The following is a 71,735-nucleotide window of genomic DNA, read 5'->3' on the forward strand; positions in this document are numbered from 1 at the left end:
TGCTGTACTGCTGTGCTGTAACTGCACCTGATTGTTGTATTTTTAGATGTATAGATTGTAAAAAGTATCAGCTGTTTTGCTAAATTTAGATTTTTAAAATTTTTTTTTTTTTTTGTTTTCAGCCACAACAGAAAAAGACCCTGAACCAGAACCTGATCCTTTTGTTGCTGAAGTAAGTAGCCTGCACTAGTTATTTGAAAACATTTTTCTTCCATCTCTCCACTCCCCAATATAATCGCTCAAGGAACAAATAGATCCAAAACTTTTTTCACCAATCTGGACAGTCAACATCATAAAAAACTAAACTGTCTTATAAGTCCAACTTCAATGTTTGCGATTAGTAATTAATTCCTAATGAGCTGATGAATTAACACAATTAATATATATAGGCCTATATTTTAATAGTCACCAATTTTTTTTTTTCATTACAAAGAGGTTATGTAAAAGTTGTCCAGTTTTGCTTACCTGCTGATATGATTTTGATCAAATAATTATCGTTCATTGCTATATGCATTTATATTTTAATAACTTGAAATGAAAATACATGCAGTATTCTAATTATAAAAGTTCAAGAAGAGTGCACTGTTATCAATGTTACAAACCCACTATGACGCCAACATTCTTTGCAAAGAGCACCCTACAATAGAGATAAGTGGGCAACTACATTCAATAAATAATTAAACTAGGTGATGCATCCTGCGCCCCTGTTGTAGTGAAACAAGTGACTCATAAGAGCGCCCAGCCATGCCCCTGACACATGGGCAGTCACCAAGGTGTGTTCTGCCTTACTATAACAGAGGGTGATTAACACACATGTTCAAGTCTCCCATACAGCTGTGGGGCGCATGGGTGGTAGTGGGAACACACCTGGCCCCAACAACTAGTATCCAAAAAATATAGCACAGGCATTGCTTACTTTTAAATATATCAGTTTTAGAAAGTAAGGTCAATGCACAAGAAGTAAAAGTTAATGAAACCCTATAAAATATTGCGTCACTCAGTGTCTAGAACTAGATTACAGCTAATCACGATGTGTACCGATGTGTACGTTAGTTGGTTTTATAATTTAAAGTTAAAATTATTAGATCCAGCCTACAAAATATTACACTTTATCAAAACCTTCATCTGCCAAATTTGACGCATATTTTATTAAAACATTCACTTATTCATGTCTTTTTTTTTTAAGAAACCAGAGCGGAGCAAACTGGCTGATAGTGGAAACTGCTTCAAAATGGGGAAAACTGTGTTATTTTTAATTCAGTTTGTTATGTTCTTCTACTGCTTGTAAACTTTGCTGCTTCAAAATGGGGAAAACTGTGTTATTTTTAATTCAGTTTGTTATGTTCTTCTACTGCTTGTAAACTTGTTGCTGCTTCAAAATGGGAAAAGCAGTTTTCTTTTTTATTTTCTCTAACTTCTATTTTTTTGTAAGGCTCTATGCCATATCTGCTTAAGATTGAGATTGAGGTGTCTGTTAAAGGCACTTCTTTAAGCAATTATTTATTTTTTACCCTTTGGTTTTACAATTTCTTTTTTAAAATCAGTATTTTGTTTTGATAAATTATTATTATTAGGTTACCTATCACTTGAATAAGTAACTAGCCTTATTTTGTCTGTTTAAAAAATTGCTTTTTTTCCAGTGCTATATTTTGTGTATTCAAGTAGCCTACAATATAGGCCAGAATTTTTAATTTTTTTTTATAAAAAGCTTTTAGCTACTGGAACACATCTTGTTGATTTAATTAAGTGTAAATGACTATAAACATTTTTTTCTGTTTCTGTGTCAAACAAATTTCACCATTTATCATTTATCTGTTGCACATATTTGCATGCCATGATTTTATTTTGCATTTAATTAGGCTATAATAATTTTTAAGATTTCCACTAATATAGAATGATTTTTTTATTTCTAAATTCTGAACTTTGTTGACTGATTATGCATTTTGTTTTGTTCTATTGTACTTTTTGATTGATTTAAAGAAAATTACATTTGGTCTTTTATTTGTAAAAATAAAATTTTGCTTTAAAACAAAAGGTGTTAAGTTTTTTTTTTAGAATACATATCAATAGGCCTCTAACTGACTGACAATGTTTCAAGTTTTTGTTAGCCTATGTTTGAATTACAATTTCAGGTTATTTGAATAAATCATAATCCAAAGGCATGTAAAAGAAATCTTGAATTTCATCCTGTGTAGAATGATCTAACTGTTGAATGGAAAAGATTAAAAATCCAAGAAGTAATACACAAGCCTGTACTATAAGTGGTAAACATCAAATCTGAATATTGTTGTAATTGAGTATCATGGGGCAGTTAGTCAATGATGTTATGATTGAACACAGTCTGTAGGATGTCCTTGAGTTTACCAGCCCTGAAGCATGGCAGGTAGCAGTCAAGTTTGATAGTTTAGTAGAATATCTTCACAATAATTACGAAACATCACTTCAACAAACTAGCTAAAACAGGAGACTAAATGAAGAAATGTGACGTAGACTAAAAAGACAAATACTTAGTAAAAAGTTATAGTTTGGCATAAAAATGTTTTAGAACATCTGTCAAGTTTGATTTTTTTAGTGGAATGTCTTCACAGTGTTAAATGTGGATTCTTGATGAAATCACATTAGTTTGTTTATGAGAATTTAGCTTTTTGAAAGTACTTAAACATGAATTAGTTATATTATGCTATGCGTAGGCCTGCACTAGATATGTCTTGGGAAACAATGTTGAAGAAAACCTTAGGTACTCAGTAGAAAAAGGGAATGTGATGCCTTCTGAGTTTATTTGAATACCTCTCTAGGAAACTGTTTCTTTCTCTTCAGTGCCTCCGAAGCACGACCCTCACTTGACAGAAATAGAATTTATATATAAAATATAGGTATACTTTTACCAGTGTCCACACCCCTGGAAATTTTAGTCTGCCCCCCTCCCTCCCTGCAAAATATTTCAAGTTTTTTAAAACAATTAATAGGCCTACTAGATATGTTTGCAATATTTATATTTTCCTCTACTGCTGATTCTTGTTAAATACACCAAGAATGTCTTCAGAAAGAAATGCAGCATTAGGTGTTTATTTATTATATTTAACGTCACAAATCTTAGGTCTATATAATTATAGTCTATACTTCAATGTCCTATTGTTTTCAGTTCATATATTCAACACCTACTTAATACTTATTCTCTTTAGAATGTTTTTTGTTGCTTATATAATTTATTATTAGGCCTATCAAAAATGGATTAAATGGATGATCACTGATTCATTCATAGAATTGTTTTTCTAAAAATAACATCTAGCCTACAGGGCCACTAATTTTATCTTGATTCTAAGTTATTAAAGAAAAATGCGAAAATTTTTAAATTGAAATCTATTTTTAGTAAACTTCCAAGAAACAGTTCATGTCAATTCCCATTTCCTGAATTTTTAGTCGACCATTGACTTGATTAATTTTAATTTAGCAGATCTAGATCTAGCTTAATTATTAATTAAAATAGACACAGTCTAAATCTAGAGATCTATACTTCTAAGGTCTAGAACTAAGCTAGATCTAAATTCTAAATGTACAAGTTGAAGTGAAGGTAACTTTAAACTTTAAAAATTAAATATGGTAGATTAACACTACACTAACTACTACAGTAGTACTAACTATAGTTAGTAGTAACTAGATCTAGTAACTATCTAGATCTAGTACTAGTCTAGTAACTAGACTCTAGTAGAGTTAAGAGTGGACTTACTAATACTAGACTAATAGACAATAGATCTAACTACTTTTATTTAACTAGACTTTACTAGATCTAGATCTAGTTTGAGTTAGACTCTCTAGATCAAGTAGTAGTGCTACTAGTTACTAGTACAAGTACAGTACATTGTGAGTACATAGACTTAGCTTAGTACAAGATCTAGATCTAGCTAGTCTCTAGTAGTTAGTAAGTACAGGTAGTAGCCTAAGTAGTAGGTACCAGAGGTAGGCCTACGGTCTCGGCGACACGTAGTTTACTACTCTAAGTCTAACAACTGAATAGGTACAAATATTATATTAGGTAAGAGAGACAAGGAAAGGTACATGGATAGGTTTAACATAGGGGTCGTCCATAAATGATGTCACACTCTCAGGGGGAGGGGGGGGTCCATAATTTTGTGACGAGGGGGAGGGTTCAGATGGTGCGACGTCACACTTTTGCATTATAAAAAAGCAATGTTAGAAAACGAATTTCACGTTTTAGAAAACTGATTTAATAAATTGCAATGGGAATTGATAAAAATACTCTATTTTGAAAGTGTTCAGACAAGATTTTGGAAAAATATCGATGTTTAAAGAAAAATTCAACTGCAATTTTGAGGGGGGGGTTGTAGGCTGAGGTGTGACGTCATTTTAGGGGGGGGGGGTGGGGGTCTGGCTTTTTGTGACGATGTGTGATGGAGGGGGGGGGGGAGGTAAAAATCATCCAAAAAACTGTGACGTCATTTATGGATGATCCCATACTGATAACTCATAGGCCCTATGACTCAATGACTGGGTCATAGGGTAACATACATAAGGGATAGTTACAGTAGTTTGACATAATTTAAATTTATGGATGACCCATAGCAGCTTAACTTATTCAAATACTTTTATTAAAAGACGTCTTATAGTTAGTAGGCTAAGGGATTTTAGAAAAAAATCCCTTTTTAAGAAAACAGATTGCACTTCAGGGGACGGGTTAGACTGATGTGTGATGTCATTTTATTGGGGAGAATTTTGTTTTATTTCTTAGGCGACAAGGAATTAATTACATATACAGCTCACCATTACCATGGTTGCTAGAAATAAATTCAAGTTTAAGTAAAATTTTGTCTTATTTTTGTAGGCGGTGAGGATCTACTGCTTACTTTACCATGAGTAGGTTCAAGTATGAGCTCACCAGATCAGCAGCTAGGGATGATGTTTCCAATGTTGAAAAGTTGCTCCAGCAAGGGGCTGATGTTGATCCTGTTGATAGAGGCAAGATGACCCCGTTGATGGCGGCAGCACGCTCTGGACACGCCACTGTGGTTGGTGTTCTGTTGCAATATGGTGCAGATGTGCAGCACGAAGACAAGCGCAATAAGACAGCTTTGTTTTGGGCAGTGTCCAAAGGCAATCAGTTGACGTGTGAGAATTTAATTAAACACGATGCTGATATTGAGCATATTAGAAAAGATGGATCCAGCACACTAATTATTGCAGCAAGTAAAGGTTATATAAATATTGTCAAAATTTTACTAATTGGAGTCAATGGGAAAAAAAGTTTTCTAGATCATAAAAACAAGAATGGCTTTACTGCTTTAATGGAAGCTTCAAAAGAAAATCACTATGAAATAGTGAAGGAATTACTTAAGTATAATGTTAAAATTGATGAAGTTGATTGCAAAGGGACTAGTGCTTTGTTAAAAGCAGCCAGTAGGGGTCACAGTGATGTTTTAGAATTGTTACTAGATCACAAAGCTGATTTTAATCTTACCCAGAAAGATGGGTTCAGTGCTCTTATGCTAGCTTCACAACATGGACATTTGAAGTGTGTGAAAGCCTTACTTAAACACAGAGCTAACATTGATCAGGTAAATGTTGCTGGGTGCACATCTTTATTACTTGCTGTAAGCTGTCGTGCAGTTGATAGGTTAAAAATTGTAAATCTGTTGTTAAAGCACAAAGCTGGAGTCAACGTTTGCAATACTGACGGATGGACAGCTCTTATGCTGGCAGCTCAGATGGGTCATGTTGACACAGTTGACACACTATTGGCACACGGCGCTGAATGTAACCATACAAACAACAATGGCTGGAACTCTCTTGGCATTGCAGCACTACATGGGTATTCAGATATTGTAGAGCGTTTGTTGGATAAAAAGATGACTGTTGATTACCTTGATCATGAAGGATGGATGCCTCTTTTAACAGCATCCCAAATGAATTATTCTGGAACTATTCCAACCATGGAGTTGCTTTTGCAAGCTGGAGCTGATGTTAATTTCAGGGACCCTCAAGGTTGGACGCCTCTACTAATCAGCTGTGTGTACCAACATATTGAAAATACCAGGCTTTTGCTAAACAAAGGTGCTAACATCAATCATTTCAATAACGAAGGTGCTAATGCACTTACAATTACTTTGATGAACGGTAATTTTGAAATCATGAAATTATTAATTGAAAACAAAGCAGATATTTATACAGCCAATAAACTTGAAATCACCACTTTGATGCTGGCTGCGAGATTACTAAATGAGAAAAAGTTCAGAGAATTTCTTCAGTGTGTTGAGGCTGTAAGTGCACCAAAGGTTGCAGCAGAGGGCTCCTGCACTTCTGTTATCCCAGTGAACAATAATACTTTACAAGTCGCACTACTCCCAAGCTCAGAAACATTTTTCCTAAACAACTCACACCTGTAAGTATTTTTACCTTTTTTCAGTGAACTCTGTCCCTCTGCTTGTCAAGGATCACTTGGCAGAGAATTCACATCTCTAGAAAACTCAACATCTTCCTCTCAGTACACATCATCATCATCATCACAACATCCTTGGTTCCGCTCATCAATTTTACCCCCTGAAATTTAAATGAACATGATGAATATTATATAAGTATAAGCTTACTCAGCATTTATGCACCATGTTGTAACTGCTGAAATAAACAATTGTTCTGTATTATCTCTATTTTTGGGTTTTGTACCTGATACAAAACACAATTTACCTTGACTTGTATCATTATAAACTTACACAATCATCTCAGCTTGTGTAGTTGTTTTATTGTCTAACTTCTTCTTCTTCTTCTTCGTTCTTAATTTTTTAGTGTTGGAAGAGAACGAGCCTCATCTGCCCGAGGGTTCGAACTCGAGACTTTTCGGTTTAGCAACCATGATCTTCACCAACTTGACCACGCCGACCCCTAACAATTTGTCTAACAATTTATTGTATTTGTGAATTCTTCATTAAGATTTCAATATTTACCCAACGTTTTAAAAAACTTGTGAAGGAAAAATAAACGTCCTCCTAAACCTGTTGGTACATAGGGGAGCTGAAGCAGAGTTCGTCTGTTTCTTTAATTGCAGCATATGAAGTTATTATTTGGCCAGCACTTTTCTCATCTTCTTTACTTTGATCCACTGATTGGGTCCAATAACAGTTGAGGAGAGTAGAATCAGGGAGGTCCTCGCAATCCCATGAACTGGAGTAGAGAGTTGTATGCTCTACTAGATAACTTGTGTTTATTTTTTCTGTCTCTCTATCAACAGTGGATTAAATTGTTTCATACAGCAGTGTGTTTATTTTTTCTGTCTCTCTATCAACAGTGGATTAAATTGTTTCATACAGCAGTGTGTTTATTTTTTCTGTCTCTCTATCAACAGTGGATTAAATTGTTTCATACAGCAGTGTGTTTATTTTTTCTGTCTCTCTATCAACAGTGGATTAAATTGTTTCATACAGCAGTGTGTTTATTTTTTCTGTCTCTCTATCAACAGAGGATTAAATTGTTTCATACAGCAGTTGCGGCAAGAGCTCCAGACATTACTAAAACACACAACCATGTAAGTTTTATTTTGTAATGTAGCTTTTTTTCAATTTTATGATGTTTATTCTTTTTATATGTTTTGTTCTATTTAAATTTGTTATCATCAATTTTACTTCTGACTTTTCTTTAAATTTTTTTATATCTTTTGTATATAATTGCTTAATAATATAACGTGATTAAAAAAACTTCAGTTCTTTTAAAATTTCTTTATATTTAGCACCTTTCAACTGAATTTTATGAAGCCTGTGAAATTCCTGCATGTAGATAATGTTGAGTCTGTAACAACGGGGGATGTGACCTGCGCAGCCTTTGACGGCAGTCGTATAAATATTAAATTAGAAGGATCAGAATCAGGGTCAGAAGACGACAGCTAGCCTACATGCAAATAACAATTTTGTGAATTTCTATTAAAATGTTTTTTCTTTCTTAAGTTCTAGTCTTTTGCCCATTTATAAAACTTTATTAAAATAGTCTTACAAGTAGTATTGGTCTATGTATATGAAACATTGCTCAAAACGTTTGTAGTATGGATATTTTTAATTGATATATATTATAATATGGTTTTATATATATATATATATATATATATATATATATATATATATATATATATATATATATATATATATATATATATATATATATATATATGGTTGTATTATTATTTATTTATATAGGCCTATAATCCCTGGGTAAACTTGACTAATATTTACAAAATGAAAAAAAAAATTTTTTGACACTCTAAATATTCTAGTTTAAATAATACAGATCTACATTTTATAAACTTTTTATTATTATACTTAGCTAAGCTGTTTTTACATTTGGAGTTATAAGGAACATTGTCTATAGATCTTGTCAAGCAATTGTGAGCCTCCAAAGCTTTTTATTATGTATTGTTAGATGTGTCAATTATACATCCAAGTTTAGATTTTTAGTGAATTTTGTTTTAGATGAATTTTATTATTTTAAATAATTTACAAATTTAACTTAATTTAAATGACAAAGACTGCTAGTCTTCAAAAAATAACATTTGTATATTTTTTTCTAAATTGCATTAAGAAATTTAAAAATAAAATAAATTAGGTGTAATTAATTACATTTGTTAAATTGTTGTAACTCCATGAGATTAGCCACTCCCTATTTTGAGCGGAATTTTACAGGTTGTGTGAAGGTATGTCTGAATTATTTGACTAGACCTAATGGGTGAAATGGCATCAATTTCTGTTAACACTCTTATAATAATTGTTATAATGCAAAATAAATATTATATAACAGTGAGAGAAATACATAGCAGTGACCAGACATGCTAGTAAAGGGTTAAATAACGTATTCGCTGATTTAGTTCCAGTAAAGTACAGTGATGCTTTGTAGGGTCAGATATATTTTTCTAGTGTGTTAACATTTGCCTTCTATATTTCCCCAACTCATGCTGGGTACCTGATTCAGACCAAACTGACTCTGACTTGGTGCATGCAGTTAAATGCTCCACAGCTTTCCCCCACCACTCATCAGCTGATGTTATTGTTGCAATATTATTTAAATTTAATGATCTCGTTTGGCTTTAGTTTAATTCAAAAGAAAAAATAAATTGCTAATCTATGTGAATTTGTCTTATGCTTATTATATAGGCATATACTAGATAAACAATTGAGACAATATATTTTGAATAAAAAAATGTAATGAATACTGTTGTAGTGTTAGTAGTATTATTAAACAGATAAAGATTACAAAACATGTTAATAGTGAAAAAACATAAGTCAATAAACATTACAAAACTATACAAATTGCAAAACATAAATTGATTAAAAAAATATTAAAAATTACTAAACATCAAATAAAATGTATGTTAATTAAAATGAGTCAGTAAGACGACAAAAGTTAAATTATACTTGAAATATTTTTGACACTTTTGCTGATCAGGGTTTTTTCTTAGGCATCCCTTCAGGGGTCACTCTCCTCCCCTGAAGCATATGCAACCTCCACCCCCCCCCCCCCCCCCACCAACAAAATAGAAAACATAAACATAATTCATTTTATAAATAGATACTTTATGCATATAAATGTCTGAAAAAAATATTGTTGCTGATAGTTGTAAATAATCATGTGCATATCTTTTCCTTCACTTCACATTATTCCTAATAATTATATATACAATTATACATTTCAATTCAGATTTAAAAGAGCATTGCTATCACTGTTTGGCATGGTAGTTGGCGATATTTGTTATTTAAAGATAGTTGTGATACATTTGAAATAAAGATAAGGGTCTAATGCAGTGGCGTAGGCAGGTCATAACCTCGGGGGGGGGGGGGTGCAAAACGAAAGTTTGAGGGGGAGGGGGTGCAAATCAAAAGTTTGAGGGGGGGGGGGGTGCACATCGAAAGTTTGTCCCCCCCTGTTAAAAATTTGAACATCCCCCCCCCCCCCCTATGAGACGATCCTGGCTACGCTACTTGTCTAATGATTTCGAAATCCCCAGGAAGATAGGACTCAATAACTGAGAACAGCAAGCAATCTAGGAGAGAAATCTGTAAATTCGAACAACTGCCCTGTAGTTTATTCTTGGTTGGAAACAAGCTATGAAAGCTGGCTGAAATACTTAGTTATTTTAGAAGAAATCCTTTCCAAAATTATAATTAAGAACGAAGAAGATGAAACAAAGATTTAACATTTCATATGGCAGGTCAAGTGGAGTTTCATTTACATCATCATTTGAGGATGGTGCTAGACCAGTTACTTTTCAGAGCTGGGTGTAGGCCCTACTCAGAATTTCCTACAGCTTAACTGACCAGGCAATCCTACCCTAAAACTTGGAAATTTTTTTTTTAGTCTATGCTCAAGCAGCCAGCAGTACTCAAACAAATTAACCAACTGATAGTGATTACAAATTTCAAAGACCTGTTTTATCTAGGCTTATTAATGTTTATGTCATTTAAATCTAATTTCCCTAGAAAATGTTCACACTTTCTAGCCCTCCTCCCCATATCAACGTCTTCATCAAAGTCTGCCCCTCCCCCCAGAAATATGACGCCACCTTAAGATGACCCCCAGAGCAGCACCAGCACTGTGTTACTCTAGCAGCACGTATGTGCACTACAGCACCAAGCCAGCCACTGCACCAAGCCAGCCACTGCACCAAGCCAGCCACAGCACCAAGCCAGCCACAGCACCACACAGCACCAAGCCAGCCACAGCACCACACAGCACCAAGCCAGCCACAGCACCAAGCCAGCCACAGCACCAAGCCAGCCACATCACCAAGCCAGCCACAGCACCAAGCCAGCCACAGCACCAAGCCAGCCACAGCACCACACAGCACCAAGCCAGCCACTGCACCAAGCCAGCCACAGCACCAAGCCAGCCACAGCACCAAGCCAGCCACAGCACCAAGCCAGCCACAGCACCAAGCCAGCCACAGCACTAAGCCAGCCACAGCACCACACAGCACCAAGCCAGCCACAGCACCAAGCCAGCCACAGCACCAAGCCAGCCACAGCACCAAGCCAGCCACAGCACCAAGCCAGCCACAGCACCACACAGCACCAAGCCAGCCACAGCACCACACAGCACCAAGCCAGCCACAGCACCACACAGCACCAAGCCAGCCACAGCACCAAGCCAGCCACAGCACCACACAGCACCAAGCCAGCCACAGCACCACACAGCACCAAGCCAGCCACAGCACCACACAGCACCAAGCCAGCCACAGCACCAAGCCAGCCACAGCACCACACAGCACCAAGCCAGCCACAGCACCACACAGCACCAAGCCAGCCACAAGAGGACATTATCGACTTTACTTTGTTATTTTCGTAATCAGGTTCGTTCACTTATGACATTACTTTTTTAATTGGGAATTTTACCCCCCCCCCCCCCCCCCCCCCCCGTCACAAAAAGTCCAACTTCCTCTAAATTATGTCCTCCAAAATTTAATTAAAAGAACATTTCTTTTATATATAAATAAATTAGCATGATGAACCTATATTGATCAATTCTTGTTAAAATATTTACAATTTTCATAACATGTCTTTTAAAATTCAAAATATCCGTAAACACTTTAAAAAATTAATTTTTAATTTGCCATTAAAGTGTGACAACACTTTCACCCCACAATTTCATCCGCTATTCAAACTTCATCTCAAGGGTCCACTTACTCTTCATTCTTCCCATCATCCCACTTAGGAATTGAAGTAGCCTATGTGTTTTCACACCAGCTCTATAAAACTACCCCTCTCCAGCATTGAACAAAATAATTAAACACCCGCATACATACTCAACCTGTCATCTCTCCCTACCTGTTAATTGGCCAACAGAATTTTACAAAAAGGGGTCATCCATAAATGACGTCACGCTTTTTTGGACGATTTTTACCTCCCCCCCCCCATTCCCTTCTGTCACACGTCGTCACAAAAAGCCAGACCCCCTCCTAAAATGATGTCACACCTCAGCCTACAACCCCCACACCCACATCTAACCACAGCTGTGACAGCACAACTGGCATGTCTTCTCTGCTCATGTTTTGGCTCACTGTGGCAGTCCGTCTTCTACCGTCTGGGTTTCACACCGGCTGAAGTAGAAACTGTTCTTGTAGACACTAGATCCAAGTCCGACCTAAAAAACATGGAAGATGTTGAAAAACTCACAATCTGTAACCTGCTGATCAAATGGCACCAAAAACTGGGGAAAAAAGCAACGCTCGGAGTTTTGATAAATCAGTTGGATCTGGTTCATGCTTGCGGTACTACTGTTATTGACTGGAACAAGATCAACTTTATTTTAGACAACGCTTTGCCGTAGTAGATACCAAGAAGATGATAATTGTATATATACTGTATCTATAATCGGATTCTGTGAAATTGTATTACGATGAAACCAACTGCCAGTTTAAGTAATTGGATTTAGTCATGTTATGAGATCCTCGTTTTAGTTATCAATCAAATCCCAAAGCATCTGTGATATTTTTTGTTGACAAGAAAGTTTAAGTTTTTCATCAGATCTTTAAAATCAGCACTCAGATTCATTTTATACATTTAGTATAGCCTTGTTGTAAATATAAGCCTCTATGTATTATAGACTGTGGTGAGACTTTTACATTTTAAAATAAATTATACCCATCGATCAATAAAACATGATTTTAATACATTTTTAAAAATTCTTTAAAAGTCTGGATTTTAAATTGGTTTGAAACAATTATTAGAGCCACATATTACAGTATAAATGTTATTCACTGGTTTTGTGTCTGATGATTTTTGTGCTTGAATGTAAAAAGACAAATATAATATAAATATAATGCATATAATATAAATGTAATATAAATTGAATTGCTTTTATGTCTGAAGCTAAATATGATAAGAGTTTGAAACATTTACAAACATTTACAATGTACAAATATCAACATAGCATTTAAAAAGTTGATTCTCAGATTTCTTTGTGGTATTGAAAGCTTTTTGTGAATTAATGTAATTATTTTAAATATTGTATCTATGATAAGTACTATTTGTATTATAAAAATGTTATTTTCTGATCGTTTTTCTCAGTTTTAATTAATATTTTCCTTATCATTTATTGAATCATGATTAATTAAGAGCTGGCATTTTAATTGATTACAAATGATTGTTTAGTTAATTAAATATAACATGTTCATAAGTAAATCTTTGCATGTTTTTAGGAAACTTATTATTATTGTAATAGAGAATGAGCCTAATGATAATAATTTTAAAATGTAATAATTTTATGGCATTTATTTATCTGAAACATCCACAACAAAGTATGCCTATATTAGGATATGCTATTGTATCTACTCCACTTGTAAAAAACAAATTCATTTTTCAAATTCTTATATCTATTATGAATCGCCATTACCATTTTTGTGTTACTGTTTACAGTACTTATATACTGTTATTTAAAATGTTTTCAAATAAAAATAATGTTTTCAAAGTAAGATGTGTTGATTTTTTTTTTACTACTCAATGTCGGTCTATAAACTTATGGGATGTGGTTAAACAGTAGAGCAAATAACATAAAGGAAGGCCTTAGTTTTGATCTAAAGTTCACTAGATGGCCTTGAGTCCACCCTTCTATGTTGGGCACCTGACTCACATTTTCACATTTGGGAGAATGTGGCCTTGAGTTCAAATTTGGGAAAATGTGGCCTTGAGTTCAAATTTTCACATTTGGGAAAATGTGGCCTTGAGTTCAAATTTGGGAAAATGTGGCCTTGAGTTCACATTTTCACATTTGGGAAAATGTGGCCTTGAGTTCAAATTTGGGAAAATGTGGCCTTGAGTTCACATTTTCACATTTGGGAAAATGTGGCCTTGAGTTCAAATTTGGGAAAATGTGGCCTTGAGTTCACATTTTCACATTTGGGAAAATGTGGCCTTGAGTTCAAATTTGGGAAAATGTGGCCTTGAGTTCACATTTTCACATTTGGGAAAATGTGGCCTTGAGTTCAAATTTGGGAAAATGTGGCCTTGAGTTCACATTTTCACATTTGGGAAAATGTGGCCTTGAGTTCAAATTTGGGAAAATGTGGCCTTGAGTTCACATTTTCACATTTGGGAAAATGTGGCCTTGAGTTCAAATTTGGGAAAATGTGGCCTTGAGTTCACATTTTCACATTTGGGAAAATGTGGCCTTGAGTTCACATTTTCACATTTGGGAAAATGTGGCCTTGAGTTCAAATTTGGGAAAATGTGGTCTTGAGTTCACATTTTCACATTTGGGAAAATGTGGCCTTGAGTTCACATTTTCACATTTGGGAAAATGTGGCCTTGAGTTCAAATTTGGGAAAATGTGGCCTTGAGTTCACATTTTCACATTTGGGAAAATGTGGCCTTGAGTTCAAATTTGGGAAAATGTGGCCTTGAGTTCACATTTTCACATTTGGGAAAAAGTGGCCTTGAGTTCACATTTTCACATTTGGGAAAATGTGGTCTTGAGTTCAAATTTTCACATTTGGGAAAATGTGGCCTTGAGTTCACATTTTCACATTTGGGAAAATGTGGCCTTGAGTTCAAATTTTCACATTTGGGAAAAAGTGGCCTTGAGTTCACATTCTATGTTAGGCACCTGATTCACATTTGGGAAAATGCATTTGAACACATAACTGACCAGTTTCCCTTCAAATGCCGAGGTCATAGAAACATGTAAAAACAACTTTCGCCCTCTTGACCACCTCATTTAAAAGGGTAACCCCACAATGTAAAATTTTCCAAAATTCTTAATCATCCTTCAACCCCAGTTAGGGTCGTTGGGGCACCACAGAGTGGAGTGTCTAGGGCTAAGGGCCCACCCCTCTGCACCTCTCCATGCCTGAACACAACCGGATGCCTCCATCTAGGACATTCTTGGTCACGAACAGAGTTTCTTCCAGGCAACCCCCCCCCCCCCCCGAAAAAATTCTACCGCCCCCACCAACGAAATGAAATGTATATAATTTATATAGAAAATATATACTTTTAACAGTGTCCGCCCCCCTGGAGAAAAAAGTCTGGAAGAAACACTGATCACGAACACGAAGCCGTTAAAATTCATTTGGGAACACTTGCGCCCTAGCCGGTGACCCTTACTGGAAGATCATATGCCCAATGAAAGCGTGTTAGCATCAGATGTTTGATATTGGAGTTTTCTCTCCTAGATGAGTTGCTGTCCCTAGCTATCAAGCCTCAACTACCCTCCTAAAAATACCCAATCAAGTTTACTTGATTACTTCCCATTTCAAAAAAGAAAACTGATCAAGGGATACAAACTTACTCATATGTTCCCCAAATTCTTTAAAATACGAAGAAGAATTAAAATTAAATTAAAACGATTGTTTGTTAAAGAAAATATTTTCTTAAATGGTTTTGTATGAAAATTTGTCAAATTCGTAAAAAATGTAAAATTAAGCATAATTCTATTTTATTTTATGTTAAAACTAAAAACATTAGCCTTGATAAACTGAAGTAGATATTTAAAATACATGAAATATTGTTGCATGTTGCAAAGGTTTGGGGCTAAGGTTAATTAATTTTAATCATCTAGTTTCTCTGATCCCTCTGAGTCGAGAGGAGCCACTCGGACTACGTCTCGGGTGCCCCAATGAAACTCTGGGCCCAATCCACCTCAGCCAAGACCACAGCAATCCCGAACCTACATGAGGAAGAGTGCCCAGACCCGTACCCAGCAGAAACGCCCACTATTCAAGTTCTGATCACCGCTAAAGGACAACCAAACCGGAGGGGCCACATCTTGAGACAACTAATCAGCAACCAGCAGATCCTTCCTCTAAACTACGGCCGAGCAGACACTTGCTTTTTCACCTCTCAAGCCTTTGATGTTACCACGTTACACAACACACACAAAACTCACGGCCCATACACACTGCACCTCACACTACACGAAAAAAAAAACAAGATCAATGGGACCCCTAGATGGGTACCCCCACACTCAACAACGCCACTCTCATACAATCATTACAACCCTACAGCAACAAAGAACCATACATAACCACGATCCCCCACACCAATAACCGCAGCTTCACTATATACACCGACAACCCAACAACCATCCCACATTACATTCAACTAAATTACAAATATAAATTACTGAACATTCTTATAGCAATTGCTGGAAGAAGGCAGGCGTGCCAATTCTGCTCCTCAACTCTACATTGGTCCAACCAATGCCAAGCCTTCAACCCAGAGTCAACGCCCAAGGACCAACCTTCAGCACAAAATACTGCGCCACCTGCACCACAAGCTCCATCATCAAGCAAAATCCAAAACTCTCCAACCAAGGACGCAGCAAAAGACCAAGAGACAGAAGCAACAGACCCGGATTCAGAAATAGAAACCGCTTCGTCAACAAAAAGGAAAAATCAAACGAGTCCCACAGAACAAGGAAAAATAACTTAATAAAAAAAATCGAGAAACTAATCCACGATCACCTAACACGCAGCTTCTGCCCCAACTCGTACCAAACAGTTAAGTAAGTACTAAATCACGAAAGAACAGAACACACTTATCTCAAACAATGCAACTTCTGTAATGATGCAAAAACCCACAATGATTTACATCGACACTACACGGAAAAACACAACAGCGAAACCAACTTCAGTTGCTGCTTTTGTGATAAAAACCTCCCAGAAAAAAGCATTCATCATCACGTATTAGCTCACCATTCAAATCTCTTGTCTCGGAAAGAAGAAGAGAGAGAAAGTCATAAGGTAAAAGAGTACAGCTTACAGTTCAGAAGGGAAAGAAGTAGTTCATTAAAAATTTAGACGCTTTGTTATAATACAAACTCAAAATTGTATGACATGCTTAACTATAATTGTATGCAATACTATGTATACTATATATATATATATATATTAAACATGCAACCTTTCCACACAGCTAGCTCTCATGAGTGAACTGCGTGTAAGGAATTCTATTAAAAAAAATCATCTAGTTAGAGGGTCAAACTAAAATTGTACCCGTATGAATACGATAATCTAGACTACCAGAGCAGAGATCGAGACTAGGCGCTAGATCTACAGAAATGCGAAATATAAAATCAGAAATAGATCTAGCAATCCAGACCCTACATCCAGTCAGATACTAGTGGCACATTTGATTTCGAATGATGAAACAAATAAAAAGACCTTTTGTCACTGTGGGAACCACACAGTTTGCTTCACTGATCAAAGAGGTCACATCTGTTCCTTGTTCCTGTTTTGGATATGTTAGCAAAAATTGGCTTTACTCATGTACATTTGCAAATAGGAAGAGGAACATATGAGCCAACGGAAATTTCAGAAACAAATATTACACCATGTATAACCTACTATCGGTTCAAAGATTCATGGTTGATAAATTCGAAAAAGTCTTGAGTTCAAACCCTCTTGCAGAAAAGGCTCGATCCCTTCCAACACTAAAAATTAAGAACGAAGAAGAAGAAGCTCTTCGCTTCAACACTGGACGAACCATTGCCAACTAGCACATCCAGACACATCACAGTAGGAAACAACGTCAACTCTCTCAGTCACAGTACCTTCTACAACATATTACAGCAGCAGCACGCCACAGGCAGAGACCCACAGCCGCAAAACATCACCACTTGTTATATACACGGACACACCTTGACGGGTAATCCAGTGCGTTACAAACGGGTTATAAAACACGACTAAATGAAAGAACAGCTCGTTAGCAATGAAACGATTTAATACTACATAGACCCTACACTATCTAAACAACACAGTCTATTCTAAATATAAATACATACGCCTGATTATAATCCTCACAGGAGTGTTTGTGTGGGTGGGGGGGGGGGGTTATAGGTGGACACACGGAATGTTTGATAACGCCACATGTTTGAGTTGGTTTGATAAATAAAACGGCTACAGGACATTACCCCCCTGGAAATTACCCCCCGGACATTTCCCCCCCGTATTTACCCCCCGGAGCAATTACCCCCCTGTCAATTACCCCCCTGTCAATTACCCCCCCTGGGAATTACCCCCCCCCCCTCTCAAGTTAGAATCCTAACTCTAACTAGAATTCTATACCCATATACTTCTTTAATCCAAACCTTAAGAAAAAGACCAAAACCTAAACATCCACCTTAGCCTAAAACTTTACACAAAACCAAAACCAACGCTAGACATTGGTTTAAACTTAACCCTAACCCTAGCTCTAACCCTCTCTAACTCTAACCCTAACCCTAACCCTAACCCTAACCCTAACCCTATCCCTAACCCTAACCCTAACCCTATCCCTAACCCTAACCCTAACCCTAACCCTAACCCTAACCCTAACCCTAACCCTATCCCTATCCCTATCCCTATTCCTAACCCTAACCCTAACCCCAACCCTAGCCCTAAACCTAACCCTAACCCTAACCCTAACCCTAGCCCTAACCCTAGCCCTAGCCCTAGCCCTAACCCTAACCCTAACCCTAACCCTAACCCTAACCCTAACCCTAACTCTAACCCTAACCCTAACTCTAACCCTGTCCGGAGGGGGGGTAATGTCCTACTGGGCGGGGGGTAATTGACTGGGGGGTAATTGACAGGGGGGTAATTACTCCGGGGGGTAATGTCGGGGGGGGGAAATGTCCGGGGGGTAATTGACAGGGGGGAAATGCCCTGTTCCCAAATAAAACATATTATTACAGTTTAGAATTTTTAGTGGTGGAACTAGAAAAAAGAACCAAGATGTGTGTAAATATTACTCGATTTACAGGACTATGGTCCTGGTGAAATATTGTCCACATGTACATTCGTATTGTCCGGATGTACATAAGTATTGTCCGGATGTACATAAGTATTGTCCGGATGTACATAAGTATTGTCCGGATGTACATAGGTATTGTCCGGATGTACATAAGTATTGTCCGGATGTACATAGGTATTGTCCGGATGTACATAAGTATTGTCCGGAAGTGCAGAAGCATAGTGCGTATGTACTAAACTATTGTCCTTGTGTACATACGTATTTTCCGTATTACACAAACATTGTCTGAATGTACACAAGTCATGTGACACTAATGAAATAAATCAATCCACCATGTAGTGAAACAAGTAATTAATATCCTCAATCATATATTTGATCGTCTCAAATCATTCATATAATCAGTTATGTATTAAATCATGTGTTGTCAATAGTTAATCATATAAACAATCATGAATTTCATTCCTCTATTCAATGATGCTTACAATCAGGTATTCAGTAAAGCGATCCTCCATTTTATTAATAATGTAATTGTACCTTTAATAATATATATATATATATATATATATATATATATATATATATATATATATATATATATATATAGATAGATAGATAGATATTATGCAATCAACATTTAATTTATTTCATATGCTCGAATTGTTACATTACTAGTTTGTATCAGTTAGAACAAACACTTTTCTCAGTTTACTTAAGTACTTTATTCTTATACACAGACATCTCAGACAATACTAGTTGTCTATACCTTCGTCTTTGATTAACTGTCTGAAAGGTACACAACCACACACTGAGCATACAAGGGACGTAACTACTGTATACGTAGTACAAGGGACGTAACAATAACAAACAAGACAAAACGTAACAAGAATCTCAGGTATAGCCTACACAATAAGATACTATGACATGATCAGGTTCAAGCACATTCTCAAACACCGCACGCATTAGTCTTCACACATGACCTAGTTTTGTCTAGCAGGTTATGTCATATTAAGTTTCATTCCTGGGAAAATCTCACGAAATATTGAACACTATTGTAAAGGGAGATAATAATAAAAAATAAACGTATGCAAAATTGTACTGAGGCCGACCGAGATTATAATAGTGTGTCCTATCTAAAGACAGTCCAACGCCTTGATTATCTATCTAGCCCAGGGGTCTCCAAACTACGGCCCGCGGGCCTGCCCGCGAAGTCCTCTCATCCGGCCCGCGGAGATCTTTTTGTCCCATGAAAAATAGTTTGTTGGTGATGTATGAGGAAGTTTGCCCAGAAAAATAAAAAATATGCCTGGAAGAAACTGGCCCCCGAACTGAAATTTGATAGTTAATGCGGCCCTCGGACTGAAAAGTTTGGAGACCCCTGATCTAGCCTTTGAGCAATAGGGTGAATCAAACTGTAACACTGAACAGCAACAACAGTAAAAAAAAAATATTGTTTCAGTGCAGTGTTTTCCTAGATCTGTTTTTGAAAAAATGAATTACGCGTTAATTATTTATTACTTTTTACTTTCTCGTATATACGTAGTATAGAGAAAGTATTGTAATCGTGCAAAAAAAAAAAAATCGAGATTTTTACAAATCTCGACGTTTTACACCTCACTGATACGGAAAAACATAATTTTGCAATCTTGTCCGTATGTCTGTGTGTGTGTGTGTCTGTCTGTCTGTCTGTCCGTGTGTAAACACGATAACTTGAGTACCGTTACAGCTAGGTTGATGAAATTTCATATATAAGTATTTTATCAAAATCGTAGATCCGTATCAACTTTTGAGCGATTTCCGATAACCGGAAGTGGTACTTTTCCTACTTTGAATTTTTCAAAAGCCTATAACTTGAGTACTATTTCAGATAGATAAATGAAATTTCACATGTAAGTAAAAGATCTAATTCTCTACCTTCTGTTAAATTTTGAGTAATTTCCGTTGACTGGAAGTAGTAATTTACGCTTCTTCCGATTTCTCAAAAAACTAATGTAAATTTTTAAAGTACTAATAATATTGCGCACTATTATACGCGTTTTTATTCGGCGTTTGCTTGGTGCGCAATGTTTTTTTTATGAGATTCTATTCTATTTTTAAAAGTTTAAGTATTTAAAATGGATTAAAAATCATAACTATATCCCCAGTTACCATCCCCTGTTGTTTTATATAAGAATATTCGAGAAAGTTTAGGGGAGATCACTACCGGTTTATTTGTATATGAGATCTTTTTTCCAATGATCTTTTGTCCTGGAGATGTTTTATCCTGAGATGTGTAGTCTTATATCTTTTACCTGATATCTTTTGTCTTGAGATCTTTTGCCTGAGAATTTTCGTCTTTGTGATCTGTTCCAGAGATAATTTGTCCTGAAATACTTTTGCCTTGAGATCTTTTGCTCTGATATATTTTGACTGTGATATTTTGCTTTGAGATCTTTTGCTCTGATATATTTTGACTGTGATATTTTGCCTTGAGATCTTTTGCTCTGATATATTTTGCCTGTGATACTTTGCCTTGAGATCTTTTGCTCTGATATATTTTGCCTGTGATATTTTGTCCTAAGATGTTTTGCCCTGATTTTTTTTTTTGCCCTGATGTTTTGCTTGAGATATTTTATCTTTGAAACTACTTGTCCTTAGATAATTTGTCCTTGAGACAGTTTGTCCTTGAGACAGTTTGTCCTAAGATCCCTTGTCCTGTAACCCGAACATTACCACCAGGACCGCCGCACCATTATATCGACTATAACAACCCCTTTGTTTTATCTTCCCCAGAAATTTTACAAAACCTATCAACATTAGATCTATGTGCCAGGACATGAAACACAAACGCCGCGGTCAAATCAAAGACAGTATTTAGTGGTGGCTTAATGTGGTAGATGGTCCAGTGGCGGAGACAAGGGAGGGCGAGTGGGGCAGCCGCCGCGGGCGCCAATACTAAAGGGGCGTTAAATAAAGTAGAGAAAAAAGTCGAAGTCCAAAAAAAAAAAGGGTGATACTTGGCTTTGTGGACTGATTCAACTGTTTTCTACATGAATGTGTAACACCAATATAAAAATAATTTAGAGGGCAATAACGAGTAAAAATCGCCCCCGACCTTTCCATATTTGGTGTGTGTAAGGGGAGGGGGGCGCTTTTTGCCAGAGTGAATAGCTACATATGAATTGGGCGAAGGGGGGTGGGGGGCTTTAAAATTTCGCTCGGGCGCCGAAATGGGTCGCTACGTCTCTATGCTGGTATTGGCTGTAAAAATAGTCTCTCTGTAGATAGCTGGTATTGGCTGTGAAAATAGTCTCTCTGTAGATAGATGGTATTGGCTGTGAAAATAGTGAGTCTAACTGTAGATAGCTAGTAATGACTTAGAAAATAGTCTCTCTTTAGATAGCTGGTATTGGCTGTGAAAATAGTGAGTCTAGCTATAGATAGCTGGTATTAGATGTGAAAATAAATAATAAGTATAACTGTATATGTCTTGTATGCAGAGGCATAGCGAGGGGGAGGGGGTCGGGGGTGCGGACCGCACCGGGTGACTCCATTTAGGGGGGGGGTGACACCAAGGCAAAAAATAGCAAAATATATAGAGAAAAACTTGAGGGGGGTGTGCAAATCGAAAGTTTGAGGGTGGGGATGCAAATCGAAAGTTTGAGGGGGGGGGGGGGGGGTGCAAATCGAAAGTTTTAGGGGGGGGGGGTGCAAATCGAGGGGGTGGAGGGTGCAAATCGAAAATTTGAAAGTTTGTCCTCGGGAAGGGTCGCTACGCCTCTGGGGGGGGGGGGGGTGTGACACCATTAAGTGCCGCACCGGGTGACACCCGACCTCGCTACGCCACTGCTTGTATGTGCTGTAAAAGTATTTAGAATCTAGCTGTATATAGCTGGTATTGGCTGTGAACAACCGGCCTGTCGTTATCTTTACAACAGTAACTTGTAATTTTTATTTTATATAATTGTGTTATAAAAGCTTTCAAACCCTCGTCTGTTAAATTGATTTGTAATCTTTTTAATTATTACATTGGGGTAGAGGCAACACTGGGTTCAAAATACGGGTTAAAATAATTATAATTAATACACCGCTATACATCTATAATAATAGTTTCGCTGTCTCTCTATCTATCTATCTATCTGTCTGACAAGAACGCTCTAGAGAAAAGACAAGCAATTTAAAAACATGCACAGTAATTCGAAAAACGAAGTATGACGTCGACACATTTAGCGCACAGAGTAGAAAATAATCTCAAACCCAGAGAGTGCACACAGTTATATGACGTAATTGATTATCGAGTAAACATATTCAATACAAAGGCAATTTGGTCTAATCTAAGTGGTTTGCGTGAAGAGTTTCTTTCATACAATTCTTCGGGTAGGGGCGAAGCCCCACCCCCGCGTAAGAACGTCTGAGCCCCCCCCCCCCCCCTCCCCAACTCAAAAGAAATTTCCTCATCGATACTCTATAATAAAATTACCGCCTAATTAATGTGTCTAATCTTAAAAGTGGTTTTCTTGCAATGGGACGGTAGACATGTTGTTTTTTTTTTTGGGGGGGGGGGGGGGGGGTGGAGGGGTGGGGGGGGGGGGTGGTGTGTGTGTGGGGGGGGGGGTGGAGGGGCGGGGGGGGTGGTGTGTGTGGGGGGGGGTGGGGGGGTTGGTTTCAGTGTTTCTTTCAGACTTTTTCCTCCCCGGAGAGGTGTGGGGGGTACTTGAAATTTTCGGGGGCGGGGGTAGAATTTTCTGGGAGGGGGCGGACACTGGAAAAAGTATATAATTATATTTCGTTGAATGGGACGGTAGACATGTTTTTTTTTGGGGGGGGGGGGGTGTGGAGGGGTGGGGGGGGTGGTGGTGTGTGTGTGGGGGTGGGGGGTGTGGGGGTGGGGGGTGGGGGTGGGTTGGTTTCAGTGTTTCTTTCAGAGTTTTTCCTCCCCGGAGAGGGGTGGGGGTAATTGAAATTTTCGGGGGCGGGGGTAGAATTTTCTGGGAGGGGGCGGACACTGGAAAAAGTATATAATTATATTTCGTTGAATTGGACGGTAGACATGTTTTTTTTGGGGGGTGGGGGTGGAGAGGGGGGGGGGGGGGTGGAGGGGTGGGGGGGGGGTGGTGTGTGTGGGGGGGGTGGGGGGGGGTTGGTTTCAGTGTTTCTTTCAGACTTTTTCCTCCCCGGAGAGGTGTGGGGGGTACTTGAAATTTTCGGGGGCGGGGGTAGAATTTTCTGGGAGGGGGCGGACACTGGAAAAAGTATATAATTATATTTCGTTGAATGGGACGGTAGACATGTTTTTTTTTTGGGGGGGGGGGGGTGTGGAGGGGTGGGGGGGGGTGGTGGTGTGTGTGTGGGGGTGGGGGGGTGTGGGGGTGGGGGGTGGGGGTGGGTTGGTTTCAGTGTTTCTTTCAGAGTTTTTCCTCCCCGGAGAGGGGTGGGGGTAATTGAAATTTTCGGGGGCGGGGGTAGAATTTTCTGGGAGGGGGCGGACACTGGAAAAAGTATATAATTATATTTCGTTGAATTGGACGGTAGACATGTTTTTTTTGGGGGGTGGGGGTGGAGAGGGGGGGGGGGTGGAGGGGTGGGGGGGGGGGCGGTGTGTGGAGGGGGTGGTGTGTGTGGGGGGTGGGGGGTGGGGTGGGGGGTGGGGGTGGTGTGTGGGGGGTGGGTTGGTTTTAGTTTAGAGAAAAGAGACAGCACTATCAACCTAGCGCCCGGTGTATCCTTCCTCAACGGGCCATTTTTCTCGTTTACACAAGAACGGCGCATTAATTACGTCCTTAAAATTTTTGAATCTATATGATTAAAACAAATCAGGCAACAAAAGAAAAAAATTCGTAGCAGTAAAAAAAAATGTCTTTTGATTGGAACACTGCAAAAGTCATATAGCAACGTGGCGTGGTGTCACGTCTCTGCCGTGATCTGTCCTGTCACGGTAGATACCAAACAGCCAGTGCTGCGGACCACGTGATCTTCCAGACCAGTCGCGGTGCTAGAGACAGAAGGACGTCGTTGTGGAACTTGTATGTCTTCTTTTTCTTCTTCAGGCTTGATTGTAATATTTAAGAGGGAATCTTCCAACACAAGTATTACTTGACAACTCAAGTAAGTATTACTTGACAACTCAAGTAAGTATTACTTGACAACACAAGTAAGTATTACTTGACAACACAAGTAAGTATTACTTGACAACACAAGTAACTATTACTTGACAACACAAGTAACTATTACTTGACAACACAAGTAACATAAGTAAGTATTACTTGACAACTCAAGTAACATAAGTAAGTATTACTTGACAACACAAGTAAGTATTACTTAACAGCTCAAGTAAGTATTACTTGACAACTTAAGTAATTATTACTGGACACTACAAGTATTACTTGTCAACTCAAGTAAGTATTACTTGACAACTCAAGTAAATATTACTTGACAACACAAGTAAGCATTACTTGACAACTAAAGTAAGTATTACTTGACAACACAATTAAGTATTACTTGAACACAACAAGTAACATAAGTAAGTATTACTTGACAATACTAGTAACATAAGTAAGTACTACTTGACAGCACAAGTAACTATTACTTGACAACATAAGTAACATAAGTAAGTATTAATTGACAACACAAGTAAGTATTACTTGTCCGCGTGTTATACGCTATATAACTCGTTGACTACGGCTTAAGCTTGCTTTTTTTACTTTCTCGTATATACGTAGTATAGAGAAAGTATTGTAATCGTGCAAAAAAAAAAAAATCGAGATTTTTACAAATCTCGACGTTTTACACCTCACTGATACGGAAAAACATAATTTTGCAATCTTGTCCGTATGTCTGTGTGTGTGTGTGTCTGTCTGTCTGTCTGTCCGTGTGTAAACACGATAACTTGAGTACCGTTACAGTTAGGTTGATGAAATTTCATATATAAGTATTTTATCAAAATCGTAGATCCGTATCAACTTTTGAGCGATTTCCGATAACCGGAAGTGGTACTTTTCCTACTTTGAATTTTTCAAAAGCCTATAACTTGAGTACTATTTCAGATAGATAAATGAAATTTCACATGTAAGTAAAAGATCTAATTCTCTACCTTCTGTTAAATTTTGAGTCATTTCCGTTGACTGGAAGTAGTAATTTACGCTACTTCCGATTTCTCAAAAAACTAATGTAAATTTTTAAAGTACTAATAATATTGCGCACTATTATACGCGTTTTTATTCGGCGTTTGCTTGGTGCGCAATGTTTTTTTTATGAGATTCTATTCTATTTTTAAAAGTTTAAGTATTTAAAATGGATTAAAAATCATAACTATATCCCCAGTTACCATCCCCTGTTGTTTTATATAAGAATATTTGAGAAAGTTTAGGGGAGATCACTACCGGTTTATTTCTTCTTGATTTGCTTATAGTTTTTGTGCATCCAAGGACAATTTGAAAAGCAAAAGTTGTTTGATTTTAAAAAAAATTCTATTGTAGATGATTTGCAGCGCTCTACTAACGAGTTTCAGCTGCCCGGGGTTCGAACTCAGTACTTTTAGAGTTAGCAATCATACGCTCTCTCGCTCAACCAAGCGATCTCCAACTTGATATATTTTAGGGAGTGCCGTGGGATAGTGTTTTATATTATCACTACCATATAACAAAGGTTTTCCCTAATGATAATCTTGTTTTTATTCCACACTAATATGGGGGTCATCCATAAATGACGTCACGCTTTTTTTGGACAATATTTACCTCCACCCCCCCCTCCGTCACACATTGTCTCAAAAAGCCAGACCCCCTAAAATGACGTCGCACCTTAGTCTACAACTCCCCTCAAGATTGAAGTTGAATTTTTCTTAAAACATCGATATTTTTCCAAAAACTCTGTCAACAGAGTATTTTAATAAATTTTCTATTACAATTTATTGAAAACCGTTTTCTAAAACAGCTAAAATTCGTTTTCTAACATTGCTTTTTTATAACTCAAAAGTGTGACGTCACACCATCTGACCCCCCCTACTCACCCTCATCACACACCGTCACAAAATTACTGACCCCCCCCCCCACCCCCTACGAGTGTGGCGTCATTTATGGACGACCCCTATCCGAATTCTGACCTTAAAAATAATAACTTTTCATCTTGGTCATAGACCAAGACTGAAGCGCCATGGATTTGTTGAAGGACCGTGTGAGGGAAGGTTTAAAGGAGGCTCACATATTTGTAAAGATTGCAGCGGTTATCGGACTTCTTGCTCAAATTTTCAAGTAAGTTTCGACCCCTTTGTGTCGATGCGGTATTGTTTCTATATTGACCTAATCGTTGTTGTTTGTTTATTGGTGTCGTTGTGAAGGGTGGTTATGCCCACCAACCTGTCTATACACCAACCTATCTTACATCAACCGCCCAACACCAATCGAATATGCTGTTTGTTTGTTGGTGTGAAGGGTGGTGTCTAACCACCAACCTGTTTTAGACCACCCTGTCTATACACCAGCCTATCTTACATCAACCGTCTAACACCAGCCCGTAAATACACCAACCCGCTTTTCGGTGATGATATAATGATTTGAAGTAAACAACTACCAACTTATTTTTACGTGTAACCTGTTTTTTTTGCATTAGAATACATGCGTTAGGCAGCTGTAAAAAAATGCACTTAACCAGTTAAGTCAAATAAAGGCTTGAGTACTCTAATGTTTTCAAACGTTTTCTCCAACGTAAATCTAACCCAGTGTTTCTTCTATTGGATTAGCTGGATAGCATTTTGTTCAGCATCATGGTATGTGATAGGCGACGTCATAGCCATTGGTCTCTGGCGTAACTGTGAGCAGCTCACCGGTTCTTCGTGTGTGACATTAGGCGGTATGTATATGTGTATGTGTATGTGTGTGTGTGTATGTGTGTGTGTATGTGTATGTGTATGTGTATGTGTACGTGTACGTGTACGTGTACGTGTACGTGTGCGTGTACGTGTATGCGCATGTGCATGTGCATGTGTATGTGTATACAGACTGTGATAGGTAGCAGTAGAGAGCAGTTAGATATAGGTAGCGTCAGGGTAAATATGTAGAGAATAAGAGATAGATAGTGTGTTAAAGATGGTCATGGGAGCCTGCAGTTAGGTAGGAGTTGTAGTTAGCTAGTGTTAGTAGATAGTATAGAGTAGGCCTATAGACTAGGTAGAAGTAGAATAATTGATTTATGTAAATAAAGAATTATAGAACATCTTGAATTGGACTTGTGTGTGGTGATTTCACAAATCTCATACAAGACCGGGTTTCATCTTCTTCACCCCCACCCTCACAATGTGCATGTGCATGCGCATGTGTATGCGTAAGCGTATGTGTATGTGCATGTGCATGTATGTTAATAGGCCCTTGTACCTATATATATATATATATATATATATATATATATATATATATATATATATATATATATATATATATATATATATATATATATATATATATATAATGCTACCGACATTGAGTGTTTAATCCCTACCTTTAATCCTTTAATCCACAGGGAGAGTAGGGGCCGCACAAGCTTTTGCTGTATTCGCGTACATCGCCCTCAACGCTGGCTTTTTTCTCATCCCCTTGTACATGTTTTACGCCAAGTTTAGGGGCAACAAAACAGTTGGGCTGGCGTCTGCCGCGGCTTTAATCTTCTCAGGTGAGAGAGCACCCACAATTTAGTGTAGCAAACGTTGCAAAAAAACATGGTGAGTTAGATAAAAATGTAATTATAAGGCGGGAGTGGTTTCACCTGAATTTTGTCGTATATTATGTTATAACTTTAAAAGGGGAGGCGATGGCACTTTCAGTAAAATCTGAGGTATAGAAATATAGACATTTGTGACAAAAGCGCTAAAGTTTTTAGAAAACACAGAGAAGTGAAAATCTATATATATATATAACTCTCAACGTGGGAACCATGGAGGACACCACCACCACGTAAGTGCTCCTAGCCGCCCCCTCCCTTCTTCTCTAAGCATATAGCTACCACCCCCACCAGATTGGTGAGCTGTTGTTCACGCCAAATGTTTACAATCGTAGTGCCGGGTCGAATTAGTAACGGTTATTAGGGGAAGATAATCAGAGTTTTTCCAGGTATCTCTTCGGCTCAGACCCCCCCCCCCCCCCCCCCACCGAACGAAATGGAATTAATATAGAAAACATACACTTTTACCAGTGTGTCCGCCACCCCCCCCCCCCCTCGAAAATATTGTCCGGCCCCCTCCCCTCGAAAATATCAGCCCCCCCCCCCCCCCACGGAGAAAAAAAAAGTCGGGGAGAAACAGTGCAGATTATTCCGTTTTTAAACGAGGCTGATTTCACGACTCACGTTAGGTAAACAAAGAGCGGTTGGGCATAGTGTTGATCACATTTTTCTTTTGAATGCCGAGGTCATTGAAACAGAGGAACAAATGAATACTTTAAAACTTATTTCTGTAAGCCAATAAAAATTAATGAAAGTAAAAAACCTTAAAAATGAATTATCATGTTGCACAAGTGGTCATTAATTAATTGATTTAATGACGTTTTTCAGCTGTGTCATGGCTACTTGCTGTCGTCATCTTGGCCGCTTACGTCAACGATATCAGCTTTAACATTGAGTTTGGGTCCTCTTTTGCCTTGGCCATCGTGGCCCTAATCCTGGCCCTGGTTGCTGGAATCTTGATGCTGATGGCCATCCTTAAAGGCGGATCTGTCGGTGCTAAATAGAAAACATGGACTGGTTTAAATATTTGTAGGCACCTTTATTATATTTCGAAAGGCCTGTTGAAATTATTTTTACTATAACATATCTAATTATCTACCACGATCTAATTATTTTATCATCTTGAAATATTAATGTGTAAATATTATGTATTTTGTTTTGTTTCAAGTTATCATTTTTTTTTAAATGTATATTTTTATCTAATGTGTAACTGCGCGCTTATAATACGATCGTGCATTTGTAAAAAAAAGGCATTATATAAGCGAACCTCTGTTCAATAAAACGTGTAACATTGCCTGTAGCCAAGCACAAATCTTATTTATTAAAGTCTTAAAAACCACATCATTTCATCGCTGAAAATCACAAGCCTTTATGATTCAAGTTTGATTCATTTAAGGGAAAATCGCATGTTTACACATTTATTTCTTAATATTGCAAAACACTACATTGTGAATTGGGAAAAACATGTAAACAAATTAAGACAGTGAATGTATACAATAGATCTTTAAAAAAAACTGGAGCTAGGGATTTAAACAAATGGCCGAACAACATGTTTCGCTGAAACTTCAAAATACCAGTAGGGTTACAACGGAGGTGAGAGTGGTGTGCACCGCACCGAATAAAACCACACCCAGTGAAAAGCTCAGAAGAAAAGCTTGGTATCCAATAGATAATGAAGTGACCTACGCTTTTGAAATAGATCTTTAAATAGTATTGTATTGCTATATATTTAAAGAAAATACCTGTTTTATCCTTTTTACTGCATTATTACATGGAAACTTGATATTAAACGTTTTCTATACAATTTTTTAGTACTTAATACTGCTACTCTATATCCAATGGAAGGCGCATGTTTACAATAGATGTCACATTTATATTATGACTGTGTTTTGATCAGTCCACTTAACACTAGCATATCTTATGACGTAGACTGTGATTAAGTAATCTACTCACTGGCCATGTTTTATAAGCGAGGTCAATCAATAATACATTCATTGCAATACAGCGACAATTATTTTATTATTTTAAGGAGATTTCTCTTTCTACAAACATTGTCTGGCATGAAGCGATGACAGGTGTAGTTTAAATTGCAGAGCTAGTGCGTTTATATCAGGCTAAGGAACAACAATATATGTTTTATCTATTTTTCTATAATGTTAAGGTTAGGGCATAGCGCTCTATTTTTCAGCCAATGGCTAGGCTAGCTGGTTCTTTTTCGTTAGTGATTAGACGGATGAGTTGTTAACACAGTTTTCGGAGTAAATCATATTTTTCTAGACTGATTTGATATGATTTAGTATTTTTTGATCACCTATATGTATGCATGAAATAACAGTTCTATTATTTATTTAGAGGAAGTCAATTTAGGTAATCAGTGTCGGAGCAGCAGCTACGACAGCAGCTGTTAACACTAGAGACTGAGGGGAGGGGGTGGGGCTTTTTAAAGTATTTTATGTTGAACAACTCATCTTTGCTTGACGTGTAATGGATAAATAATATAGATTTAATTTAAACATTCAAACGATCTTTTATCTAACAGAAACATAAGCGTTGGAGAAAAATACATTTGATATTTATTGGAGGCCCTATAAAACCGAGGGGGGAGGTGGTCCCTGGCTGCTGTTCTCTCAGCTCCCCCACCCCCCCCCCCCCCCCCACCCACTTAATCCGACGCTACTGTAATAGATTAAAAAAGGGAAAACAAAAAAACCTTACTGTTTTAATAATATTCGGTATTTTACTTGCTTAGCGTTTAAGCGATTATTTTACTTTAAAGGTTTATAACAGTTGCATTTTAAATGAAAGAAAGTAAATAAAATTTTAAACTTTCAAATAGTTTTACCAGGCTTACTTTGTAAAAGATTTTTTTTTTGCGAAACATTGGGTTTGTACCGAAATTTTATTTTTAAAACTGAAAAAGAGGTTAGAATAGTCATTATTGTCATCGTATTACACTTACAAAAACCTTTACTTTCTTGTATTCGGAGTAGGTCTTTGGATGAAGTGTTGTAATCGTGCAAAATATTTAAATTGAGATTTTACAACTCTAGACGTTTTACCTCCACCCCCTTTCGAGTCGGAAAAGCTTAGTTTTCCTATATTGTCCGTTTGTCTGTTTGCTTGTGTATGTGTGTGTGTAAATTTCCGTCTGTCTGTAAACAACATAAATTTGTGTATCGTTTCAGTTAGGTTGGCAAAATGTCATATAATGCTTCAAGTTTGTAATTTTTTAAAAACTTTTGAGCGACTACCGGTCATCGAAAGTGGTACTCTACTCCCGTTTGCTCAAAATCGTATAACTAGAGTATAACTTCAGTTAGGTGGACTAAATTTTATTTATAATTATACCATTGTATGTTCAAGTTTGTAATAACGTTTGAACAATTTCTGATTACCGAAAGTGATACTTCACTCTATTTCCGTGGGTACCTGATAACCACCGAAGCGTGGGTCGGGAGCAGTTAGTAACAGTTAGCGGCAGGAGATTGTGATAGGTAGCACTAGGGTAAAGATGTAAAATTTAGAGGAGATAGTGAGTTAGGGATGGTCATGGGAGTGTGCAGTTAGATAGGAGTGTGTAGTTAGTAGTATGAGTAGTAGACAGTATATAGTATAGGCAAGATAGATACAAGTAGAATAATTGATTTGTGTAAAATAAAGAACATTAAATCTTGAATTGGACTTATGTGTGGTGATTTCACAAAACTATATCAGGCCGATATTCGTCTTCTATCACCCCACCCAGGGGCGTAGCGAGGGGGGTGCGGACCGCACCGGGTGACACCATTTAGGGGGGTGACACCAAGGCAAAAAATAGCAAAATATATAGAGAAAAATGATAATTCCACTTAATGGAGTGATTAATTAGAGTGTTCAATAGCCTTTTAAGAGGTGGGGGGTGCAAATCGAAAGTTTGAGGGGGGGGGGGGTGCAAATCGAAGGTTTGAGAGGGGGGGGGGGGGTGCAAATCGAAAGTTTGAGGGGGGGGGGGTGTGTAAATCGAAAATTGAAAGTTTGTCCCCGGGAAGGGTCGTTGCGCCTTTGGGGGGTGACACCATTAAGTGCCGCACCGGGTGACACCCGACCTCGCTACGCCACTGACCCCACCCTTACATTTGGCGGAGCTGCCGAACGAGAGACTAAAAAAAGTATATCAGATGCTCATGACGGAACATAACTAATATTTAACTTCTCAAACTCGACATCACAAATGGTTAAACTGCGCTTATTAGAAGCCTGTGTAGATTCAGTGGTCAGCTGACCGTCCCACGTGACCGGTCAGCTCCTGTATTTCCATTGTTCTGTTTAACAAATCAAGCTATACTCTGTTTCTATTCTACTTAACCTCTAACCTAAACTCATGACAATTTGGTAGACGAAATATCATATCTAAGTAAAAGATCTTATGCATGGATTACTTTTAATTTTTTTAGCGTCATTTGATGTCAGAAGTCTTACTTTACCCTATTTCTGTTTTTTTAGAAATACCAATAATTTCAGTAGCGTTTCAGGTAATGGTTGAAATTTCACACATGGATCTGGAAGTATGTGTAATAAAACTTTTACAATTCTAATGTGTTTTCTAAGGGTTATGACAGCGAAACTCACAGTCTTTTCAGTTTAAAAATATTTAAAAAAGAAAAACAACACTTTGGGGCCAAAGACAAAATTCATTTACTTGTCAACTAAAATTTCTTTACTTGTCAACTAAAATTTCTTTACTTGTCAACTAAAATTTCTTTACTTGTCAACTAAAATTCCTTTACTTGTCAACTAAAATTCCTTTACTTGTCAACTAAAATTCCTTTACTTGTCAACTAACATTCCTTTACTTGTCAACTAAAATTCCTTTACTTGTCAACTAAAATTCGTTTACTTGTCAACTAAAATTCCTTTACTTGTCAACTAAAATTCCCTTATGTGTCAACTAAAATTCCCTTATCTTGTCAACTAAAATTCCTTTACTTGTCAATTAAAATTCCTTTACTTGTCAACTAAAATTCCCTAATTTGTCAACTAAAATTCCTTTATTTGTTAACTAAAATTTCTTACTTGTCAACTAAAATTTCTTTACTTGTCAACTAAAATTCCTTTACTTGTCAACTAAAATTCCTTAACTTGTCAACTAAAATCCCTTTACTTGTCAACTAAAATGTCTTTACTTGTCAACTAAATATCCTTTACTTGTCAACTAAAATTCCTTTACTTGTCAACTAAAATTCCTTTACTTGTCAACTAAAGTTCCCTAACTTGTCAACTAAAATTCATATACTTGTCAACTAAAATTACTTTACTTGTCAACTAAAATTCCTTTATTTGTCAACTAAAATTCCCTAACTTGTCAACTAAAATTCCTTTACTTGTCAACTAAAATTCCTTTATTTGTTGACTAAAATTTCTTACTTGTCAACTAAAATTTCTTTACTTGTCAACTAAAATTCCTTTACTTGTCAACTAAAATTCCTTTATTTGTTAACTAAAATTTCTTACTTGTCAACTAAAATTCCTTTACTTGTCAACTAAAATGTCTTTACTTGTCAACTAAATATCCTTTACTTGTCAACTAAAATTCCTTTACTTGTCAACTAAAATGTCTTTATTTGTCAACTAAAATTCCTTTACTTGTCAACTAAAATTCCTTTACTTGTCAACTAAATATCCTTTACTTGTCAACTAAAATTCCTTTACTTGTCAACTAAAATGTCTTTATTTGTCAACTAAAATTCCTTTACTTGTCAACTAAAATGTCTTTACTTGTCAACTAAATATCCTTTACTTGTCAACTAAAATTCCTTTACTTGTCAACTAAAACTCCTTTACTTGTCAACTAAAGTTCCCTAACTTGTCAACTAAAATTCATATACTTGTCAACTAAAATTACTTTACTTGTCAACTAAAATTCCTTTATTTGTCAACTAAAATTCCCTAACTTGTCAACTAAAATTCCTTTACTTGTCAACTAAAATTCCTTTATGCGTACACTAAAATTCCTTTACTTGTCAACTAAAATTCCTTTACTTGTCAATTAAAATTCCTTTACTTGTCAACTAAAATTCCCTAATTTGTCAACTAAATATCCCTAACTTGTCAACTAAAATTCCTTTACTTGTCAACTAAAATTTCTTTACTTTTCAACTAAAATTCCTTTACTTGTCAACTAAAATTTCTTACTTGTCAACTAAAATTTCTTTACTTGTCAACTAAAATTCCTTTATTTGTTAACTAAAATTCCTTTACTTGTCAACTAAAATTCCTTTACTTGTCAACTAAAATTTCTTTACTTGTCAACTAAAATTCCTTTACTTGTCAACTAAAATTTCTTACTTGTCAACTAAATATCCTTTACTTGTCAACTAAAATGTCTTTACTTGTCAACTAAATATCCTTTACTTGTCAACTAAAATTCCTTTACTTGTCAACTAAAATTTCTTTACTTGTCAACTAAATATCCTTTACTTGTCAACTAAATATCCTTTACTTGTCAACTAAAATTCCTTTACTTGTCAACTAAAATTCCTTTACTTGTCAACTAAAGTTCCCTAACTTGTCAACTAAAATTCATATACCTGTCAACTAAAATTACTTTACTTGTCAACTAAAATTCCTTTACTTGTCAACTAAAATTTCTTTACTTTTCAACTAAAATTCCTTTACTTGTCAACTAAAATTTCTTACTTGTCAACTAAAATTTCTTTACTTGTCAACTAAAATTCCTTTATTTGTTAACTAAAATTCCTTTACTTGTCAACTAAAATTCCTTTACTTGTCAACTAAAATTTCTTTACTTGTCAACTAAAATTCCTTTACTTGTCAACTAAAATTTCTTACTTGTCAACTAAATATCCTTTACTTGTCAACTAAAATTCCTTTACTTGTCAACTAAAATTTCTTTACTTGTCAACTAAATATCCTTTACTTGTCAACTAAATATCCTTTACTTGTCAACTAAAATTCCTTTATTTGTTAACTAAAATTTCTTACTTGTCAACTAAAATTTCTTTACTTGTCAACTAAAATTCCTTTATTTTTCAACTAAAATTCCTTTACTTGTCAACTAAAATTCCTTTACTTGTCAACTAAAATGTCTTTACTTGTCAACTAAAATTCCTTTACTTGTCAACTAAAATTCCTTTACTTGTCAACTAAAGTTCCCTAACTTGTCAACTAAAATTCATATACCTGTCAACTAAAATTACTTTACTTGTCAACTAAAATTCCTTTATTTGTCAACTAAAATTCCCTAACTTGTCAACTAAAATTCCTTTACTTGTTAACTAAAATTCCTTCATGCGTACACTAAAATTCCTTTACTTGTCAACTAAAATTCCTTTATTTGTTAACTAAAATTTCTTACTTGTCAACTAAAATTTCTTTACTTGTCAACTAAAATTCCTTTACTTGTCAACTAAAATTCCTTAACTTGTCAACTAAAATCCCTTTACTTGTCAACTAAAATGTCTTTACTTGTCAACTAAATATCCTTTACTTGTCAACTAAAATTCCTTTACTTGTCAACTAAAATTCCTTTACTTGTCAACTAAAGTTCCCTAACTTGTCAACTAAAATTCATATACTTGTCAACTAAAATTACTTTACTTGTCAACTAAAATGTCTTTATTTGTCAACTAAAATTCCCTAACTTGTCAACTAAAATTCCTTTACTTGTCAACTAAAATTCCTTTATTTGTTGACTAAAATTTCTTACTTGTCAACTAAAATTTCTTTACTTGTCAACTAAAATTCCTTTACTTGTCAACTAAAATTCCTTTATTTGTTAACTAAAATTTCTTACTTGTCAACTAAAATTCCTTTACTTGTCAACTAAAATTCCTTTACTTGTCAACTAAAATTCATTTACTTGTCAACTAAATATTCTTTACTTGTCAACTAAAATTCCTTTACTTGTCAACTAAAATTCCTTTACTTGTCAACTAAAATTCCTTTACTTGTCAACTAAAATTCCCTAACTTGTCAACTAAAATTCCTTTACTTGTCAACTAAAGTTCCTTTACTTGTCAACTAACTAAAATTCCTTTACCTTTCAACTAAAATTTCTTTACTTGTCAACTAAAATTCTCTAACTTGTCAACTAAAATTCCTTTACGTGTCAACTAAAATTTCTTTACTTGTCAACTAAAATTCCTTTACTTGTCAACTAAAATTCCCTAACTTGTGAACTAAAATTCCTTTACTTGTCAACTAAAATTTCTTTCTTGTCAAATAAAATTCCTTTACTTGTCAACTAAAATTCCTTTACTTGTCAACTAAAATTCCTTTCGTTTGTTTCTTTTTGGCAACATGCTTGTTCATTACGGCCTTGATCTTTCTCCAATTGATGTCGGTGGAACCAGCTATGTGCAGCAGTATCAGCTGGTTGACCAGCTCTTGGAAGGTCGCGGCCTTGACTTCCCGCTGGTACCACTTATTGAGCAGCTTGCAGATTGTGCGCTTTTTGTTGTTCTTATAGTGCTCCTTCCATTTGCTGACCACTGTTTCGTCGAAGTCCAGACGGTCGAAGACGAACTCCCACTCTTCACCAAGACATTCGACCAGAATGCAGGCGACTTTTCTCTCTAGTTGTACCTTCCCGATGTTGAGGGGTATATTGAAGAACCACGGATCTGAGATAAAGATGTAATTAAAGTGTTAAGCAATCAAGCCTAGACTGAGGATGTGTGTTATAACAGGAGAGGTCAATTCATTATTATATGGATCATCACATACCTTATTTTAAACCATATAGTTTGCTTTCATTGGATCGATAAGTAAGATCTTATTAGTTATAGATTAGTTCATTTCTATTTGTATTGAAATTCTATTTTTTGTTGTTGTTCAGAATTGTCTAATTACTTCTACGATGAGGTAGGGGAAATTTTGCAATATATTTTGACCATTTTTTGTATAGACCAGAATATTTCACACAGTAAAAATACCTTTTTAAATAAATTAATCTGTTTCACGGTAACACTGTCAGCATGATGGTATCCGGCTACTGATTTATTTGTTGTTTGGAGTAAATTTCATGGCAATAAAATAAAACAACTTCTTATATTAAAGAACAAGGATAAAAAATCACCCGAAGCATATTTACCAAATTAAAATGTGTTTTTAAATTTCTGCTTTTCGACTAGCAAAATCAGGAGATTTAAACAAAAATGTGGCATTTCTCAATCGGAAGTGTTGATCGTGAATTCTGATAGACAGCGGCTAAGGTTATGAAATGACTCGTTAAAATTCATGGGTTTGGTGTCCATTGTGAAATAAACCCACTTCAATTCAAACTATACTATTGTGATAAACAAACACTATGACAAAGTCGGCACATCCGAGATGGAAAGACTCAGGACAGTCCTAAAAACTTTAGTTTTCCATCCGATTTAAAGACGAACGGATGCATATTTGAGGTTTCAAATGCTCTGCATCCAAACCAAGATCTCCTTATTACAAGATATGCTGGGATTTATAGATGTTGAAACAAAATTTAGAAGAATGCATTTCTTTAAAAAAAAATAACAAAGGTTAATTAAACAGAAAAGTAAACCTTACCAATATCAGGTGTCTCTTTGCTATATGCAGGAATTGTTTGTAGTCTGAAAGCACAAAGAATGATTCATGTTGAAAACTCTTATTTAGCCATGTTTAGAAAGTGTATTGTTTATTTTGTCGGAATATTTTATTTTAGAACTGCCTGTAGAATACAGTCGATTAGTTAGCCTAAAGCCACAAGCTGAAACAATTACAGCTGAAGAATAGGCAAGCTTAAACTAAATGCAAAGAATTCATACAATCCCATATTTACCACTTTTACAAAGACTAAGAAGGTATTCAAAAGAGTAGAGATGCGAGGCATGGACTAACAGAGACCCCCCCCCCCCAACCCCAGAAGAACTCGGGCCCTAGAAATGAGATGTCTACGCAGGCTCCTAGAGATCTGGTAACTAATGAAGAGGTCATGAAAGGATCAGTAAAGTGATTGGTCCCTTTGTGATTCTACTGAGCATTTTCAAAACAAGAGAATTCAGTTATTATAGGCAAGCCATAAGAACTAACAGCCTATCCAAAAGTTTAATGTAGGGAACAGTGACAGGAGAGAGATTTCGTTTCTTCATGGTAACATACGTGGTCATGACGGCCTTGATCTTTCTCCAATTGATGTCGGTGGAACCAGCTTTGTGCAGCAGTATCAGCTCGTTGACCAGCTCTTGGAAGTTAGCGGCCTTGACCTTCCACTGGTACCACATATTGAGCAGCTCGCAGATTATGCGCTTTTTGTTGTTCTTATACTTCTCCATCAAGCGGCTGACCACTGCTTCGTTGAAGTCCAGACGGTCGAAGACGAACTCCCACTCTTCACCAAGACATTCGACCAGAAGGCAGGCGACTTTTCTCTCTAGTTTTACCTCCCCGATGTTGAGGGGTATATTGAAGAACCACTGATCTGAGATAAAGATGTAATTAAAGTGTTAAGCAATCAAGCCTAAACTGAGTATGGGTGTTATAACAGGAGATGTCAATTCATTATTATATGGATCATCACATACCTTATTTTAAACAATATAGTTTGCTTTCATTAGAAAGTAAGATCTTATCAACTATAGATTAGTTAATATCTACTTGTATTGAAAATATTTTTTTTCTTTGTCATAATTGTCTAATTACTTCTAGGATGGGGTAGGGGGAAATTTTGCAATACATGTTGGCCTCTTTTGCATAGACCAGTATATTCAACACAGGAAAAAAACGTTTTTAAATAAACGAATCTGTTACACGGTAACACTGTCATCATGATGTTATCCGGCTATTGATTTATTTGTTTTATAAAATAAATTTCATGGCAATAAAATAAAACGACTTCTTATATTAAAGAAGAAGGATAAAGCATTGAAGCATATTTACCAAATTAAAATGTGCTTTTAAACTCCTGCTTTTTGACTAATAAAATCAGAAGATTTAAACAAAAATGTGGCATTTCTCAATCGGAAGTATTGATCGTGAATTCTTAAAGACACTGGCTAAGGATATGAAATGACTCGTTAAAAGCATGGGTTTTTGGTGTCCTTTGTAAAAAAAAACCTCACTTCAATTCAAGCTATACTATTGTGATCAACAAACACTATGACAAAATCTTGCCTTGGTAATAGCACATCTGAGTTGGGTGGACTCAGGACAGTCTTAACAGTTTTCTTTCCATCCGATTTAAAGACTAACAGATATGTATTGGAGGTTTCAAATGCTTTGCATATAAACCAAGCTGTCCTTTATACAAAATATGCTGGGTTTTATAAATGTTGAAACAAAATTTAAAAGCGTACATTTCTTAAAAAAATAATAAGGGTTAATTAAACTGAAAAATAAAACTAACCAATATCAGATGTCTCTTTGATATTCGCAGGAATTGTTTGTAGTCTGAAAGCACAATGAATGATTCATGTTGAAAACTTTTATTTAGCCATGGTTAGAAAGTTCATTGTTTATTTTGTCGGAATATTTTATTTTAAAGCTGCCTGTAGCCTACAGTCGATTAGTTAGCCTAAAGCCACAAGCTGAAAAGATCATAGCTGAAGAACAGGCTTTAGACAGGGACGTAGCAAAACTGAGGAAATCTTTAATCTTAGACTAAATGCGACAAACACATACAACCGCATATTTACCACGTTTTATAGACTAAGAAGGTATTCAAAAGAGTAGAGATGCGAGGCATGGACTAACACAGACCCCCCCCCCCCTCCCCACCAGAGAAGAATTCGGGCCTTGGAAAGAAGATGTCCATGCAGGCTTCAAGAGATCTGGTAACTAATGAAGAGGTCATGAAAGGATCAGTAAAGTAATTGGTCCCTTTGTGATTCTACTGAGCATTTTCAAAACAAGAGAATTGAGTTAGTATGGGCAAGCCACAAGAACTAACAGCCTATCCAAAACTTTAATGTAGGGAACAGTGAAATAGGAGAGAAGGAGAAGACAAAGACACGATTGGGTGAAGGACATCAAGGATAGGACTCGGCTATCCGTTGCAGAAATAGTCAGAGCAGCAGAAGATTGAGGAAAAAATTGCGTTACATTATGAGAAAATGAACTCCAGTACCTCTACAACCCAAACAAGGGTCGAGGAACAATTAATTGATTGAAGATAGTTAAACAAAACTGAATGATTTTTTAAAAACTTAATATTATTAGAAGCTAATATCTCACATCTTACAACCGTTAACACTTTATTGCTGCATCTTACCCTCTAGACGAGACCAATTTGTTCTTGCAGTTCTCCAGACGATGACCAAACTTATCCCCGTCACCCATAGATTCGGTGGTCCCATTGCTCAACACAAAACTGGTTCTGTCTAGTTCTTCAGGAGGCAACCCCAGATTCACATTGAACTGCAAAAACAATATTTGATGATTGAAGCTGCGCATTAGAAAACGATGAACTCGCTTCCTATCACATGACTCTAAAAATATATTGGGGGTAATACAAACGATATTGATTAAATTAAAAAAGACGTAGATATACCTTGTCTGTTGCTGTATTCTGAGGAATATTTTTTGTTATGACCGACACCCGATTCACGAAGGCCACTGGTGAAGCTACACCATCTGAAAAATCTGGCATGGCTTGCGGTGAAGGTTTGGCAGGATTCGGTTTCTTACCAATACCAAATAGTTTGTTTCTGAAAGTAATTAGTGCACTCAGAGGTAAAGCTGCACGTGAAGTTACAAATTATTTTTATGTTATTTGTATAGCTCATGTTCATTCTTAGTGTTAATCTACATTAAAAAGGATGAAACTGATACGTTGGTATGTTGGTATGTCAACCCTTTCAGAACCGTACACGAACCATAACCCTGGTCTAAACGCTTTAGCTTTGTTCAGTAATGATCATCCATTGCAGATGCCGATTCCTCGCCGTTACGAAAAGTCAGAGACACAGAAATGATATAACATTTGTAATTCATTTTTTTTCCTTTAATTAATTACTAATCAAATCATTACATGTGTTGTAATCTATCCAGGGCTATGTAAGATACTACCTCGCTATTTGTAGTTTTCCGTAGGAAAGCTTTTTTCTTTTACAAGATAGGGTTGTTAGATCTAAGCTAGCCCTTTTTTTTTACAAGATAGGGTTGTTAGATCTAAGCTAGCCCTTTTTTTTACAAGATAGGGTTGTTAGATCTAAGCTAGCCCTTTTTTTACAAGATAGGGTTGTTAGATCTAAGCTAGCCCTTTTTTTACAAGATAGGGTTGTTAGATCTAAGCTATCCCTTTTTTTACAAGATAGGTTTCCTAGATCTAAGCTAGCCCTTTTTTTACAAGATAGGGTTGTTAGATCTAAGCTAGCCCTTTTCTTTTACAAGATAGGGTTGTTAGATCTAAGCTAGCCCTTTTTTTTACAAGATAGGGTTGTTAGATCTAAGCTAGCCCTTTTTTTACAAGATAGGGTTGTTAGATCTAAGCTAGCCCTTTTCTTTACAAGATAGGGTTGTTAGATCTAAGCTAGCCCTTTTTTTACAAGATAGGTTTCCTAGATCTAAGCTAGCCCCTTTCCTTCATACTGATTTGGGACAGTCAGTAGATTCACAGAGTTCACTGGCGAAGTGCTAACAATAAAACACTAGCTCACACGAAAAGATACATAGAACAACCTATCAACCATAATAAGTAGCAATTAGACACAGTAGATAGAGATCTCGTTCACTGGAAGACTGAGATTCATGTAAGCTTTGAAACTCACCGTTTCTTTCAGACTTTTTCTCCGGAGGGGGCTGGGGGACTTGAAATTTTTTTGTCGGGTGGAGGGATTTATTTTCCATGTAAATTATATTTCGTTAGGGGGGGGGGGGTAGCCACTGAAAGATGCCTGAAAGAAACTCTGAACTCAGTTGCCACATCTAAAGGATTGACGATTGAGACAGGGAGATTGAGTGTATACGTCACAGAGAATGATTGAACGTCATAGAGAACGATTGAACGTCACAGAGAATTATTGAGCGCAGAGTATAGTGTGTCAGTAGAACGTGAGATATGGAGAGATACAAAGTCTGGACCTGAGACATTGCAGGTCTGTTGATTTTCACGTGATTCTTTGAAGAATTAAAGTGTTGTAATCTCAAACTTGCAGTCAGAGTGTGTTTCTTTATATGAGTTTGATGAGTCGGTACCAAATGAGACGTCCACAGCCTAGAGACGTAATTCCTATACCGTGGACGAATACATACACGCAGTGGCGTAGGCAGGGGGGGTTAGGGGGGTCATAACCCCCCCATAGACCCCTCGGTATATATATATATACAGTATGAGGGGGGGTGCAAATCGAAAGTTTGTCCCCGGGTAAAAATTGGAACCCCCCCCCCTCCCTGAGACGACCCTGGCTACGCCACTGCATACACGACAAGTGGTTAGACTCCTCAATCGCATGCGGGTGTTGCAGGTAGAAGTTGCCTAATGCTGAAATGTTATTGTGTGTTACGACCCATATTTTCTTAAGTAGGTCACTCAACAATACTGCGAAAAACTAAGCAACCCTTTAAAAAAATGTGCTGTAGCTAAACTTATTCTAAAAAAGACCAGATAACTTTGTATGCTTATAAATAATAAGAGGATAGCATTTTTAAATTTCTTGTATGAAATCAAATCAATTAAAGGAAAGGACAGTATTATAGTAGGTTTCTAGTCTGGACTTACTGAATCAGACGATGCATTTCGTGTTGCGTCATTGAAGATGACGGGTTGTGTGTGGAATTTACCTTGAGTTAATCTTTCATATTTTCAATAGTAAAATTATTATTATCAGATATTACCCACATAATTTAATATTTTACATGTGACCTGCCATCAAGACATCACTCTAAGTCTAAAGGGATACGGTGTTTTGTTAACGGTGTCCAGCTTAAGGCTAGTCAGCCATGATTTGTTTGTAGACAATCTTCTACATATATGTTGCTATTTATAGCAATGGCGGCTGAGATATGTCATAGGGTTAGTTATGTTAAAAACGTTTTAACATTAATTATCACTAGAATCTATTTTATAACAAGTCTAATCTAATTTAATTTTATCTTACAATATTTCAGCGACACATTAACATTATTTTTATATAGACTTTAGCACGGGAATATATATATAAAACAAATAGTTTAAGCAACCTACATTAGTTTATGTGTTCCTTTTTTCGTTTTTTTGTCCATCAATAGATCTAGATCAGGGGTTCCCAACCTTTTTAAAACGTTTTTCTTAACTCAGCTTCGCGTTTGTTTGTTTGTTTGGATGTTTGTTGTTAAAATTGACATCGAAAATTAGCCCACTTCTGATTGCTCTAGAGACCTGAAATTTGGCATGCATGCTACTTTCGCCTAACAATTTCAGATGCAATCATAAAAACTAGCAATTAGTGACCGTAATTAGCTTAATTTAATTACGCCCCAAGGACCATAAAATTGAGGACATGATTTCTAAAGATACCGACAAGACTTGAGGCCTATTGACACAGTTACTTCGGCCCCAATCGATGTGAGCGCGCTGGCCGTGATCGTATAGTGGTTAGTACTTCGCGTTGTGGCCGCGACAACCCAGGTTCGAATCCTGGTCGCTCAAGATTTTTAGTCCGTGTATTTATAAACACTTTTTTAAAAACCACGTTTTTCATGTGTAGCAACGGACTAAAAAGGAGAAAATAAAATACTTAAAAAAAACTTTTTAAAAAACCACGTTTTTTATGTGTAGCAACGGACTAAAAAGGAGAACTGACACGATAACACATTGTTAACGGTGACACGGTTGGTACGCTGGGCATGCTAAAATACACATAAACACGTTTTTCCTTAACTCAGCTTCGCGTTTATTTGTTTGTTTATGGGAGATTTGATCACGTGATTCGTGAGTAGATCTCCACGCCAGCAACGTAAATTACACCCTTTCTCTCTTTAAAGCGTATCGGTCGCTCAAGATTTTTTTAGTCCGTATATTTAAAAACACTTAGTCAAGTCATACTTAATCAAGTGATTAGATAAAGTAGAAAATAAACTATATAAAAAACTTTTTAAAAACCACGTTTTTCATGTGTAGCAACGGACTAAAAAGGAGAAAATAAAATACTTAAAAAAACTTTTTAAAAAACCACGTTTTTCTTGTGGACTAAAAAGTAGAAAATAAATTTTCATACATTTGATGACAAAAAACGTGGGTCGGGCAGATGGGTCGGGAACTTTGATGGTGAACGTACCCACGTTTTTTGTCATCAAATGTATGAAAATTTATTTTCTACTTTTTAGTCCACAAGAAAAACGTGGTTTTTTAAAAAGTTTTTTTAAGTATTTTATTTTTACTCTAGAGCACATTCTAAAATACCGGTAGGGTGGCGGGCACCATCTATTTTAAATCGACAAACTCCTTTCTTCTTCTTCTTCTTCGTTCTTAATTATTAGTGTTGAAGGGGATCGAGATTTATCTGCCAGTGGGTTTGAACTTGAGACTTTGTTAGAATTTATCAACCATGAGCTTTTTGCCGACTCGACCACGCCTCCAACACAATTAAGCGTTACGTGTCAACTGGTTATGCGCCATTGAGACCATTGACTCCGATTTCAGCCTGCTTTTCTTTTTGGATTTGCTTCCATAGCCTTTGCCCAACCAAGAACAAGCTACAAGGCAGCAGTTGTTTGATTTTTGGAGTTGTCTCTCCTAGAAGAGTGGCTGTCCCCAGCTAACGAGCCTCATCTGCCCGAGGGTTCGAACTCGAGACTTTTCGGTTTAGCAACCATGAGCTTTACCGACTCGACCACGCCGACCCCTAAAAAACATTCATCCGAAGCATATATACTAAGTTAAAATGTATTTTTAAATTCCTGCTTTTTGACTAGCAAAGTCAGAAGATTTAAACAAAAATGTGGCTTTCTCAATTGGAAGTATTATTGGGAATTGACAAAAACTCCTTTCATAACTTGTCATTTTCCCATAATTTCTTTTCTTATTTTCTTATTTTCTTATAGTCATAATGTATTAATAAATAATAAAATAAAATGTTCAAAATAATAAAATTATTTGGCATTTTTTTTTTCAAATTGCATTTACAAAACGTAAATAGTGCAGTCTGGCTCGCCGCTAGACAAGTTGGGACAAGTATCGAACATATTTAATAACCCTAGACAGTCAAAACAATAATAATTAAAACTGGAACAAATGAATAAAAATAAATCATATTTTAAAATAATGTTCATGAAAAAAATTCTGTCTCTGTCGAATAGTGAGAGGCGGGCACATACGAATCGTTCAGCGGGCACCATGGCGCCCGCGGGCACAGGGTTGGGAACCCCTGATCTACGTGGCAAAGCAGGGTCGCAACCTTGCCGGTAGACGGCGACACTAGCAAGCCGGTTAACACCATATTATTATTAAGTAACGTACAAGGATACATAACAATAAAATGTCTAGATCTGAATTCTTTTTTAGGCCTCGAGTCGTATATATAGATAAAAGAAGCATAATCGTACTTTCCTTATGTGGGAAGATTTAAATGTACATTAGGAGACTATACAAGAAAAGAGCAACATACATTTTTAAGTTATTTTAAAATATGATATAGACAAAAATTAGTTATGATATAATATAACGAATTAAGCGTAGAGAAGTACGTAAAGGGAAATAACTCACCGTACGACTACTCGCACGACACAATGAACCTTACGGCAAAACAAAACCCACACAATCCCACACCCCTTCTTAGCAACCACACGAGGGAAAAAAATATTACCTAATCGATTATCCACCCCTAGTTACTCACCCCACCCTATTATTATATTAACCAACCTCACCCACCACCCTCGGTCCAGAAAAAACTGCAGTAGGCCGTTACCGCATTACAGGGTCTGGATTAGGGAATGGGTTAGGGTAGGGAATGGGTTAGGTTTAGGTTTAGGGAATGGGTTAGGTTTAGGTTTAGGTTTAGGTTTAGGGTTAGGGTTAGGGTTAGGGTTAGGGTTAGGGTTAGGGTTAGGGTTAGGGTTAGGGTTAGGGTTAGGGTTAGGGTTAGGGTTAGGGTTAGGGTTAGGGTTAGGGTTAGGGTTAAGGTTAGGGTTAGGGTATAGGTGCAGGTGCAGATGAAGGTGCAGGTGCAGGTGCAGGTAAAGATACAGTCGCAGGCATAGGCTTAGGCGTAGGCGTAGGCGTGCGGGTTGGAAAAGCTACCATCTAGTCTCTATCTATATTTCAATACTCCTTAACCCATCTATTTTTTTCCTCCTTTCAGTTCCTTGTCGTTATGCTTTTACTTTCTTCTTGCCTCGCACGGTCTCTCCCTATCAATTTTATCCTTTTCATTTTCTCCCCCGCGGTCACACCTTCTTAGTTACAAAAGCGCCATACATGCTTATTGGTGTGTTATTTGATTTATAAGTTACTTATATTTTATATTTTTAGACTTATTATAGCGCCGGATTTTAATTAAAAAGTACAAATCATTGTACTTATTACAAGCTTTTATTACAAACGATTATGTAACTTGTTTCTTCTTTCGTCAGTCTAGATTGAAACGCCCGAGTGAAAATTCGGGCACTTCTAAGCGATAGATTCGGTTCATAGTTGGTACGTGGTTCAAGACATGAAGACAATGCAACATGACATTAAATTTGACTTAATTAGATGCCTAATTATTTTTTAAATTAATTAATTAAAATTTTGTCCAAATTTGTAGACTGTCTCATCAAACTATTCCGCACTATTAGACACTCGTCTTCACGTTCATTAGGTGCGCATGGTTTTCAGTCATGCAATTATTGTACAATTTAACAATTTAAAGTAGCCTACTGAAAAAATAAACCGCGAGTGATCTCCCCTAAACTTTGTCGAATATTCTTAAATAACTTGGAATATAGACATGATTTTTAATTACTTTAACTTTTAAAAATAGAATAGAATCTTATAGAAAAAAGAATTGCGCACCAAGCGAACGCCAAAACAAAATGTCTATAATAGTGTGCAATATTATTAGTACTTTATAAATTTACATGCGTTTTTTTGAGAAATCGGAAATAGCGTAAATTAGTACATTCGGTCAACGGAAATTACTCAAAATTTGACAGAAGGTAGAGAATTAGATCTTTTAATTACATGTGAAATTTAATTAAACTATCTGAAATAGTACTCAAGTTATAGGCTTTTGAAAAATTCAAAGTAGAAAAAGTACCACTTCCGGTTATCGGAAATCGCTCAAAAGTTAATACGGAACTACGATTTTGATAAAATACTTATATATGAAATTTAATCAACCTAGCTGTAACGGTACTCAAGTAATTGTGTTTACACACAGACAGACACACACACACACAGACTCACAGACATATGGACAAGATTGCGAAATTATGTTTTTCCGTATCAGTGAGGTGTAAAACGTCGAGATTTGTAAAAATCTCAATTTTTTTGCACGATTACAATACTTTCTCTATACTTCGTATATACGAGAAAGTAAAAATCATAAAAATCGTTTTTTTTCACAAGCTTTTATGTAATAATGCACTAAATAGTAGAAAATAAATTATACACGACTATTTAAATAACCATAAAGAAAAGCGTGGATCTCTTTCTAAACATTAGTAAAGGTATCCAATAAATAGGGCCTACTTAAGTTACCCATGCTTTTCTTTAAAGTGAAATAGTAGTGTAAACTGGTAGACTTGTCCCTGAGGGGGGGGGGGGAGGGGGGGGGGGGAGGGGATGCCTGAAAGAAACTCTGATAGTTTTACTATGTTATTACTAATAGATCTACTTGCTTGTTTCAATCGATTAAGATGTCAGAGCCCCGCTCACACTGTGTTTACATACACCTCTGCACGCGGGTATATTTCAGGTGTTTTGACCACAGGTGCTTTGACCATAGGGGGTTTGACCATAGGGGGTTTGACCACAGCGGAGCTTTGACCATAGGGGTTTTGACCATAGGGGTTTTGACCACAGAAGGGGTAAACTTTAATATTTGGATTTTAAAATAGAAATTATAAACTGTTATTTGATTTAAACTTATGATACAATTAATACGATTTCATACATGTTTCATGATAGTCAATTAATATAAATGTACTAAAACAAGTAAAGAACGATATTTTAGTCCCCATATAAATACTGGTGCTAGGCCTCAGAGATTTATTTTAGATATAAATGAAATATAAATAATGCGACATAAAATAAGTTTCACAAATAAATAATGTAGATGTACTTGAAAATACGTAGCATATATAAAGGATAAAAAAAACATGCCAACAGTATAGTCAAGTAAATAATACTTGCATGGTTAACTAAAGGACAGATGAATTAACTTATTATTACATCCTGCCGCAATTTTAAAATAATTACACAACATTTGAAATTAATCCTTACCTTAAATGGACAAAGCGCTTGTTATCAAACGCCAGTATAGGACAAACCACCTGTGATCAAAGACTCTACGTGGACAAACCACCTGTGATCAAAGACTCTATGTGGACAAACCACCTGTGATCAAAGACTCTATGTGGACAAACCACATGTGATCAAAGACCCTATGTGGACAAAACACCTGTGATCAAAGACCCTATGTGGACAAACCACCTGTGATCAAAGACCCTATGTGGACAAAACACCTGTGATCAAAGACTCTATATAGACAAAACACCTGTGATCAAAGACCCTATGTGGACAAACCACCTGTGATCAAAGACCCTATGTGGACAAAACACCTGTGATCAAAGACTCTATATAGACAAAACACCTGTGGTCAAAACCCATATGGTCAAAGCCCCTATGGTTAAAACCACTATGTGGTCAAACCACCTATTGTCAAACCCCCTATGGTCAAAGCACCTGTGGTCTAAGGTCCGCGCACCAGCTGTTAATAGTGTTATCAACCAACAATGTTGGTAACAAGCTACCTTGCAGCCTAAAATAAATTCCTTTTATCAAGTAGTTGAAAACAGCATCGATACTTCACCATATGACCTAATTTTGGAATAATTATTTGGGAATCGCTGTGTCGGGATTTCCCATGTATAAAATAAACATCCGGATTGTGGCTAAAAATAGTTTACAAATAAACTTGGTTTGGAAATTACCTTATAAACGTAGGCTGTTCTAGTTATAACATCATTTGGCGTTAAATAATATTTATTCACGTTAATCAAACAGGAAATAAAACTGAAATTGAAATGCATCTAATAGTTTCTACTGTAGGACCAAATATAAGTTGATTTAATTTATTTTAGATAGTAAATTAGTTTCGAATATTCAATGCGAACAAAGAATAGGTTTATAGCATGTAGAAGCTTATGTTTACACCATCGTATCAATTTTATTTGATCAAATAAACTAGGAAATATATGTGTGTGTTCTAGAGGATGGGAGATCATGTGATTAGAATATAAATGGAAGTAAGCATACGCTTACAGTGGCTATGAAGCTGTTTAGAAAATTTCACTAACCTGACCCTAACATTGGCCTTAACTTTACCCTTTGACCTGTCGCTGAACCTAAACAGTAACCCTAACCCTAGCTCTGACTATAACTAAACTTGTAGCCGGCTGAGAATATGTAGACATAATGTTGTATATGAAGACCTAAAGTTATATATGTAGACATAATGTTGTATATGAAGACCTAATGTTGTATATGTAGACATAATGTTGTATATGAAGACCTAAAGTTGTATATGTAGACATAATGTTGTATATGTAGACAGAGTGTTGTTTATGTTTTAATAAGAGCACCAAACCGTGTTTAAACTTTTTAAAAAGCCTTTTATTTAACTCACTAAGCATATGGTAATATGTGTGCTTGTGACTACGGTAATGATTGAATATTAATTTAACACAGTTCTCGTTGTTCGATTGCGCTGAAAGTTGGCGCAGTGGTGGATCTTAAATGGCAATACAAGAATATTATCTAGTTTTGAATCTTACCAGATAATTCAATTCAAAATTACTCTATTCAATGACTATATACAGTAATTACAGGGGAGATAACAAGCTGAATAAAATACTAGCGATCGCATGATCAGGGTGCTGCCAAGTGTGAACTCTTTTCACGGTTGAATGATTTTGTGCCCTATCATCGACCACGAACTAAACAGGGCCAGACAACTCACTTTTAGTTACCACGAGCTACTGGTTGGTTTTAACGTAAATATGTTTTAACCGAAGCATATGTAGTGTCAACTATAGTACAAACAAATGAATAAAAAATGTATAATAAGTATAACAAAAACATGAAAGAAAAAGGCTTTTATTTCAGTCACAAATAAAAAAAAATTCACAAATTAAAAAAAGCACTAAAAAGGTAAAACAAAAATGGTGTTCTGCACCCAACATGGTAATCTTTGTAAATATCTAAAAAAAAAGCCATAGAAAATGAGACCAGACAAAACCATGGATACTGAGCATTTATTTTGGACAGTGCACAAGTAATAACAGAACAGATGAAGAGATTAATAAATAAATTATTGGGACGGTTAGTGTTATTAATACTGGCAAGCATTGTTCGAAACTATAAAACATTATATTTTCCGACCACAAATCTAGAAAAAGAAAATGCTAGATGGCAAGAAAAAGCAGCAGTTACCAAACCAAAATGTAAATATGCTCAACAACATAGAACTGTTAGATGTGATGCAGACCATTTTTTTTTAAAAAAAAAAGCTTACGATTAGAAAAAAAGATTAATTTTTTTTACTTTTAATTATTTGACACTTTATCATTGTAAGACATTTTTTAAAATTTAAAATTTAAAATGTACTTTCAAGGTTAATACATCATTGCATGTTTCTATGTTAAATAAACCTTTATAATATAATACCAAATAATTTTGTCAGTATTTGTTAGATTATGAATGCGATTTTGTTAGTTTGTTAGTTTTTTTGCGTTTTTCTCAAAACGTCATATTTCATTCTTCAAATCACTACTCCTTAGTTAGTTCTGCATGTATTGTCATGAAGCTTAGCCTGATTATTCTTCTACCATATATAAACAACTTCTATGAAGCATTTTTAAGGCTTTATCTTACTTAAGACTTTATGGACTGAATAGAGACAAATTTGAATACATTTGAGCTTTTTTAAACAGTGTATGATGGCGGAGATTTGTTGCTGTCCTATACTCCACAGGGAGTGATGAGGATTAAGTAAGTTAAGTAGGCCTATATCTTGTAGCTGCCTTCAGTAATCACAAGATAGGACACTTTGTACCTGTCTAACGAAAAATGGATAAAATATTATATTGAAAATCTTTGAACGTATTTTATTGTATAGAATCGGCGTGGGGCCTGCGATGAAGTACGGTTTGGTACCTATAATATATTTAAAGATGAGGTGTGGTGGTCAATGAAAATGTTATATAAGTTTATATCGGTGTATAAAGTCTCAACGGTCTATATGGCGAATAACAAGTTGGCACGTATACTTAATTATGTTGGAGTAAATCTCTCTCGGGAGTCTCTTCCAACACTAACAATTAAGAACGCAGAAGAAAAAAGAAGTTCTATAGGTTACTGGTTGTGTGTTACGCGTATAGTCTAAAACATACGAATCATCATATAATAAAACTCCAAAAAAAATATTTCTTATGTATTTTTGAAAATATTTTCGTAAAATTTAAATACTTTAAATTTAACACAAGAGCATAAGTAATATTTATATATTAGTACTATGTAATTATTACAAAGTTTAAATCGATTAAGTAATATCGTAAAATGTTATAAAATGTCCTTTTAAGTTCTAATCAAGCAGCAATATTTTGTTATTTAGCCCCGACAGATCCTCCTTTAGGGCTGGCCACTAGCATCAAGATTCCAGCAACTAGGGCCAGGATTAGGGCCACGATGGCCAGGACGAAGGAGAATCCATACTCACGGTTGCTGGGAAACATGGCGACTTTGCTGTTGGCACCGAAGACAATGACAGCAATAAGCCAGGACACCGCTGAAAACACGTCATTATTGAAATGTATATATCAACGACTTTATAGTTTTAAGTGGTATTTTACAATCATTTCCCAGGGGGTATATATATATATATATATATATATATATATATATATATATATATATATATATATATATATATATATATATATATATATATATATATATATATATATATATATATATATTTGTATATATATATATATATGTATATATATATATATATATATATATATATATTTATTTATTTATTTATTTATATAGCTAGTGTAGTTACAAAACAACATTATATTGTCTGTAAACAAGGACAAGTTCAAGGTCAGAACAGAACTGAGTTATTTATAGTTATTATGAAACTAATGTGGCGTAGCTGGTGTTACTAAAATATAATTTGACTTGTAAACTAAATGAAAATGGACAAGCTATTAATAGAGACTTTGCAATAATTGGTACCGAAATAGAATAGTTTGATCTTGATAGCCATTGTTGACAACACCGGGTGTACAGCTGGGTGTGTGTATATAAGCAGCGATACTTTTGGGTATGGAGAGAGAGAACCATCGGATGCAGACATGCATAAAGGTAGAGAATGGATTGAATGCAGAGACAAGTGTTAGTAGATCGTGAGAGACGGAGTGATACAGTTTGTGGACCTGTGACAGTGGAGGTCTGTTGAGATTCACCTAATTATCTGAACTGTAATTATTCTTAAAGAAATAAAGTTGTGTAATCTTGAACCTGCGGTCAGGGTGTGCTTCTTTATATCAGGTGGGTGGATAAGTGCCAAAAGAGGTGAAATAAACTTTATACATTACGAAATGAGTTGTGTGATAATGGTAAGAGATATGGTCATCGATAGTTTCTCAATAATACCTCAGTAGCTTTGGAACATAATGATGCATAAATCTTGGGAAAAATAATCCCCAAGAGGTTACCTGAGAGGGTTCTTGGTGCTTTGACCATAGGGGGTTTGACCATAGGGGGTTTGACCATATGGTCAAAGCACCTGTGGTCCGCGCAACCCTGAGAATATGAGTACCACACCTGAAGACTACTAAATTACCTGAGAATATGAGTACCACACCTGAAGACTACTAAATTACCTGAGAATATGAGACCACACCTGAAGACAACTAAATTACCTGAGAATATGAGTACCACACCTGAAGACTACTAAATTACCTGAGAATATGAGTACCACACCTGAAGACTACTAAATTACCTGAGAATATGAGTGCCACGCCTGAAGGCTACTAAATTACCTGAGAATATGAGTACCACACCTGAAGACTACTAAATTACCTGAGAATATGAGACCACACCTGAAGACAACTAAATTACCTGAGAATATGAGTGCCACAACTGAAGACTACTAAATTACCTGAGAATATGAGTACCACACCTGAAGACTACTAAATTACCTGAGAATATGAGTACCACACCTGAAGACTACTAAATTACCTGAGAATATGAGTGCCACGCCTGAAGGCTACTAAATTACCTGAGAATATGAGTACCACACCTGAAGACTACTCAATTACCTGAGAATAATTAAGAGTACATCTGCTGTAATATACTAAATTACCAGAGAATATGGGTGCCACAGCTGTAGGCTACTAAATTACCTGAGAATATGAGTACCACACCTGAAGACTACTCAATTACCTTAGAATATGAGTACCACACCTGAAGACTACTAAATTACCTGAGAATATGAGTACCACACCTGAAGACTACTCAATTACCTGAGAATATGAGTACCACACCTGAAGACTACTAAATTACCTGAGAATATGAGTACCACACCTGAAGACTACTCAATTACCTGAGAATATGAGTACCACACCTGAAGACTACTAAATTACCTGAGAATATGAGTACCACACCTGAAGACTACTAAATTACCTGAGAATATGAGTGCCACGCCCGAAGACTACTAAATTACCTGAGAATATGAGTACCACACCTGAAGACTACTAAATTACCTGAGAATATGAGTACCACACCTGAAGACTACTAAATTACCTGAGAATATGAGTACCACACCTGAAGACTACTAAATTACCTGAGAATATGAGTGCCACGACTGAAGACTACTAAATTACCTGAGAATATGAGTACCACACCTGAAGACTACTCAATTACCTGAGAATATGAGTACCACACCTGAAGACTACTAAATTACCTGAGAATATGAGACCACACCTGAAGACTACTAAATTACCTGAGAATATGAGACCACACCTGAAGACTACTAAATTACCTGAGAATATGAGTACCACACCTGAAGACTACTAAATTACCTGAGAATATGAGTGCCACGCCTGAAGACTACTAAATTACCTGAGAATATGAGTACCACACCTGAAGACTACTAAATTACCTGAGAATATGAGTGCCACGCCTGAAGGCTACTAAATTACCTGAGAATATGAGTACCACACCTGAAGACTACTCAATTACCTGAGAATAATTAAGAGTACATCTGCTGTAAGATACTAAATTACCAGAGAATATGGGTGCCACAGCTGTAGGCTACTAAATTACCTGAGAATATGAGTGCCACAGCTGTAGGCCACTAAATTACCAGAGAATATGGGTGCCACAGCTGTAGGCTACTAAATTACCTGAGAATATGAGTACCACACCTGAAGACTAGTAAATTACCTTAGAATATGAGTACCACACCTGAAGACTACTCAATTACCTTAGAATATGAGTACCACACCTGAAGACTACTAAATTACCTGAGAATATGAGTACCACACCTGAAGACTACTCAATTACCTGAGAATATGAGTACCACACCTGAAGACTACTAAATTACCTGAGAATATGAGTACCACACCTGAAGACTACTCAATTACCTGAGAATATGAGTACCACACCTGAAGACTACTAAATTACCTGAGAATATGAGTACCACGCCCGAAGACTACTAAATTACCTGAGAATATGAGTACCACACCTGAAGACTACTAAATTACCTGAGAATATGAGTACCACACCTGAAGACTACTAAATTACCTGAGAATATGAGTACCACACCTGAAGACTACTAAATTACCTGAGAATATGAGTGCCACGCCTGAAGACTACTAAATTACCTGAGAATATGAGTACCACACCTGAAGACTACTAAATTACCTGAGAATATGAGTGCCACACCTGAAGACTACTAAATTACCTGAGAATATGAGTGCCACGCCTGAACAGATCCCCACTTCCTTGTTGCCCTTACACGAGCCGAAGAACATGTACAAGATGATGAGAAGACAGCCGACGTTCAGGGCGATAAACCCGAATATGGCGAACGTCTGGGTAGCCGCGAAGTCGTCTGGTGAATGAGAAAAAGTAAAACATGAACTTTTGGTAGCAATCACGTGATATTGCCGGCTTAAATTGTAAACAAAAGAAAGTTAAGGTAAAGCATAAACATTGTTCGGTACTGCAATGAAAGGTCACTTATTTTGCTTAGTGTTTAATGGAAACTCTCGGTCTTGAAATGAAGCAGCAAAATGTGAAAGTGAAAACAGACGCAACTGGGCAGAAGGGAAGGGAAATAAAAAATTTAAACCACGCGCTAGAATCTGTTAGGTTACATGTTTATTATAGTTACGTGTGAATAAGGACAAAAGTACAGTACCACTAGCTGCTCCGTCCGTGAATTCACAGCTAGCACCAAAGCCAACAGCACAAGACCTCCATAGACCCACATGTGTTTTGATTCGTGTAGTTAAATCAGTGTTAATATACCAAGACTATGTACAGAACGCCATCCAGCTGATCATGTAGAGGAAGCGTTGGGTTAGGGTTATAGCTAGTGTTTAAAGAGTGCATCAGTTCTTTTTACTCTTTCGTATACATGGATATAGAAAGTATTGTAAGCGTGCAAACACAAATCACAGGAAATTTTGACAGTTTTCACCGTTTTACACCTCAGTACTTCATTACATACGCAGTATGAAGGACGTATTTTAATCGGGAAAAAATTCTAAATTTAGATTAATTATAGTTTCGGTGCTTTACTATGTGTCTGTGAACTAGATAACTTGAGTAACATTACAGCTAGGTTGATACAATATTATATACAAGTATTACATCAAATTTGTAGCTGTGTATCAACTTTTCAGTGATTTCGGTAATATTTTACTATTGGCCTAAAATTTGGGTAATAGATGGATTATGTTGAAAGATTTTCAAATTGGTAGCTTGACAGTTCGTTAGATTTTTTTTCACAACGGTAACAACCACCAAATAAAAACCACATCCACACCGTTAACGTGACAACCACTCAGCAAACGCACAAAAGGGCGACAACCAGTGGCGTAGCCAGGATCGTCTCAAGGATGGGTTCCAATTTTTACCTGGGGACAAACTTTCGATTTGCACCCCACCCCCTCAAACTTTCGATTTGCACCCCCCCTCAAGCTTTCGATTTGCACCCCCCCCCCCCGTCAAACTTTCGATTCGCACCCCCCTCATACTTTTTCTATATACCGAGGGGTCTATGGGGGGGGGGTTATGACCCCCCTAACCCCACCCCCCCCCTGCCTACGCCACTGGCGACAACTTACTTGAATATTTGAGTAAGAAGGACGATAACCGCTGAAATCTTCACCAGAAGATTCGCGCCCATGAATTCATCTTTCAATCCCATGGCGTCACTTTTTAAAATTGTGAAACCTTTAAGTAAATGTAACAAAATAAGCATTTTGCATGCAAATAACATAATGTACACGTACATCTTCTTCTTCTTCTAGTCTACTTCGTTCTTTATTTTAGTGTTGGAAGGTATCCCCTCCAACACAGGTATAGGCCTACGTGTCAACTGGTTATGCGCCATTAAGGCCATTGACTCCGATTTCAACCTGCTTTTCTTATTGGATTTGCTAAATATCATCAGGCTTTTAAAAATATTTAAACGACCCTTAAATACGGTCCTATGTGCTTTGACCACAGGTGGTTTGACCATAGGGGGTTTGACCATAGGGGGTTTGACCATAGGGGGTTTGACCATAGGGGGTTTGACCATAGGGGGTTTGACCATAGGGGGTTTGACCACAGCGGAGCTTTGACCATAGGGGGTTTGATCATATGGGGTTTGACCATAGGGACTTTGTCCACAGCGGGGCTTTGACCACAGCGGAGCTTTGACCATTTGGGCTTTGACCACAGGTGCTTTGATCATAGTATTTTGACCATAGGGGGTTTGACCATAGCGGGGCTTTGACTACAGAGGGGTGTTAACCATAATATATAGATTTTAAAATAGAAATTATAAATTGTTATTTAATTTTAATTTGTGATACTATTAATACGATTTCATACATGTTTCCTGAGAGTTAAATAATAGAAATAAAAATGTACTAAAACAAAGTCAAGAACAATATTTTAGTCTTCACATAAAGGCTGGTACTAGGCCTCATAGATTTATTTTAAATATAAATTGAACACAAATAATGCGACATACAACAAGTTTCACAAAAAATAATGCAGATGTACTTGAAAATACATAACATATATGAGGGATAAAAAAATATGCCAACAGTATAGTCAAAGAACTAATACTTGTATGGTTAACTAAATGACAGATGGATTAACATATTATTACATCCTGCCGCAATTTAAACTATAATTACACAACTTTTAAAATTGTTATCAAACGCCAACATTTGACGAACCACTTGTGGTCAGAGAACCTATGTGGACAAAACACCTATAGTCAAAGCCGAAAACAACGCTTGTGATCAAACACACGTTGAAAAAACACCTGTGGTCAAACCACCTATGGTCACCCCCTCTATGGTCAAAGCTCCGTTATGGTCAAAGCCCCGCTGTGGTCAAAACCCTTATGGTCAAACCCCCTATGGTCAAAGCACCTGTGGTCAAAGGTCCGCGCACCTTAAATACATATCGTAAGCAGACACCATCCCCCACCCCCTCTCAAAATTACGTCTGGCTTAAAAATAATTAGTTTTTTTAAATTTAAATATTCACTGAACTGTCAGTGAGAATAATTAATCAATGTTTAAAACACATCAAACAGGATGTGATAAAATAAATAAAATACCCGAAAAATTTTAGTTAAATAACTTAAAAGTGTGACGTCTCATTTGAAGACCTTCCCCTTTATCGTCGCAACAATAAAACAAAAACTTACTCGTTGACCGGAATGTTATATATTTATACCACACCATAATTTTAAAATGTTTAAAAGTATTCAAAAAATTAAACTTTTACATAGAAAAAATTCTATTAAACGTTTAATCTAAATGTAATTGTTTACAAAATAATGTTTTCATTCTAAATATGCATTTCTAAGGAAAATACTTTGGACTATCCAGTTTAGTAAACAATAGCCAACAAACTGTCTAGATGCATCATATTTTCTGTTCACTCACATTTAACAGTGACTTAAGTGTAAAAGTGCGCGCAACTCGAATTATATATATACCATGTTTAGACCAGGTTTCCAACTGAAACCACTTACCACACAAAAAAAGATTACATACAGCGACTTATAACCAAATTTTTAAAAACATGAAATTTTTAATTCTCCAAAAAACGCCAGTAGTATGATAGTCTTAAATCCAGATGTTTTGTGATTGCTGTTTACAGTCAGCGTTGATAAATTGGTTGCGACTGGGTTAGGATTATGTTGGGGATTTATTTGCCATTGCGATGCTAGTAAAAGCTATTCCAAACTATGCAATTGCGTTTACTTGTAAATAATATCAAATATGTTAATTAATCTATACATCAGACATAACGGGAAAAATATTATCCAAAGTATTTGACTTACAAATTCAAGAGCACAAAGTCCCCAAAGATAGGTCCTCCACGAGATCATGCAACTGTTCTATAAGGATATCCAAACCTCTCTTTATAAACGTGCTGTGCGGCCTAGCAACGGTCTGCATTGTCAACTGTTTGCTATCTGCCATAGCACCGGATACGAATCACAACAAAGACGTGCAGAAACGTGAACACCACGCCACGTGACCGCTTGACACTTGTAGTGTTCTAGTCCGAAGACTAGTTTCTTTTTACTGCAGAGATTTTTGTGTTCCCGGATTTGGTGTGTGCAGACAAGTTCCAGAATTTTATCGACTTGATAAAAGCTTTGTAAGGATTTAACGTATTGCGGTGTATGAATCGTAACATTTTTGTTGTTGTTGTGAACTGTGTGTTACCTGCACCCCAAGATTTGATTAGTATGTAACTAATTATAAAGATTGAACAATTGAACAACATACTTTGTACGCCTTTAAAAAACATTAATAATTGTCTTGCAACTATACCAAACTTACATGATGACAAACAAAAATTAAACTTAGTGGTTATTGTTCGGATAGTGTAACACAAGGATTAATATTTGATATAAGGTATACTAGGGTAGATTAAGATATACCATGGTCGAGTAGTAGAGCTTATGGTATAGAGTTGAGATAACGGGCTCGAGTCCAAAAGACGTCCCTTAAAGTCTATCTATCTGCGCTGGAGACTACCTTTTATTCGATTTAGTAACATATTTTTTTGTAGCCCTACGTGTCCCAAGGTTATGGCGCTCATTAAAACGAATATAGGCACCTTAGTGCTCATGGGAAAACCCGGGGCGCACCGGGTTATACGACCGCCGGGCTGCTGGCTGATACGTCTGGGCGATTTGACGGCTAAAAGTAGTAGCGCTGACACGCTGCGCTGGACACGCAATCAACGGATCCCTGGAGCAAACATAGCCGCTAGGAAACTCTCGGTGGTAAACTGCGCCGCCATACTGCCGCCTTATTGCCGTAGCACCGCCCTCCGAAATAAAATAAAATATTAATGTCAGAAACCTTCCCAAATGTCTGAGTTCTTTCAGGCACCTTTTCAGAAAAATGTCTTTGGGGAAAAAAAAAACACTGCCTCGAGTATTCTTATAGACCTATTTAAGTTTTTTGGCGAAAAGATGAAATCCAAAAAAAAAACGTAGCCTACAGTGTTAGTAGCGCCATATTGATTAAAGATAAGATCAACTTATGAAATGTTGTTACGGTAGAATTTAGTAGAAAAACTTTGACGAATGTTTTATCTTGCTGTTAAAACACTGTCCAAGGTTGCTATTTTTACTTTCTCTATTGTAATCGTGCAAAAATCGAAATAAAGATTTTCACAAATCTCGACGTTTTACAGCTCCCTGAGACGGAAAAACATAGTTTTGCAATTTTGTCCGTCTGTCTTTGTGTTAACTTCAGTAAGTTGATGAAATTTCAAATATAAGTATTATATCAAATGTGTAGTTCTGTATCAACTTTTCAGCGACTTTCGATATACGAAAGTAGAACAAGTTCTACTTTTAGTTTTTCAAAAGTTTATAACTTGAGAACTGTTTTAGATATATAAACAAAATTTCACATATAAGTAAAAGATCTAATTTTCAGTTCTATGTCAAATTTTGATTAATTTCCGTTGATAGTAAGTAGTATTTTACGCGATTCTAAAAAAAACGCATGTAAATTTATCATGTACTAATAATATTCCACACATATTGTTTGCCATTCATGTTTCTACGAGACTATTCTATTTTAAAAATTGCGAGTAATTAAAAATGGATTTGAAATCATGTCTATTTCCCGAGTTGCCATCCCTCGTAGTGTTTTATAAGAATATTCGAGAAAGTTTAGGGGACATCCCTCACAGTTTATTGAACTTTTAATTATTTTTAGAGTAGAAAACAAAACTGGATTTCCAATTTAAAAAATATTTATATACAACAAATATTAAAATTCCAATGTAAAAGTTTTATTTTTCTAAAATAGGGAAAAAGGCCCCTATATTTATTGGGCCCTTATGTCTTGTTTACGCTAGCTTTACTGTAGTTACGCCGCTGTATGGAAGGGTTAAATAAACAGTAGAAACCTCCTTTATCTGTTTATATTCGAGATCGCCCAACGGCATGTTTTCGAAGAATCGATATTTCGTTTCACGAAATAAAAAAGCAATAAAATATTCTCTTTTTGAATAATGTTCTGCATACACCTTTATATCCCCCAAGTAGTCTTGAAAATAATTTATTATATTTGTTATTTCCACGAAACATGCCTCTAACTCAACAGGTAGAGAGACAACTATTGATTTTATATATTTATTTATTTTAAGTAGCTGTTATCGGCAACGCTTCGCTCATGTCATTTAAAGGAATATTCAAATGTAAATATTAAAGCACGTATGAAAGTTTGTTTTGAGAAAAAATTAAAAAGCAATACATATTGTTAAACGCATAGCAGCAACAGCACGTGATTCTAAAAAATTAACCTATACATCACCTGCCATTTCGCTTTATCAAAGTTCGCTACACAGATACAATAAACATCAGTCAAACCATTCAACAGTAAATTGCTTGTTACTTTCTTTCAGTCTTCTCATGAGCAATCACCTAATATGCTATAATTAATAACCACAAACGTAAAATATCAGTATAGTATTATTTAAGGGTATATAGGTTTTTACACAGTTATAGCAAACATTTGCATTTTAAATCATATAAATTTAAAAATTTAAGAAACTGTAACAGATTATTGTACACATACAGCATACTCTATATCTACAACAAAAAAAATAAAAGCAATCATTACGTGTTAAAATGTTAAAGAATTGCACAGAATTGTAAATAATATTAAGACCTCGATTAAATGAGAATATATCTAAATTCAACCTTAACGAAATGCTTTACCTGGGTATAAGACGTTTGCCACACCTACTTCCCACCCGGTCATTAGCCCCCAGATTGGGGGGGGGGGGGGGTAATGACTTTGATATATTAACCGGGGGTGGGGTAATCAATGGGAGGGGAGTAATGTCAAGATCCTTTTTTTAATACTCTTTAACCCATTGTGTCGCGTTACATAACATCTCATTTGGCCTCAACACTTCAACACATTTTCCGGCTTTGCCTCTCCCCTCCCCTCCCCCACCCCACACAAACCACGATCAAATTTAATACAACAAGATATTTTTTTTTTAAATGTTGAGGAAAGACTGGTGTTACAATTTTAAAAACTTATCTATTTTGAATAAAAAAAATTGCAGCAGTAATTTTTTTCAAATTATTATCGATATAAATAAGGAGATTAGTGAAATAAATTATGCTAAAATATTTTACCGTCAAGGATCTTAGATCGAAACTGTTTGCATTTATCTTTCTTTGAGATTTATCAAAAATATACTTAATAATCCATTGATAGCAGTGTTAAAATTGTATTGCAATACCCTGTTTAAACGTAAATACTCTTCTGCCTCGGAAAATGCGCACCAAACGCTCTAGTTATTGATTGTTTATCTGTGAGATAACTTACCCAACACTTTTCCTTGTCACTAGCCCAGTGGATTAATTACAAACTGTTAATTACCCCCTGTACATTTCCTACTCAAACTCTGCAGTAGGACTTTATCTCTTGTCCAATGCCGGCGCTACCTATAAGGCGAACTAGGCGGTCGCCTAGGGCGCAATCTCTAGAGGAGCGCAAAAGGTTTAATTGCTATTTTCAAAAGGTACCTAATGATTAATAACTTTTATTAAGGAGTAGTGATCTATTTCGGCACCCAGGACGAACTATCAATTCTGCACCCCCACCCCAAAATTAGGTCTATATAGGCCTTTATTTATTCGCGATGGTGAAAATGTAACCCTACCTCCCTAATTTGGAAAGGTCGGGGCGCTTTTTACCAGTCACTTTGCATTTTTAATTTGGTGTCACATAATTGATGTAGAAAACGATTAATTAAATAAGTTCGTAATTTAAATTTCGAACACATTTAATAGGGCATGTAAGTCTCGTTTTCTCTGACTTTGAATTAGAAATGTGTCCTGGTGTATAGAGTTTTGTAATGAAGGGGTGTTCAAAGTATTGTACTTTTTTGGTAAGTTTTGATGACTCGTTTAGATTTGGGAGTAACGGCGGAAGGCTGTTGCTGGATATGGATTCATTCGTAAAGTATCTAAGTGTTAAAGTGTCGTTTTTTTTATTTGGCTGTTGTGTAGTTGAAGGTCTAGTGGAATCTGATTGATAGTAGAGAAATGAGAATGCAGGTGATGAAGTATTGTAGTTCTGGAGTTCGGGAGTATTGATTCTTGTGTTATTAAGGTATCGAATTATATTGACTGTTAAAGTGTAGTAGTAGGTCCAGTGAAATCGTTACTGATTGGGAGTACCGTTTGCAGTTAAACGAGTTGGTGTCATAGTTCTGGAGCATCGAGTCTAGATATGTTTATGTATCGAAGTTTGATATGTGTTGTGAATGTAGTAGAGTATATCGAGTAATCGAGTTTATCGTAAATTAGATAATTTCAATTCAGTACGGAACACACTACAAAGAAAGGTAGGCGTTCTTTAGTTGAAAAATCTTTAGTTTTTTAGGAATCTATATTACCACTCTGAAAGTATTAATCTACATATATATAGCAATGTATGTATGTTTGTTTGTTTGTTTGTCTTTTATGCATTACTACACCTCTCATCACATCGCCGTGAAACTTTGGGAAGTTGTTGAGAATATTCCTTGGGAGGTTTCTGCGAAAAAGAAATTTCAAATTCGCAGGGGTGGCGCCCCGGCAGGGCGCGATTTGTTTTTTTCTCTATATACGTATATAAAAATAAAAGTCTATTCTGATTTGACACCGTTCATCCGATAGGCGTGAAATTTTGCGGAGTGCATTATAACACTCTAGGGAAGGGTTCTGTAAAAAAATAATTTTTAATTTAGCAAGGGCGGCGCCACAGGAGGGTGCGATTTTCCTCTATATACGATATATACAAATAATAAAAGTGAACTGCAGTGACACCGTTCATCCGATAGGCATGAAACTTTGGGGAGTTCATTATAAAACTCTAGGGAAGGATTCTGCAAAAAAGCAAAAAAAAAAACCAAAAAAAAACCAATTATTTAGCAAGGGCGGAGCCACCCGAGGGTGCAATTTTTCTCTAAGTACGGTATATAAAAATAAAAGTCGATTTTGGTTTGACAGCGTTCATCCGATAGGTGTCAAACTTTGAAGGTTTATTAGAACACTCCGGGAAGGGTTCTGTAAAAAAAAAGATTTGTAATTTCGCAAAGGCGGCGCCACGGGAGGGTGCGATTTTCCTCTATATACGGTATATAAAAATAAAAGTCGATTTTTGTTTTGACACCGTTCATCATATAGCCATGAGCTTTTGGGGGAGTTGATTGGGACACTCAGGGGAAGGGTTTTGTAAAAAAAAATGATTTTTAATTTAGAAAGGGCGGCGCCACGTGAGGGTGCGTTTTTTCTATGTACGGTATATAAAAATAAAATCGACTGCGGTTTGACATGGTTCATCCAATAGCCATCAAACTTTGGGTTGTTTATGAGAACACTTCTGGTGAGATTTCTGTAAAACAATCTTTTTTTTTTTTTAATTTCGCAAGGGTGGCGCCACGGGATGGTGCGATTTTTCTCTATATTTGGTAGATAAAAATAAAAGACGATTGCGGTTTGATACAGTTTATCCAAGTTGATGAATACTCCCGAGAAGGCTTCTGGGGTGGAAGAAGGTGTGGGTGGATGGTGGTGGGAGGGAGGATTTCATTTTGCATGGGCGGCTCCCCGGCAGGATGCGATTTTGGCGCCCTGGTCTTTCACGTTAGCGCTATGGCAACTACATTCGGTCTAAACAGTATGATTGACAATGGATAGGATGGGGCCTTACAAACGCTCACTAAATTGAATCAAACGTGTCCACCCTTCGTATATATTTCGTCGGACTTTCTTCTATTACGCGGCAACGCGCGGGGACGGGTACGCTAGTATATATTAAATAGGACGGAATTTATAACTAGGCGTAAACTTTTTTTTTTAATTAATTTTTTTTTATATTTAATCAACAATTCTAGAGATGTCTAAAACAGTTACCAGTGATTGATATTTTGAAAGACATCCCTTTATTTAGGGGATCCAAAATTTTAAATTGCACGAAGATTGTTATCACTGCATTTAATAGTATGTCATCAAAATTGAATAGAAGTATGTTATAATAAAGCTACTATTTTTAGACTTTCAAACAAAACCTACAGTTAAGTACTGAATAGGTAAAATATGTTGTTTTTACAAGGTTACATAGGTAATATAAAAGATTTTTCGTAATTATTACGTAATGAAATTTAGAACGTTTTATTGTTTTTTTTTAAAAACATGTCTTATTTACAGTTGGTTAATTTAGCAATTTTTGTGAAAGTTGTTTCCCTTGAATAAAATTTTGTTATTTGGATTTTCAAATGGGATATTAATTCGTGCTTAACTTTACATTCATTTCCAATTCCTGACCTTAGGTTGACCGCTTACAAATCAATACAACTTTAAGTTATTATTTGCTATTGTAAAAATTATATAGAGCTTAAGTTCTAAACAAAATAGTTTGGTAGGTTTTTTTTAGCATTATCAAGTTGAAAAACATCAGTAGCCGTTGTAAATTGCAATATTTAATGTTAGTAGACATACAGTCTTAGTCGTAAATTAAACATCTAATTAATTGTCTTTTCATATTTTTCACCCTCTCCTAAAAGATTCATATATACCAATTCTAGGCTGGAATCTATAACATTTATAACCTTTTACTTTTCAAAACAAAAAAATCGTTACATAATCACACAATATATCGACATTTTACAATTATAACTATGACAGTTAAGCTTAAAACAGCTAGGTTCCGTTTTGGAACTCACCTTGGGAGGACTGCAGTGAGTCTGACACTACAAGAATTTTTTTCCAGTGTTTTTTCCCCCTATACTGTTTTCCCCCAGGGAGCGGAGGGGAAGTACTTAAAATGTTCTAAAGGGGGGGGGGGTGGCTTTATGTCGTAAAGTACAAAATAGATAATAAAATGTGATTACGCTTGCAAACTGGAATTGAAGGAATTACTACAAACTTTTGAGACGGAGGCAAGTAAAATTTGATTTTGATGTCTAGGCCTACTTATAACGTGTATGCAATTGAAATAAATTAATATGTCACTTTTAATTAAATTATTTTCTTATAGGATATGTTTTAGTAATTAATTTGTGTGAAAGGGGGCGTTTTAATAAGTTTTGGCCAGGGCGCTAAATAACCTGGTGCCGGTATTGCCCTTGTTAATTACTCGCTGACAGAGGCGTAGCGAGTGGCGGGGGGGGGGGCATATGTTCCCGGGGCGCCGACCTTAGGGGGGGTGCAAATCAAAAGTTTGATGGGGGGGGGGGGTGCAAATGAAAAGTTCGATGGGGGTGGGGTGCAAATAGAAAGTTTGGGGGGGGGGGGTGCAAATGAAAAGTTCGAGGGGGTGGGGGTGCAAATCGAAAGTTTGTCCCCGGGCGCCGGGAAGGGTCGCTACGCCTCTGCTCGATGACCATCACCACATCCCAACAATTTAGAGATAAATATACATTAGGAAATGTTAATGATAATTTAAGCAGAGCGATTGGGGTTGGGGAAGGGTTAGGGTTAGAGTTTGGGGTTACAATTAGCGTCAGGGATAAATATAAGTCTATTTTTAGAAATTTTGTTAAGGCTAGTGAGCTGGATATAATAATAATAATACACTTTATTTTATAACGGTAACAATGGAATTTATTTAAAATAAATATAGAAACGACATTTAATAAAATAGAGATTACATATTAAAAACATTGTAGCAAAATAGAAATTAAATGTGAGGAATAAAGAAATAATATTTAAATAGAAATTTCACTCTGTTTAAATAGAAATTCTAACTCTTAGATGAGTTGCTGTCCCCAGCTGTCGAGCCTCATCTACCCGAGGGTTCGAACTCGAGACTTTTCGGTTTAGCAACAGTGAGCTTTACCGACTCGACCCCTTCGGTGACACACGTATGGATCGATTACTTTAAAATATGTACATTGATTTTCAATAAGCCTATTCAAGCTGTAGATAGTTACACTGCAGCTACGTACGATGCAGCAGAGGCGTAGTGACGGAGGTGGAGGGGGGGGGGGCGGGGGGGGGGGGGTACATATGTTCCCGGGTGCCGACCCTAGGGGTGCCAAAATGAGTTGTAAAAGAAAAAAATTAAAAGCTCATTTTAGCTGCAGTTTTGAATTATACATATAAAAAATATATGGGGGTGAGTGGGGGGGGGGCGCCAAAGTGAAAATTGTCCCCGGGCGCCGGGAGGGGTCGCTACGCCTCTGCGATGCAGCTATGCTTACAAAGACTGTTATAAATTAACAAAGACCATTGATCTCATCACTGAAGAGACGAACAGCATTACTACATTAGCTCTTACAAATAACACATTCGATAAGTCTGTTAGCTGATTAAAGTGATGAAATGGGAACAGCACAATAAGGGAACGATAGATCACAATAGAGCACAATAATTCACAATGGATCACGCTATTTTAAAATGTGGTACTACGTAAGCAATGCAAATGTTTCCATTTGTTACGCGTCTACTGAAAAAAATAAACCAGCGACAGATAATGGTTAAATTATTGATAACCCAGCACAGGTATTTTAAAACAATTTGAGAAATTGTTTTCTTTTTCGTGTAGCAATTACTCTTGCGAAACAAACCATAAGAATACTAGTAGCATTCGCTATTGCTTGTTTTCATTATTTTACTGACCTAAACGTTGATTGTTTTTTTATTATATGTAAAATCACAACGTACAATAGATATACTATAAATACTAAAAACATTACCTAAACATAAATTTAAAAGTATAATTAAAAAACAAAACCCATTACTAATAGAAACATGATACGAATTCTATGCATAAACACCATTTTTATCCTTATCCTAAATCTATCAACCTGACTCAACACTATTACTATACATACAAGTTAATCTAAGTCAGTGGTTCTTTGATTTTAATCGAACCCCAGGGGTTCGGTGAATGAGTTTCAGGGGTTCGTTGTTGGTCAAGACACAAACCGACTTATGATTCTTCATTGGATTTTGTCAGTGCGGACCATAGAACTATAGAAGGGTTCAGTGAATGCGCTTGTGAAACTGGTGTGTTTCGGGTACCACCATATAGGTTGAGAACCGCTGATCAAATTCCAGAGGCCGAGCTTAAACTATTAAAACCAACACCGTCATTCTTCAAATGAATAACTTGTTACAACTACTATCGCAATAATTATTCCAGACACTCCCTCCATGTTCTGTATAAACATGAATCTAGACCAAAGAACAGGAATGATAACCTACGTACAGCACATTTCATGCAACACAATATCTTCTAACCGGATATGATATTTCTCGTTCTTGATCTTCAGTATCGAATACAAATAGATTTGTAGTTCAAAGTGAAATCAAAAAGCTAATCGCTTGGTTTACGATTAAATGATTGCAAATGTTTATTGATCACGTGCTTCTAGATTTCATTTCATGTGGCAGCTAGTTTATGTATCTATGCCGGCAGGGTGGTATTATTTATCTAGTTCCTTTCATAAAGGACATTATATTATTACAACCACCATTGGTTCTGTACACCCGGACACTAATTTCGTACAACACAATAAATATTGTGTACATTCAGGCATGGGTTCTGTACACCCGGACAAAAATTTCGTACAACACAATAAATATTGTGTACATTTAGACATGGGTTCTGTACACCCGGACAAAAATTTCGTACAACACAATAAATATTGTGTACATTTAGACATGGGTTCTGTACACCGTGGGCAAAAGATCTGTACAATCAGATATTACTACCTTACATCCGGACTGTATATTGAAAATTGCTGTATATTGAAAAGATTTATGTCCTAGTCCCTCGCGATTCGAATAAGCGAGAAACTGTAACAGTATAAAAATATAATTTTGATTTATCAAATTACAGGATATTAGGCTGGTTTTTTTTCCAACAGTTGTACCTAAAAATAGCTTTCTTGAGAGCTGCTCAGCTATATAAAACAAACATTTTAAAAATATCTAAAAATACATATTATATATATATATATATATATATATATATATATATATATATACATATATATATATACAGAGAGAGAGAGAGAGAGAGAGAGAGAGAGAGAGCTATGGGTAGAGAGCTGGACTACTAACCCGTAAGACTCGAGTTCGAATCCGGGTCAGTAGACCGTCCCTGAGTTTATCCAACTCTGATGGGTACCTAACTCACGTTAGGCAAAGTAAAGGCGGCTGGGCATAGTGCTGACCACACTATGTCTTCATATGCCGAGGTCATAGAAACAAGTAAACTCTACTTCAATTGCCCCATAGACCGTCAGGTTTGTAAGGGAACTTACTTACTTACATCCGGACTATAGTTATCCACTTATAGGCTAACTTTCATTTGATGAATTTGATAGTCCCTTACACAAAACACTGGCCTGACGTATTTCACGTTCCCAGCCAACCGTATAACCTTTGACACGCTATTGACTGTTCTCTCCCTCCCTCCCCTCACCCCCCCCCCCTCCCACTCACATACCCAGCCCACCCACTTTGGTGCCAAATTGTGTTTTACGTCATACTTACCATCTACAGCCTATCATAGTTAGATGGTACTTTAATCTGTAAATAGTGGTCAGCCAAATTCTGGTAGCAGAATAAATGATAGTACAGGCTAACGTGTGGTAGGCGTAATGCAAGAAGAAGAATAAATAACAGAAAAGGTTTTAAATATGTGGTAAGTAGCAGAAGAAATACTGGTTGAAAACAAGCAGTAAAATAGAGTACGGTAACTAACTGCCCAGTTTTACATGTGAAAAGCTAAGGATTTTTTTACATTCGTTCCCTTTATACACATCGTCACTGAGGTCCCAAACTTTTTCCATGTTATTTATAGACGCGTCCCTCGGGTCGGCGTGGTCGGGCTATTAGGCGTGTTCGTATCGATAAAGCTCTTGCTTGCTTAACCGAAAATTCTTAGGTTCGAACCCCGGGTAGATGACTAGATAAACAGCTGCTACCTTGTAGTTTGTTCTTGGATGGTTAAAAGCTATAGAAGCAAATTCAGAAAGAACATCTAATACTTAATTGTGGTGGAGAAAATCCAGCCCAACATTACAATTAAAAAAAAAAACCAAGAAGAACACTTTTTTTTACATCGCAAATTGTTTTTGTAAATGCTATCAACCTTTCAAACATAATCAATATCCAAAGGTGGCACAAAATTTAATTATGTAATGTAACAATTGAAAATGCGAAATAAAATTTAGATGAACTTGCAACGTAAGGCGAAATGTTCAAAAAATCTTTGTTGGGGAAAAGACGATTACCTATTCACACAACTATTTTAAAAAGCCTTACGTTAAAAAAACAATTCTTGTGTTAACTATTACAAATAGAAAAAAAAACTACAACAATCTTTTGGTTAAAACACATTGTGATACTGAATTACAATTTTAGCACTACTACATCATGAAAAAGACATTGTTCAAACTCATACTTTCTGTGAAGATTACAAGTTCTGAACTATTTGACCATTGGCTACACCTAAAAATCAATATGACTGACCATCGACTTATAGCGAAATTTATTAGAAACGGAAAAGCATTCACATTCATAAATGAATTATATAATTATAAACAGGCCTTCATTATTGTTCTAATACTGACTTTGAAACTTACACCTTCAACCAGAAAAATTCACATTCCCTTTATTTTTATGGGGAAGTTATTAAGAATACCGTTTTAAAATGATACTCATTATGAATCAGCACCAACAGTAAAACATTCAATTATTTCAATAGACCGCTAAAGTCTAATGTCTGTCAAGGGAAATAACCGCCAGAATGAAAGAAAAGAACGGGTAATGAAAAGACAAAATAATAAACCGGCAGTGATCTCCCCTTAACTTTCTCGAATATTCTACGGGGGATGGCAACTCGGGATATAGACAATATTTTTAATCCATTTTTAATTACTTAATCTTTTTATAATGGAATAGAATATCGTAGAAAAAAGAATTGCACACCAAGTGAACGCCAAATTTCATTTATCTATCTAAAATAGTACTCATATTATAGCCTATTGGAAAATTCAAAGTAGAAAAAGTTCCACTTCCGTTTTTCTGAAATCGCTGAAAAGTTGATACGGATCTACAAATTTGATATAATACCTATATATGAAATTTCATCAACCTAACTGTAACGGTACTCAAGTTATCGTGTTTACAGAGACACATACACGCACACACACAAATACACACACACACACAGACAGACATACTGACAAGATTGCAAAATTATGTTTTTCCGACTCAGGGAGGGGTAAATCTCGATTTTTTTTTGCACGATTACAAGACTTTCTCTATACTTTGTATATACGAGAAACTAAAAAGTCGATACATTGTTATTTTCACTGCAATCGGGAACTAAATCTCGGAAAGTTTACACTGGCTCTTACCAAAAATAAAAAACATAAATAAATAAATAAATAAATAA

At 36.2% G+C, this 71,735-nt stretch overlaps 3 protein-coding genes across 5 annotated transcripts in view; 2 read left to right on the top strand and 1 right to left on the bottom strand.

Annotated features, from left to right (window-relative positions):
* The window catches only part of LOC131949092 (uncharacterized), a 12,479-nt gene extending 10,780 nt beyond the window's left edge, over positions 1-1,699 (top strand). Inside the window, exons 9-11 of one of the 2 annotated variants that reach the window (XM_059310852.1) lie at positions 123-172; positions 1,187-1,221; positions 1,295-1,699. In XM_059310852.1, coding sequence (XP_059166835.1) covers positions 123-172; positions 1,187-1,221; positions 1,295-1,361 — 152 coding nt within the window. In that variant the 3' untranslated portion in view covers positions 1,362-1,699. Of the gene's footprint in view, positions 1-122; positions 173-1,186 lie in introns of both variants that reach the window. The other variant, XM_059310850.1, reaches the window with a different exon arrangement.
* A 3,150-nt stretch (positions 1,700-4,849) lies between these two features.
* Positions 4,850-8,021, top strand: LOC131949122 (ankyrin repeat domain-containing protein 50-like). Of its 2 annotated transcripts, none has more exons than XM_059310883.1 (3): positions 4,850-6,394; positions 7,238-7,531; positions 7,733-8,021. In XM_059310883.1, the coding sequence occupies exons 1-3, from the start codon at positions 4,869-4,871 to the stop codon at positions 7,887-7,889; spliced, it is 1,977 nt and encodes a 658-aa protein (XP_059166866.1). In that variant the 5' UTR covers positions 4,850-4,868; the 3' UTR covers positions 7,890-8,021. The 2 variants fall into 2 exon arrangements, with proteins under 2 accessions (XP_059166866.1, XP_059166867.1); XM_059310884.1 differs by having other exon boundaries at positions 7,466-7,531.
* A 25,035-nt stretch (positions 8,022-33,056) lies between these two features.
* On the bottom strand, positions 33,057-43,574 carry LOC131949130 (uncharacterized). The gene is made up of 7 exons (XM_059310900.1): positions 43,537-43,574; positions 40,903-41,059; positions 40,624-40,769; positions 39,760-39,803; positions 38,517-38,835; positions 37,944-37,987; positions 33,057-37,018 (listed from the first exon to the last, which is right to left on the bottom strand). The coding sequence occupies exons 1-7, from the start codon at positions 43,572-43,574 to the stop codon at positions 36,651-36,653; spliced, it is 1,116 nt and encodes a 371-aa protein (XP_059166883.1). The 3' UTR covers positions 33,057-36,650.
* Between the last annotated feature and the right edge of the window lie 28,161 nt (positions 43,575-71,735).

Source organism: Physella acuta, unplaced genomic scaffold, assembly GCF_028476545.2.
Source record: "Physella acuta isolate Inbredline_101_S28 unplaced genomic scaffold, ASM2847654v3 ptg000674l, whole genome shotgun sequence".
Taxonomy (NCBI): Eukaryota; Metazoa; Mollusca; class Gastropoda; family Physidae; genus Physella; species Physella acuta.

Coding starts and splice junctions, on each gene's coding strand:
- LOC131949122 (XM_059310883.1), top strand. CDS start 4,869: ATGAGTAGGTTCAAGTATGAGCTCACCAGATCAGCAGCTAGGGATGAT. Junction 6,395..7,237: donor TTCCTAAACAACTCACACCT/GTAAGTATTTTT, acceptor CTCTATCAACAG/TGGATTAAATTGTTTCATAC. Junction 7,532..7,732: donor TTACTAAAACACACAACCAT/GTAAGTTTTATT, acceptor CTTTATATTTAG/CACCTTTCAACTGAATTTTA.
- LOC131949130 (XM_059310900.1), bottom strand. CDS start 43,574: ATGGACAAAAAAACGAAAAAAGGAACACATAAACTAAT. Junction 39,804..40,623: donor AAATTGGTCTCGTCTAGAGG/GTAAGATGCAGC, acceptor TTGTGCTTTCAG/ACTACAAACAATTCCTGCGA. Junction 37,988..38,516: donor ATCAAGGCCGTCATGACCAC/GTATGTTACCAT, acceptor TTGTGCTTTCAG/ACTACAAACAATTCCTGCAT.